Source organism: Pseudophryne corroboree, unplaced genomic scaffold, assembly GCF_028390025.1.
Source record: "Pseudophryne corroboree isolate aPseCor3 unplaced genomic scaffold, aPseCor3.hap2 scaffold_621, whole genome shotgun sequence".
In the NCBI taxonomy this organism is placed as follows: domain Eukaryota; kingdom Metazoa; phylum Chordata; class Amphibia; order Anura; family Myobatrachidae; genus Pseudophryne; species Pseudophryne corroboree.
Window position 1 is genome coordinate 167,385 of NW_026970217.1, and position 61,398 is coordinate 228,782.

Genomic DNA, 61,398 nt, shown 5'->3' on the forward strand with positions numbered 1-61,398 from the left:
TTAGGTCCCTGGGTGGGATTGAACCACCAACCGTATGGTTAATAGCCGTACATACTAACTGATTGCGCCACAGAGACACTTTGCGAAAGTCTATACTGACAAAGGCTAATAAGCATTCATCTAAAACGTTTCCTTAAAAAACTTTAAAAAGTTAATAATCTGGAGAGTTTTTGTAAGATGTTTCTTCCATCAACCAACGAAGAAACACATTGGTACTTTCCCATGATGAGTGAGTGCTTCAGGATCTCTTGAACTTACATGTGCAGCAGAGTACTGCAATGGAAGCATGCTGGGCCCATAACCCAGAGGTAGGCAGATTGAAACTATCCTCTGCTATATGCATTTTTTTGTTGTTAATTAAAGTAATCCAAAACTGGGATTGATATTTTGTCTCTTTTATTTTTACTTAAAGTACAATAACTTTTACCATTTTAATTTGTTTTAATAGTATATTGACAGTATTGTTTTCTTTCAAAAATCCACTTCATTTTCTTTACCCTATTATTAAAATGGTAATTGACAAAAACAAACTACATTGTCACCAGAAGAGCAAAACAAAATGTACAAGTGATATATTAAAATCATCTTTCCAGCTTGAATTTCAATGATGCATTGGGGCAACGATTTTGTGAGAAACATCTTCACCCTTAAATAAAGATTTTCTTAATTCCTTACCTGTGTGCTAATTAGATATCACCTTGTTTTCACATTAAACAGACTTCCACATGAGAAAGCAGCAAGGATGCAGTGGCGTTAATGTTTCCTGGTGTCAACCTGTATTATTTCAGTAGACATTGAAATGAGGAAGCATCGTGCTGCCTTTCCAATGAAGCAAGTTTAATTTAGTAATAGGTGAAAAACCATCCTTACAAAGGTGTTAATCAGAGACTTGGCTTTGTGGACACTTTTCAGAGAACAAATTTGTTAGCATAAAAATAAAGCCAGAAAATAAAGAGCTGTTTAATCACTCAATTGGATTTTTCTGCCAGCATATTTTTTTTCTCTGCAACCCACTGCTAAATTGTGCTTCCTAGCTGTTTGTATAAAATCACTGAATCAAATCTAACTCTGATTACATCAGAGAAGGCCAGGTACCCTACACCATAACAGGGGGTTTGAAATTTTGACTTGTCTACTTAAAGATCACCAAAATCTGATAACAAGGTCAATTAGGTCCCTGGGTGGGATTGAACCACCAACCGTATGGTTAATAGCCGTACATACTAACTGATTGCGCCACAGAGACACTTTGCAAAAGTCCATACTGACAAAGGCTAATAAGCATTCATCTAAAACGTTTCCTAGAAAAACTTTAAAAAGTCAATAATCTGGAGAGTTTTTGTAAGATGTTTCTTCCATCAACCAACGAAGAAACACATTGGTACTTTCCCATGATGAGTGAGTGCTTCAGGATCTCTTGCACTTACATGTGCAGCAGAGTACTGCAATGGAAGCATGCTGGGCCCATAACCCAGAGGTAGGCAGATTGAAACTATCCTCTGCTATATGCATTTTTTTTTGTTAATTAAAGTAATCCAAAACTGGGATTGATATTTTGTCTCTTTTATTTTTACTTAAAGTACAATAACTTTTACCATTTTAATTTGTTTTAATAGTATATTGACAGTATTGTTTTCTTTCAAAAATCCACTTCATTTTCTTTACCCTATTATTAAAATGGTAATTGACAAAAACAAACTACATTGTCACCAGAAGAGCAATACAACATGTACAAGTGATATATTAAAATCATATTTCCAGCTTGAATTTCAATGATGCATTGGGGCAACGATTTTGTGAGAAACATCTTCACCCTTAAATAAAGATTTTCTTAATTCCTTACCTGTGTGCTAATTAGATATCACCTTGTTTTCATATTAAACAGACTTCCACATGAGAAAGCAGCAAGGATGCAGTGGCGTTAATGTTTCCTGGTGTCAACTTGTATTATTTCAGTAGACATTGAAATGAGGATGCATCTTGCTGCCTTTCCAATGAAGCAAGTTTAATTTAGTAATAGGTGAAAAACCATCCTTGCAAAGGTGTTAATCAGAGACTTGGCTTTGTGGACACTTTTCAGAGAACAAATTTGTTAGCATAAAAATAAAGCCAGAAAATGAAGAGCTGTTTAATCACTCAATTGGATTTTTCTGCCAGCATATTTTTTTTCTCTGCAACCCACTGCTAAATTGTGCTTCCTAGCTGTTTGTATAAAATCACTGAATCAAATCTAACTCTGATTACATCAGAGAAGGCCAGGTACCCTACACCATAACAGGGGGTTTGAAATTTTGACTTGTCTACTTAAAGATCACCAAAATCTGATAACAAGGTCAATTAGGTCCCTGGGTGGGATTGAACCACCAACCGTATGGTTAATAGCCGTACATACTAACTGATTGCGCCACAGAGACACTTTGCAAAAGTCCATACTGACAAAGGCTAATAAGCATTCATCTAAAACGTTTCCTAGAAAAACTTTAAAAAGTCAATAATCTGGAGAGTTTTTGTAAGATGTTTCTTCCATCAACCAACGAAGAAACACATTGGTACTTTCCCATGATGAGTGAGTGCTTCAGGATCTCTTGCACTTACATGTGCAGCAGAGTACTGCAATGGAAGCATGCTGGGCCCATAACCCAGAGGTAGGCAGATTGAAACTATCCTCTGCTATATGCATTTTTTTTTGTTAATTAAAGTAATCCAAAACTGGGATTGATATTTTGTCTCTTTTATTTTTACTTAAAGTACAATAACTTTTACCATTTTAATTTGTTTTAATAGTATATTGACAGTATTGTTTTCTTTCAAAAATCCACTTCATTTTCTTTACCCTATTATTAAAATGGTAATTGACAAAAACAAACTACATTGTCACCAGAAGAGCAATACAAAATGTACAAGTGATATATTAAAATCATCTTTCCAGCTTGAATTTCAATGATGCATTGGGGCAACGATTTTGTGAGAAACATCTTCACCCTTAAATAAAGATTTTCTTAATTCCTTACCTGTGTGCTAATTAGATATCACCTTGTTTTCACATTAAACAGACTTCCACATGAGAAAGCAGCAAGGATGCAGTGGCGTTAATGTTTCCAGGTGTCAACCTGTATTATTTCAGTAGACATTGAAATGAGGATGCATCTTGCTGCCTTTCCAATGAAGCAAGTTTAATTTAGTAATAGGTGAAAAACCATCCTTACAAAGGTGTTAATCAGAGACTTGGCTTTGTGGACACTTTTCAGAGAACAAATTTGTTAGCATAAAAATAAAGCCAGAAAATAAAGAGCTGTTTAATCACTCAATTGGATTTTTCTGCCAGCATATTTTTTTTCTCTGCAACCCACTGCTAAATTGTGCTTCCTAGCTGTTTTTATAAAATCACTGAATCAAATCTAACTCTGATTACATCAGAGAAGGCCAGGTACCCTACACCATAACAGGGGGTTTGAAATTTTGACTTGTCTACTTAAAGATCACCAAAATCTGATAACAAGGTCAATTAGGTCCCTGGGTGGGATTGAACCACCAACCTTTTGGTTAATAGCTGTACATACTAACTGATTGCACCACAGAGACACTTTGCAAAAGTCCATACTGACAAAGGCTAATAAGCATTCATCTAAAACGTTTCCTAGAAAAACTTTAAAAAGTCAATAATCTGGAGAGTTTTTGTAAGATGTTTCTTCCATCAACCAACGAAGAAACACATTGGTACTTTCCCATGATGAGTGAGTGCTTCAGGATCTCTTGAACTTACATGTGCAGCAGAGTACTGCAATGGAAGCATGCTGGGCTCATAACCGAGAGGTAGGCAGATTGAAACTATCCTCTGCTATATGCATTTTTTTTTTGTTAATTAAAGTAATCCAAAACTGGGATTGATATTTTGTCTCTTTTATTTTTACTTAAAGTACAATAACTTTTACCATTTTAATTTGTTTTAATAGTATATTGACAATATTGTTTTCTTTCAAAAATCCACTTCATTTTCTTTACCCTATTATTAAAATGGTAATTGACAAAAACAAACTACATTGTCACCAGAAGAGCAATACAAAATGTACAAGTGATATATTAAAATCATCTTTCCAGCTTGAATTTCAATGTTGCATTGGGTCAACAATTTTGTGAGAAACATCTTCACCCTTAAATAAAGATTTTCTTAATTCCTTACCTGTGTGCTAATTAGATATCACCTTGTTTTCACATTAAACAGACTTCCACATGAGAAAGCAGCAAGGATGCAGTGGCGTTAATGTTTCCTGGTGTCAACTTGTATTATTTCAGTACACATTGAAATGAGGATGCATCTTGCTGCCTTTCCAATGAAGCAAGTTTAATTTAGTAATAGGTGAAAAACCATCCTTACAAAGGTGTTAATCAGAGACTTGGCTTTGTGGACACTTTTCAGAGAACAAATTTGTTAGCATAAAAATAAAGCCAGAAAATGAAGAGCTGTTTAATCACTCAATTGGATTTTTTTGCCAGCATATTTCTTTTTCTCTGCAACCCACTGCTAAATTGTGCTTCCTAGCTGTTTTTTATAAAATCACTGAATCAAATCTAACTCTGATTACATCAAAGAAGGCCATGTACCCTACACCATAAGAGGAGGTTTGAAATTTTGACTTGTCTACTTAAATATCACCAAAATCTGATCACAAGGTTAATTACGTCCCTGGGTGGGATTGAACCACCAACCTTTTGGTTAATAGCCAAACACACTAACCGATTGCGCCACAGAGACACTTTGTAAAAGTCTATACTGACAAAGGCTAATAAGCATTCATCTAAAACGTTTCCTAGAAAAACTTTAAAAAGTCAATAATCTGGAGAGTTTTTGTAAGATGTTTCTTCCATCAACCAACGAAGAAACACATTGGTACTTTCCCATGATGAGTGAGTGCTTCAGGATCTCTTGCACTTACATGTGCAGCAGAGTACTGCAATGGAAGCATGCAGGGCCCATAACCCAGAGGTAGGCAGATTGAAACTATCCTCTGCTATATGCATTTTTTTTGTTAATTAAAGTAATCCAAAACTGGGATTGATATTTTGTCTCTTTTATTTTTTACTTAAAGTACAATAACTTTTACCATTTTAATTTGTTTTAATAGTATATTGACAGTATTGTTTTCTTTCAAAAATCCACTTCATTTTCTTTACCCTATTATTAAAATGGTAATTGACAAAAACAAACTACATTGTCACCAGAAGAGCAATACAAAATGTACAAGTGATATATTAAAATCATCTTTCCAGCTTGAATTTCAATGATGCATTGGGTCAACAATTTTGTGAGAAACATCTTCACCCTTAAATAAAGATTTTCTTAATTCCTTACCTGTGTGCTAATTAGATATCACCTTGTTTTCACATTAAACAGACTTCCACATGAGAAAGCAGCAAGGATGCAGTGGCGTTAATGTTTCCTGGTGTCAACCTGTATTATTTCAGTAGACATTGAAATGAGGATACATCTTGCTGCCTTTCCAATGAAGCAAGTTTAATTTAGTAATAGGTGAAAAACCATCCCTACAAAGGTGTTAATCAGAGACTTGGCTTTGTGGACACTTTTCAGAGAACAAATTTGTTAGCATAAAAATAAAGCCAGAAAATGAAGAGCTGTTTAATCACGCAATTTGATTTTTTTGCCAGCATATTTCTTTTTCTCTGCAACCCAATGCTAAATTGTGCTTCCTAGATGTTTTTATAAAATCACTGAATCAAATCTAACTCTGATTACATCAGAGAAGGCCAGGTACCCTACACCATAACAGGGGGTATGAAATTTGACTTGTCTACTTAAAGATCACCAAAATCTGATAACAAGGTCAATTAGGTCCCTGGGTGGGATTGAACCACCAACCTTTTGGTTAATAGCCGTACATACTAACTGATTGCACCACAGAGACACTTTGCAAAAGTCCATACTGACAAAGGCTAATAAGCATTCATCTAAAACGTTTCCTAGAAAAACTTTAAAAAGTCAATAATCTGGAGAGTTTTTGTAAGATGTTTCTTCCATCAACCAACGAAGAAACACATTGGTACTTTCCCATGATGAGTGAGTGCTTCAGGATCTCTTGAACTTACATGTGCAGCAGAGTACTGCAATGGAAGCATGCTGGGCTCATAACCGAGAGGTAGGCAGATTGAAACTATCCTCTGCTATATGCATTTTTTTTTGTTAATTAAAGTAATCCAAAACTGGGATTGATATTTTGTCTCTTTTATTTTTACTTAAAGTACAATAACTTTTACCATTTTAATTTGTTTTAATAGTATATTGACAGTATTGTTTTCTTTCAAAAATCCACTTCATTTTCTTTACCCTATTATTAAAATGGTAATTGACAAAAACAAACTACATTGTCACCAGAAGAGCAATACAAAATGTACAAGTGATATATTAAAATCATCTTTCCAGCTTGAATTTCAATGTTGCATTGGGTCAACAATTTTGTGAGAAACATCTTCACCCTTAAATAAAGATTTTCTTAATTCCTTACCTGTGTGCTAATTAGATATCACCTTGTTTTCACATTAAACAGACTTCCACATGACCACATGAGAAAGCAGCAAGGATGCAGTGGCGTTAATGTTTCCTGGTGTCAACTTGTATTATTTCAGTACACATTGAAATGAGGATGCATCTTGCTGCCTTTCCAATGAAGCAAGTTTAATTTAGTAATAGGTGAAAAACCATCCTTACAAAGGTGTTAATCAGAGACTTGGCTTTGTGGACACTTTTCAGAGAACAAATTTGTTAGCATAAAAATAAAGCCAGAAAATGAAGAGCTGTTTAATCACTCAATTGGATTTTTTTGCCAGCATATTTCTTTTTCTCTGCAACCCACTGCTAAATTGTGCTTCCTAGCTGTTTTTTTATAAAATCACTGAATCAAATCTAACTCTGATTACATCAAAGAAGGCCATGTACCCTACACCATAACAGGGGGTATGAAATTTGACTTGTCTACTTAAAGATCACCAAAATCTGATAACAAGGTCAATTACGTCCCTGGGTGGGATTGAACCACCAACCTTTTGGTTAATAGCCGTACACACTAACTGATTGCGCCACAGAGACACTTTGCAAAAGTACATACTGACAAATGCTAATAAGCATTCATCTAAAACGTTTCCTAGAAAAACTTAAAAAAATCAATAATCTGGAGAGTTTTTGTAAGATGTTTCTTCTATCAACCAACGAAGAAACACATTGGTACTTTCCCATGATGAGTGAGTGCTTCAGGATCTCTTGCACTTACATGTGCAGCAGAGTACAGCAATGGAAGCATGCTGGGCCCATAACCCAGAGGTAGGCAGATTGAAACTATCCTCTGCTATATGCATTTTGTTGTTTGTTAATTAAAGTAATCCAAAACTGGGATTGATATTTTGGCTCTTTTATTTTTACTTAAAGTACAATAACTTTTACCATTTTAATTTGTTTTAATAGTATATTGACAGTATTGTTTTCTTTCAAAAATCCACTTAATTTTCTTTACCCTATTATTAAAATGGTAATTGACAAAAACAAACTACATTGTCACCAGAAGAGCAATACAAAATGTACAAGTGATATATTAAAATCATCTTTCCAGCTTGAATTTCAATGATGCATTGGGGCAACGATTTTGTGAGAAACATCTTCACCCTTAAATAAAGATTTTCTTAATTCCTTACCTGTGTGCTAATTAGATATCACCTTGTTTTCACATTAAACAGACTTCCACATGAGAAAGCAGCAAGGATGCAGTGGCGTTAATGTTTCCTGGTGTCAACCTGTATTATTTCAGTAGACATTGAAATGAGGATGCATCTTGCTGCCTTTCCAATGAAGCAAGTTTAATTTAGTAATAGGTGAAAAACCATCCTTACAAAGGTGTTAATCAGAGACTTGGCTTTGTGGACACTTTTCAGAGAACAAATTTGTTAGCATAAAAATAAAGCCAGAAAATAAAGAGCTGTTTAATCACTCTATTGGATTTTTCTGGCAGCATATTTTTTTTTTCTGCACCCCACTGCTAAATTGTGCTTCCTAGCTGTTTTTATAAAATCACTGAATCAAATCTAACTCTGATTACATCAGAGAAGGCCAGGTACCCTACACCATAACAGGGGGTTTGAAATTTTGACTTGTCTACTTAAAGATCACCAAAATCTGATAACAAGGTCAATTAGGTCCCTCGGTGGGATTGAACCACCAACCTTTTGGTTAATAGCCGTACATACTAACTGATTGCGCCACAGAGACACTTTGCAAAAGTCCATACTGACAAAGGCTAATAAGCATTCATCTAAAACGTTTCCTAGAAAAACTTTAAAAAGTCAATAATCTGGAGAGTTTTTGTAAGATGTTTCTTCCATCAACCAACGAAGAAACACATTGGTACTTTCCCATGATGAGTGAGTGCTTCAGGATCTCTTGAACTTACATGTGCAGCAGAGTACTGCAATGGAAGCATGCTGGGCCCATAACCCAGAGGTAGGCAGATTGAAACTATCCTCTGCTATATGCATTTTTTTTTTTGTTAATTAAAGTAATCCAAAACTGGGATTGATATTTTGTCTCTTTTATTTTTACTTAAAGTACAATAACTTTTACCATTTTAATTTGTTTTAATAGTATATTGACAGTATTGTTTTCTTTCAAAAATCCACTTCATTTTCTTTACCCTATTATTAAAATGGTAATTGACAAAAACAAACTACATTGTCACCAGAAGAGCAATACAAAATGTACAAGTGATATATTAAAATCATCTTTCCAGCTTGAATTTCAATGATGCATTGGGTCAACAATTTTGTGAGAAACATCTTCACCCTTAAATAAAGATTTTCTTAATTCCTTACCTGTGTGCTACTTATATATCACCTTGTTTTCACATTAAACAGACTTCCACATGAGAAAGCAGCAAGGATGCAGTGGCGTTAATGTTTCCTGGTGTCAACTTGTATTATTTCAGTAGACATTGAAATGAGGATGCATCTTGCTGCCTTTCCAATGAAGCAAGTTTAATTTAGTAATAGGTGAAAAACCATCCTTACAAAGGTGTTAATCAGAGACTTGGCTTTGTGGACACTTTTCAGAGAACAAATTTGTTAGCATAAAAATAAAGCCAGAAAATAAAGAGCTGTTTAATCACTCAATTGGATTTTTCTGCCAGCATATTTTTTTTCTCTGCAACCCACTGCTAAATTGTGCTTCCTAGCTGTTTTTATAAAATCACTGAATCAAATCTAACTCTGATTACATCAGAGAAGGCCAGGTACCCTACACCATAACAGGGGGTTTGAAATTTTGACTTGTCTACTTAAAGATCACCAAAATCTGATAACAAGGTCGATTAGGTCCCTGGGTGGGATTGAACCACCAACCTTTTGGTTAATAGCCGTACATACTAACTGATTGCGCCACAGAGACACTTTGCAAAAAGTACATACTGACAAATGCTAATAAGCATTCATCTAAAACGTTTCCTAGAAAAACTTAAAAAAGTCAATAATCTGGAGAGTTTTTGTAAGATGTTTCTTCTATCAACCAACGAAGGAACACATTGGTACTTTCCCATGATGAGTGAGTGCTTCAGGATCTCTTGCACTTACATGTGCAGCAGAGTACAGCAATGGAAGCATGCTGGGCCCATAACCCAGAGGTAGGCAGATTAAAACTATCCTCTGCTATATGCATTTTTTTTTTGTTAATTAAAGTAATCCAAAACTGGGATTGATATTTTGGCTCTTTTATTTTTACTTAAAGTACAATAACTTTTACCATTTTAATTTGTTTTAATAGTATATTGACAGTATTGTTTTCTTTCAAAAATCCACTTCATTTTCTTTACCCTATTATTAAAATGGTAATTGACAAAAACAAACTACATTGTCACCAGAAGAGCAATACAAAATGTACAAGTGATATATTAAAATCATCTTTCCAGCTTGAATTTCAATGATGCATTGGGGCAACGATTTTGTGAGAAACATCTTCACCCTTAAATAAAGATTTTCTTAATTCCTTACCTGTGTGCTAATTAGATATCACCTTGTTTTCACATTAAACAGACTTCCACATGAGAAAGCAGCAAGGATGCAGTGGCGTTAATGTTTCCTGGTGTCAACCTGTATTATTTCAGTAGACATTGAAATGAGGATGCATCTTGCTGCCTTTCCAATGAAGCAAGTTTAATTTAGTAATAGGTGAAAAACCATCCTTACAAAGGTGTTAATCAGAGACTTGGCTTTGTGGACACTTTTCAGAGAACAAATTTGTTAGCATAAAAATAAAGCCAGAAAATGAAGAGCTGTTTAATCACTCGATTGGATTTTTCTGCCAGCATATTTTTTTTCTCTGCAACCCACTGCTAAATTGTGCTTCCTAGCTGTTTTTTATAAAATCACTGAATCAAATCTAACTCTGATTACATCAGAGAAGGCCATGTACCCTACACCATAAAAGGAGGTTTGAAATTTTGACTTGTCTACTTAAATATCACCAAAATCTGATCACAAGGTTAATTACGTCCCTGGGTGGGATTGAACCACCAACCTTTTGGTTAATAGCCAAACACACTAACCGATTGCGCCACAGAGACACTTTGCAAAAGTCCATACTGACAAAGGCTAATAAGCATTCATCTAAAACGTTTCCTAGAAAAACTTTAAAAAGTCAATAATCTGGAGAGTTTTTGTAAGATGTTTCTTCCATCAACCAACGAAGAAACACATTGGTACTTTCCCATGATGAGTGAGTGCTTCAGGATCTCTTGCACTTACATGTGCAGCAGAGTACAGCAATGGAAGCATGCTGGGCCCATAACCCAGAGGTAGGCAGATTGAAACTATCCTCTGCTATATGCATTTTTTTGTTTGTTAATTAAAGTAATCCAAAACTGGGATTGATATTTTGGCTCTTTTATTTTTACTTAAAGTACAATAACTTTTACCATTTTAATTTGTTTTAATAGTATATTGACAGTATTGTTTTCTTTCAAAAATCCACTTCATTTTCTTTACCCTATTATTAAAATGGTAATTGACAAAAACAAACTACATTGTCACCAGAAGAGCAAAACAAAATGTACAAGTGATATATCAAAATCATCTTTCCAGCTTGAATTTCAATGTTGCATTGGGTCATCAATTTTGTGAGAAACATCTTCACCCTTAAATAAAGATTTTCTTAATTCCTTACCTGTGTGCTAATTAGATATCACCTTGTTTTCACATTAAACAGACTTCCACATGAGAAAGCAGCAAGGATGCAGTGGCGTTAATGTTTCCTGGTGTCAACCTGTATTATTTCAGTAGACATTGAAATGAGGATACATCTTGCTGCCTTTCCAATGAAGCAAGTTTAATTTAGTAATAGGTGAAAAACCATCCCTACAAAGGTGTTAATCAGAGACTTGGCTTTGTGGACACTTTTCAGAGAACAAATTTGTTAGCATTAAAATAAAGCCAGAAAATGAAGAGCTGTTTAATCACGCAATTTGGTTTTTTTGCCAGCATATTTCTTTTTCTCTGCAACCCACTGCTAAATTGTGCTTCCTAGATGTTTTTATAAAATCACTGAACCAAATCTAACTCTGATTACATCAGAGAAGGCCAGGTACCCTACACCATAACAGGGGGTATGAAATTTGACTTGTCTACTTAAAGATCACCAAAATCTGATAACAAGGTCAATTACGTCCCTGGGTGGGATTGAACCACCAACCTTTTGGTCAATAGCCGTACACACTAACTGATTGCGCCACAGAGACACTTTGCAAAAAGTACATACTGACAAATGCTAATAAGCATTCATCTAAAACGTTTCCTAGAAAAACTTAAAAAAGTCAATAATCTGGAGAGTTTTTGTAAGATGTTTCTTCTATCAACCAACGAAGAAACACATTGGTACTTTCCCATGATGAGTGAGTGCTTCAGGATCTCTTGCACTTACATGTGCAGCAGAGTACAGCAATGGAAGCATGCTGGGCCCATAACCCAGAGGTAGGCAGATTGAAACTATCCTCTGCTATATGCATTTTTTTGTTTGTTAATTAAAGTAATCCAAAACTGGGATTGATATTTTGGCTCTTTTATTTTTACTTAAAGTACAATAACTTTTACCATTTTAATTTGTTTTAATAGTATATTGACAGTATTGTTTTCTTTCAAAAATCCACTTCATTTTCTTTACCCTATTATTAAAATGGTAATTGACAAAAACAAACTACATTGTCACCAGAAGAGCAAAACAAAATGTACAAGTGATATATTAAAATCATCTTTCCAGCTTGAATTTCAATGATGCATTGGGGCAACGATTTTGTGAGAAACATCTTCACCCTTAAATAAAGATTTTCTTAATTCCTTACCTGTGTGCTAATTAGATATCACCTTGTTTTCACATTTAACAGACTTCCACATGAGAAAGCAGCAAGGATGCAGTGGCGTTAATGTTTCCTGGTGTCAACCTGTATTATTTCAGTAGACATTGAAATGAGGATGCATCTTGCTGCCTTTCCAATGAAGCAAGTTTAATTTAGTAATAGGTGAAAAACCATCCTTACAAAGGTGTTAATCAGAGACTTGGCTTTGTGGACACTTTTCAGAGAACAAATTTGTTAGCATAAAAATAAAGCCAGAAAATAAAGAGCTGTTTAATCACGCAATTGGATTTTTCTGCCAGCATATTTTTTTTCTCTGCAACCCACTGCTAAATTGTGCTTCCTAGCTGTTTTTATAAAATCACTGAATCAAATCTAACTCTGATTACATCAGAGAAGGCCAGGTACCCTACACCATAACAGGGGGTTTGAAATTTTGACTTGTCTACTTAAAGATCACCAAAATCTGATAACAAGGTAAATTAGGTCCCTGGGTGGGATTGAACCACCAACCTTTTGGTTAATAGCCGTACATACTAACTGATTGCGCCACAGAGACACTTTGCAAAAGTCCATACTGACAAAGGCTAATAAGCATTCATCTAAAACGTTTCCTAGAAAAACTTTAAAAAGTCAATAATCTGGAGAGTTTTTGTAAGATGTTTCTTCCATCAACCAACGAAGAAACACATTGGTACTTTCCCATGATGAGTGAGTGCTTCAGGATCTCTTGAACTTACATGTGCAGCAGAGTACTGCAATGGAAGCATGCTGGGCTCATAACCGAGAGGTAGGCAGATTGAAACTATCCTCTGCTATATGCATTTTTTTTTTGTTAAAGTAATCCAAAACTGGGATTGATATTTTGTCTCTTTTATTTTTACTTAAAGTACAATAACGTTTACCATTTTAATTTGTTTTAATAGTATATTGACAGTATTGTTTTCTTTCAAAAATCCACTTCATTTTCTTTACCCTATTATTAAAATGGTAATTGACAAAAACAAACTACATTGTCACCAGAAGAGCAAAACAAAATGTACAAGTGATATATCAAAATCATCTTTCCAGCTTGAATTTCAATGTTGCATTGGGTCATCAATTTTGTGAGAAACATCTTCACCCTTAAATAAAGATTTTCTTAATTCCTTACCTGTGTGCTAATTAGATATCACCTTGTTTTCACATTAAACAGACTTCCACATGAGAAAGCAGCAAGGATGCAGTGGCGTTAATGTTTCCTGGTGTCAACCTGTATTATTTCAGTAGACATTGAAATGAGGATACATCTTGCTGCCTTTCCAATGAAGCAAGTTTAATTTAGTAATAGGTGAAAAACCATCCCTACAAAGGTGTTAATCAGAGACTTGGCTTTGTGGACACTTTTCAGAGAACAAATTTGTTAGCATTAAAATAAAGCCAGAAAATGAAGAGCTGTTTAATCACGCAATTTGGTTTTTTTGCCAGCATATTTCTTTTTCTCTGCAACCCACTGCTAAATTGTGCTTCCTAGATGTTTTTATAAAATCACTGAACCAAATCTAACTCTGATTACATCAGAGAAGGCCAGGTACCCTACACCATAACAGGGGGTATGAAATTTGACTTGTCTACTTAAAGATCACCAAAATCTGATAACAAGGTCAATTACGTCCCTGGGTGGGATTGAACCACCAACCTTTTGGTCAATAGCCGTACACACTAACTGATTGCGCCACAGAGACACTTTGCAAAAAGTACATACTGACAAATGCTAATAAGCATTCATCTAAAACGTTTCCTAGAAAAACTTAAAAAAGTCAATAATCTGGAGAGTTTTTGTAAGATGTTTCTTCTATCAACCAACGAAGAAACACATTGGTACTTTCCCATGATGAGTGAGTGCTTCAGGATCTCTTGCACTTACATGTGCAGCAGAGTACTGCAATGGAAGCATGCTGGGCCCATAACCCAGAGGTAGGCAGATTGAAACTATCCTCTGCTATATGCATTTTTTTTTGTTAATTAAAGTAATCCAAAACTGGGATTGATATTTTGGCTCTTTTATTTTTACTTAAAGTACAATAACTTTTACCATTTTAATTTGTTTTAATAGTATATTGACAGTATTGTTTTCTTTCAAAAATCCACTTAATTTTCTTTACCCTATTATTAAAATGGCAATTGACAAAAACAAACTACATTGTCACCAGAAGAGCAATACAAAATGTACAAGTGATATATTAAAATCATCTTTCCAGCTTGAATTTCAATGTTGCATTGGGTCAACAATTTTGTGAGAAACATCTTCACCCTTAAATAAAGATTTTCTTAATTCCTTACCTGTGTGCTAATTAGATATCACCTTGTTTTCACATTAAACAGACTTCCACATGAGAAAGCAGCAAGGATGCAGTGGCGTTAATGTTTCCTGGTGTCAACCTGTATTATTTCAGTAGACATTGAAATGAGGATACATCTTGCTGCCTTTCCAATGAAGCAAGTTTAATTTAGTAATAGGTGAAAAAACATCCTTACAAAGGTGTTAATCAGAGACTTGGCTTTGTGGACACTTTTCAGAGAACAAATTTGTTAGCATAAAAATAAAGCCAGAAAATAAAGAGCTGTTTAATCACTCAATTGGATTTTTTTGCCAGCATATTTCTTTTTCTCTGCAACCCACTGCTAAATTGTGCTTCCTAGCTGTTTTTTTTATAAAATCACTTAATCAAATCTAACTCTGATTACATCAGAGAAGGCCAGGTACCCTACACCACAAGAGGGGGTTTGAAATTTTGACTTGTCTACTTAAAGATCACCAAAATCTGATAACAAGGTAAATTACGTCCCTGGGTGGGATTGAACCACCAATCTTTTGGATAATAACCGAACACACTAACTGATTGCGCCACAGTGACACTTTGCAAATGTACATTCTGACAAACGCTAATAAGCATTCATCTAGAACGTTTCCTAGAAAAACTTTAAAAAGTCAATAATCTGGAGAGTTTTTGTAAGATGTTTCTTCCATCAATCAACGAAGAACATTCAAGCTGATTTCTTGCAGCAGCTGGGCACTGTAACAGCTCCAGAGCTGCTCTGTAAGGCAACTAAAAGGGTGTGGGCCCTGCAGCACTACCTGTAGTTCGCATTGTGCGTTGGAAGGCACAAAGTAAGCAGACTGGAGAAGTCAGGATAGTGCGCAAGGGCATAGAAGGGAGCGGCTCAAGAAAAGAGAAGTGGAAACAGACAGCAAACTAGGCTGGAGAAAGACCTGAGACAAAGAGATCTGAATTATACGAGAGCCGACCAGGGGAAACACAAATTATGCAGTCGAGTTTCCCACATTTGGGGAAATCGCTGGAGCAGCACACACAGAGTGCAATGGGTGAGCCTTGCCCTGGGAGAAGCACCTTCATGATCATAGTATCTCACCTGGCAGGTAAGTAGGAGTTGGGCAAGAGCTGAGGAGGGTCGCTGCTCGGGCAAACCCCTGTCAAGTGAAGGAGATCCAACTGAGGCAGCACAAGAGAACTCTCGAAAGAAGAACAAGGCTAGAGGAAGATCTGAGACACAGAAATCTGGCTTTTGCCAGAGCTGACCAGAGGAAAGCACAAACACAGTCCCCCACTACCACAAATAATGCAGTCGAGTTTCCCACATTTGGGGAAATCACAGGGGTCAGCATACCCAGAATGCAATGAATGAACCTCACCCTGGGAGAACAATCTTCATGACCATGGTATCTCCTATGCAAAATAAGTATGATTTGGGATAGGGCTTGGGAGGGCCGCTGCTCAGGCACATCTCTGTCAAGTAAAGGAGATTCAACTGAGGCAGCACAAGGGAACTCTCATCTGGGGACAACAACTGCAGGTAGAACACATATTTTCAGATGAACATGGGAGGGCAGAAGGCTGCCTAATACTGAAGCACCCCCAAACAACAAACCAAATGCAACAACTAGTACAAGCATTCCTGGGGGAAGGCCTGCAGCAGATGGATTTGCATATGGTGATGTCATCCAAGCAGTGGGTCAAAGTTGGCTTCAACCCTCATCTGCATATGAAAAGAAAAAAGGGATGTGCAGGGCATGGCATCCTTTTGTGGCGCTTGGATGACCCTTAATTCGCATTAAACATCTCCACCCTCCTTCGGTGTGGGGCTCATGTTGGCTATGCCCCAGCCCCTGAAGCATTCAAGATGATTTCTTGCAGCAGCTGGGCACTGTAACAGCTCCAGAGCTGTTCTGTAAAGCATGTAAAAGGGTGTGGGCCCTGCAGCACTACCTGTAGTATGCATTGTGCGTTGGAAGGCACAAAGTAAGCAGACGGGAGAGGTCAGGATAGTGCGCAAGGGCATAGAAGGGAGCGGCTCAAGAAAAGAGAAGTGGAAACAGACAGCAAACTAGGCTGGAGAAAGACCTGAGACAAAGAGATCTGAATTATACGAGAGCCGACCAGAGGAAACACAAATTATGCAGTCAAGTTTCCCACATTTGGGGAAATCGCAGGAGCAGCACACCCAGAGTGCAATGGGTGAGCCTTTCCCTGGGAGAAGCACCTTCCTGATCATAGTATCTCACCTGGCAGGTAAGTAGGAGTTGGGCTAGAGCTAGGGAGGGTCGCTGCTCGGGCACCCCCCTGTCAAGTGAAGGAGATCCAACTGAGGCAGCACAAGGGAACTCTCGAAAGAAGAACAAGGCTAGAGGAAGATCTGAGACAAAGAAATCTGACTTTTACCAGAGCTGACCAGAGGAAAGCACAAACACAGTCCCCCACTACCACAAATAATGCAGTCGAGTTTCCCACATTTGGGGAAATCACAGGGGTCAGCATACCCAGAATGCAATGAATGAACCTCACCCTGGGAGAACAATCTTCATGACCATGGTATCTCCTATGCAAAATAAGTATGATTTGGGATAGGGCTGGGGAGGGCCGCTGCTCAGGCACATCTCTGTCAAGTAAAGGAGATTCAACTGAGGCAGCACAAGGGAACTCTCATCTGGGGACAACAACTGCAGGGAGAACACATATTTTCAGATGAACATGGGAGGGCAGAAGGCTGCCTAATACTGAAGCACCCCAAAACAACAAACCAAATGCAACAACTAGTGCAAGCATTCCTGGGGGAAGGCCTGCAGCAGATTGATTTGCATATGGTAATGCCATCCAAGCAGTGGGTCAAAGTTGGCTTCAACCCTCGTCTGCATATGAAAAGAGAAAAGGGGCGTGCAGGGCATGGCGGCCTTTTGCGGCGCTTGGGTGACCCTTAGTTCGCATTAAACACCCCCACCCTCCTTCGGTGTGGGGCTCATGTTGGCAATGCCGCAGCCCCTGAAGCATTCAAGCTGATTTCTTGCAGCAGCTGGGCACTGTAACAGCTCCAGAGCTGCTCTGTGAGGCAAGTAAAAGGGTGTGGGCCCTGCAGCACTACCTGTAGTTTGCATTGTGTGTTGGAAGGCACAAAGTAAGCAGACGGGAGAAGTCAGGATAGTGCGCAAGGGCATAGAAGGGAGCGGCTCAAGAAAAGAGAAGTGGAAACAGACAGCAAACTAGGCTGGAGAGAGACCTGAGACAAAGAGATCTGAATTATACGAGAGCCGACCAGAGGAAACACAAATTATGCAGTCAAGTTTCCCACATTTGGGGAAATCACAGGGGCAGCACACCCAGAGTGCAATGGGTGAGCCTTGCCCTGGGAGAAGCACCTACATGATCATAGTATCTCACCTGGCAGGTAAGTAGGAGTTGGGCTAGAGCTGCGAAGGGTCGCTGCTCGGGTACCCCCCTGTCAAGTGAAGGAGATCCAACTGAGGCAGCACAAGGGAACTCTCGAAAGAGGAACAAGGCTAGAGGAAGATCTGAGACAAAGAAATCTGATTTTTACCAGAGTTGACCAGAAGAAAGCACAAACACAGTCCCCCACTACCACAAATAATGCAGTTGAGTTTCCCACATTTGGGGAAATCACAGGGGTCAGCATACCCAGAATGCAATGAATGAACCTCACCCTGGGAGAACAATCTTCATGACCATGGTATCTCCTATGCAAAATAAGTATGATTTGGGATAGGGCTGGGGAGGGCCGCTGCTCAGGCACATCTCTGTCAAGTAAAGGAGATTCAACTGAGGCAGCACAAGGGAACTCTCATCTGGGGACAACAACTGCAGGGAGAACACATATTTTCAGATGAACATGGGAGGGCAGAAGGCTGCCTAATACTGAAGCACCCCCAAACAACAAACCAAATGCAACAACTAGTGCAAGCATTCCTGGGGGAAGGCCTGCAGCAGATGGATTTGCATATGGTGATGTCATCCAAGCAGTGGGTCAAAGTTGGCTTCAACCCTCGTCTGCATATGAAAAGAAAAAAGGGATGTGCAGGGCATGGCGTCCTTTTGTGGCGCTTGGATGACCCCTAATTCGCATTAAACATCTCCACCCTCCTTCGGTGTGGGGCTCATGTTGGCTATGCCCCAGCCCCTGAAGCATTCAAGATGATTTCTTGCAGCAGCTGGGCACTGTAGCAGCTCCAGAGCTTCTCTGTAAAGCATGTAAAAGGGTGTGGGCCCTGCAGCACTACCTGTAGTATGCATTGTGCGTTGGAAGGCACAAAGTAAGCAGACGGGAGAGGTCAGGATAGTGCGCAAGGGCATAGAAGGGAGCGGCTCAAGAAAAGAGAAGTGGAAACAGACAGCAAACTAGGCTGGAGAAAGACCTGAGACAAAGAGATCTGAATTATATGAGAGCCGACCAGAGGAAACACAAATTATGCAGTCAAGTGTCCCACATTTGGGGAAATCGCAGGAGCAGCACACCCAGAGTGCAATGGGTGAGCCTTGCCCTGGGAGAAGCACCTTCCTGATCATAGTATCTCACCTGGCAGGTAAATAGGAGTTGGGCTAGAGCTGGGGAGGGTCGCTGCTCGTGCACCCCACTGTCAAGTGAAGGAGATCCAACTGAGGCAGCACAAGGGAACTCTCGAAAGAAGAACAAGGCTAGAGGAAGATCTGAGACAAAGAAATCTGACTTTTACCAGAGCTGACCAGAGGAAAGCACAAACACAGTCCCCCACTACCACAAATAATGCAGTTGAGTTTCCCACATTTGGGGAAATCACAGGGGTCAGCATACCCAGAATGCAATGAATGAACCTCACCCTGGGAGAACAATCTTCATGACCATGGTATCTCCTATGCAAAATAAGTATGATGTGGGATAGGGCTGGGGAGGGCCGCTGCTCAGGCACATCTCTGTCAAGTAAAGGAGATTCAACTGAGGCAGCACAAGGGAACTCTCATCTGGGGACAACAACTGCAGGGAGAACACATATTTTCAGATGAACATGGGAGGGCAGAAGGCTGCCTAATACTGAAGCACCCCCAAACAACAAACCAAATGCAACAACTAGTGCAAGCAATCCTGGGGGAAGGCCTGCAGCAGATTGATTTGCATATGGTAATGCCATCCAAGCAGTGGGTCAAAGTTGGCTTCAACCCTCGTCTGCATATCAAAAAAGAGAAAAGGGGCGTGCAGGGCATGGCGGCCTTTTGCGGCGCTTGGATGACCCCTAGTTTGCATTAAACACCTCCACCCTCCTTCGGTGTGGGGCTCATGTTGGCTATGCCCCAGCCCCTGAAGCATTCAAGCTGATTTCTTGCAGCAGCTGGGCACTGTAACAGCTCAAGAGCTGCTCTGTAAGGCAAGTAAAAGGGTGTGGGCCCTGCAGCACTACCTGTAGTTTGCATTGTGCATTGGAAGGCACAAAGTAAGCAGACGGGAGAAGTCAGGATAGTGCGCAAGGGCATAGAAGGGAGCGGCTCAAGAAAAGAGAAGTGGAAACAGACAGCAAACTAGGCTGGAGAGAGACCTGAGACAAAGAGATCTGAATTATACGAGAGCCGACCAGGGGAAACACAAATTATGCAGTCAAGTGTCCCACATTTGGGGAAATTGCAGGAGCAGCACACCCAGAGTGCAATGGGTGAGCCTTGCCCTGGGAGTAGCACCTTCATGATCATAGTATCTCACCTGGCAGGTAAGTAGGAGTTGGGCTAGAGCTGGGGAGGGTCGCTGCTCGGGCACCCCCCTGTCAAGTGAAGGAGATCCAACTGAGGCAGCACAAGGGAACTCTTGAAAGAGGAACAAGGCTAGAGGAAGATCTGAGACAAAGAAATCTGACTTTTATCAGAGCTGACCAGAGGAAAGCACAAACACAGTCCCCCTCTACCACAAATAATGCAGTCGAGTTTCCCACATTTGGGGAAATCACAGGGGTCAGCATACCCAGAATGCAATGAATGAACCTCACCCTGGGAGAACAATCTTCATGACCATGGTATCTCCTATGCAAAATAAGTATGATTTGGGATAGGGCTGGGGAGGGCCGCTGCTCAGGCACATCTCTGTCAAGTAAAGGAGATTCAACTGAGGCAGCACAAGGGAACTCTCATCTGGGGACAACAACTGCAGGGAGAACACATATTTTCAGATGAACATGGGAGGGCAGAAGGCTGCCTAATACTGAAGCACCCCCAAACAACAAACCAAATGCAACAACTAGTACAAGCATTCCTGGGGGAAGGCCTGCAGCAGATGGATTTGTATAGGGTGATGTCATCCAAGCAGTGGGTCAAAGTTGGCTTCAACCCTCATCTGCATATGAAAAGAGAAAAGGGGCGTGCAGGGCATGGCGGCCTTTTGCGGCGCTTGGATGACCCCTAGTTCGCATTAAACACCTCCACCCTCATTCGGTGTGGGGCTCATGTTGGCTATGCCCCAGCCCCTGAAGCATTCAAGCTGATTTCTTGCAGCAGCTGGGCACTGTAACAGCTCCAGAGCTGCTCTGTAAGGCAAGTAAAAGGGTGTGGGCCCTGCAGCACTACCTGTAGTTCGCATTGTGCGTTGGAAGGCACAAAGTAAGCAGACGGGAGAAGTCAGGATAGTGCGCAAGGGCATAGAAGGGAGCGGCTCAAGAAAAGAGAAGTGGAAACAGACAGCAAACTAGGCTGGAGAGAGACCTGAGACAAAGAGATCTGAATTATATGAGAGCCGACCAAGGGAAACACAAATTATGCAGTCAAGTTTCCCACATTTGGGGAAATCAAAGGGGCAGCACACCCAGAGTGCAATAGGTGAGCCTTGCCCTGGGAGAAGCACCTACATGATCATAGTATCTCACCTGGCAGGTAAGTAGGAGTTGAGCTAGAGCTGGGGAGGGTCGCTGCTCGGGCACCCCCCTGTCAAGTGAAGGAGATCCAACTGAGGCAGCACAAGGGAACTCTCGAAAGAAGAACAAGGCTAGAGGAAGATCTGAGACAAAGAAATCTGACTTTTACCAGAGCTGACCAGAGGAAAGCACAAACACAGTCCCCCTCTACCACAAATAATGCAGTCGAGTTTCCCACATTTGGGGAAATCACAGGGGTCATCATACCCAGAATGCAATGAATGAACCTCACCCTGGGAGAACAATCTTCATGACCATGATATCTCCTATGCAAAATAAGTATGATTTGGGATAGGGCTGGGGAGGGCCGCTGCTCAGGCACATCTCTGTCAAGTAAAGGAGATTCAACTGAGGCAGCACAAGGGAACTCTCATCTGGGGACAACAACTGCAGGGAGAACACATATTTTCAGATGAACATGGGAGGGCAGAAGGCTGCCTAATACTGAAGCACCCCCAAACAACAAACCAAATGCAACAACTAGTACAAGCATTCCTGGGGGAAGGCCTGCAGCAGATGGATTTGTATAGGGTGATGTCATCCAAGCAGTGGGTCAAAGTTGGCTTCAACCCTCATCTGCATATGAAAAGAGAAAAGGGGCGTGCAGGGCATGGCGGCCTTTTGCGGCGCTTGGATGACCCCTAGTTCGCATTAAACACCTCCACCCTCATTCGGTGTGGGGCTCATGTTGGCTATGCCCCAGCCCCTGAAGCATTCAAGCTGATTTCTTGCAGCAGCTGGGCACTGTAACAGCTCCAGAGCTGCTCTGTAAGGCAAGTAAAAGGGTGTGGGCCCTGCAGCACTACCTGTAGTTCGCATTGTGCGTTGGAAGGCACAAAGTAAGCAGACGGGAGAAGTCAGGATAGTGCGCAAGGGCATAGAAGGGAGCGGCTCAAGAAAAGAGAAGTGGAAACAGACAGCAAACTAGGCTGGAGAGAGACCTGAGACAAAGAGATCTGAATTATATGAGAGCCGACCAAGGGAAACACAAATTATGCAGTCAAGTTTCCCACATTTGGGGAAATCAAAGGGGCAGCACACCCAGAGTGCAATAGGTGAGCCTTGCCCTGGGAGAAGCACCTACATGATCATAGTATCTCACCTGGCAGGTAAGTAGGAGTTGAGCTAGAGCTGGGGAGGGTCGCTGCTCGGGCACCCCCCTGTCAAGTGAAGGAGATCCAACTGAGGCAGCACAAGGGAACTCTCGAAAGAAGAACAAGGCTAGAGGAAGATCTGAGACAAAGAAATCTGACTTTTACCAGAGCTGACCAGAGGAAAGCACAAACACAGTCCCCCTCTACCACAAATAATGCAGTCGAGTTTCCCACATTTGGGGAAATCACAGGGGTCATCATACCCAGAATGCAATGAATGAACCTCACCCTGGGAGAACAATCTTCATGACCATGATATCTCCTATGCAAAATAAGTATGATTTGGGATAGGGCTGGGGAGGGCCGCTGCTCAGGCACATCTCTGTCAAGTAAAGGCGATTCAACTGAGGCAGCACAAGGGAACTCTCATCTGGGGACAACAACTGCAGGGAGAACACATATTTTCAGATGAACATGGGAGGGCAGAAGGCTGCCTAATACTGAAGCACCCCCAAACAACAAACCAAATGCAACAACTAGTACAAGCATTCCTGGGGGAAGGCCTGCAGCAGATGGATTTGCATATGGTGATGTCATCCAAGCAGTGGGTCAAAGTTGGCTTCAACCCTCGTCTGCATATGAAAAGAAAAAAGGGATGTGCAGGGCATGGCGTCCTTTTGTGGCGCTTGGATGACCCTTAATTCGCATTAAACATCTCCACCCTCCATCGGTGTGGGGCTCATGTTGGCTATGCTCCAGCCTCTGAAGCATTCAAGATGATTTCTTGCAGCAGCTGGGCACTGTAACAGCTCCAGAGCTGTTCTGTAAAGCATGTAAAAGGGTGTAGGCCCTGCAGCACTACCTGTAGTATGCATTGTGCGTTGGAAGGCACAAAGTAAGCAGACGGGAGAGGTCAGGATAGTGCGCAAGGGCATAGAAGGGAGCGGCTCAAGAAAAGAGAAGTGGAAACAGACAGCAAACTAGGCTGGAGAAAGACCTGAGACAAAGAGATCTGAATTATACGAGAGCCGACCAGAGGAAACACAAATTATGCAGTCAAGTTTCCCACATTTGGGGAAATCGCAGGAGCAGCACACCCAGAGTGCAATGGGTGAGCCTTGCCCTGGGAGAAGCACCTACATGATCATAGTATCTCACCTGGCAGGTAAGTAGGAGTTGGGCTAGAGCTGGGGAGGGTCGCTGCTCGGGCACCCCCCTGTCAAGTGAAGGAGATCCAACTGAGGCAGCACAAGGGAACTCTCGAAAGAAGAACAAGGCTAGAGGAAGATCTGAGACAAAGAAATCTGACTTTTACCAGAGCTGAGCAGAGGAAAGCACAAACACAGTCCCCCACTACCACAAATAATGCAGTCGAGTTTCCCACATTTGGGGAAATCACAGGGGTCAGCATACCCAGAATGCAATGAATGAACCTCACCCTGGGAGAACAATCTTCATGACCATGGTATCTCCTATGCAAAATAAGTATGATTTGGGATAGGGCTGGGGAGGGCCGCTGCTCAGGCACATCTCTGTCAAGTAAAGGAGATTCAACTGAGGCAGCACAAGGGAACTCTCATCTGGGGACAACAACTGCAGGGAGAACACATATTTTCAGATGAACATGGGAGGGCAGAAGGCTGCCTAATACTGAAGCACCCCCAAACAACAAACCAAATGCAACAACTAGTGCAAGCATTCCTGGGGGAAGGCCTGCAGCAGATTGATTTGCATATGGTAATGCCATCCAAGCAGTGGGTCAAAGTTGGCTTCAACCCTCGTCTGCATATGAAAAGAGAAAAGGGGCGTGCAGGGCATGGCGGCCTTTTGCGGCGCTTGGGTGACCCTTAGTTCGCATTAAACACCCCCACCCTCCTTCGGTGTGGGGCTCATGTTGGCAATGCCCCAGCCCCTGAAGCATTCAAGCTGATTTCTTGCAGCAGCTGGGTACTGTAACAGCTCCAGAGCTGCTCTGTAAGGCAAGTAAAAGGGTGTGGGCCCTGCAGCACTACCTGTAGTTTGCATTGTGTGTTGGAAGGCACAAAGTAAGCAGACGGGAGAAGTCAGGATAGTGCGCAAGGGCATAGAAGGGAGCGGCTCAAGAAAAGAGAAGTGGAAACAGACAGCAAACTAGGCTGGAGAGAGACCTGAGACAAAGAGATCTGAATTATACGAGAGACGACCAGGGGAAACACAAATTATGCAGTCAAGTTTCCCACATTTGGGGAAATCACAGGGGCAGCACACCCAGAGTGCAATGGGTGAGCCTTGCCCTGGGAGAAGCACCTACATGATCATAGTATCTCACCTGGCAGGTAAGTAGGAGTTGGGCTAGAGCTGGGGAGGGTCGCTGCTCGGGTACCCCCCTGTCAAGTGAAGGAGATCCAACTGAGGCAGCACAAGGGAACTCTCGAAAGAGGAACAAGGCTAGAGGAAGATCTGAGACAAAGAAATCTGATTTTTACCAGAGTTGACCAGAAGAAAGCACAAACACAGTCCCCCACTACCACAAATAATGCAGTCGAGTTTCCCACATTTGGGGAAATCACAGGGGTCAGCATACCCAGAATGCAATGAATGAACCTCACCCTGGGAGAACAATCTTCATGACCATGGTATCTCCTATGCAAAATAAGTATGATTTGGGATAGGGCTGGGGAGGGCCGCTGCTCAGGCACATCTCTGTCAAGTAAAGGAGAGTCAACTGAGGCAGCACAAGGGAACTCTCATCTGGGGACAACAACTGCAGGGAGAACACATATTTTCAGATGAACATGGGAGGGCAGAAGGCTGCCTAATACTGAAGCACCCCCAAACAACAAACCAAATGCAACAACTAGTGCAAGCATTCCTGGGGGAAGGCCTGCAGCAGATGGATTTGTATATGGTGATGTCATCCAAGCAGTGGGTCAAAGTTGGCTTCAACCCTCGTCTGCATATGAAAAGAAAAAAGGGATGTGCAGGGCATGGTGTCCTTTTGTGGCGCTTGGATGACCCCTCCTTCGGTGTGGGGCTCATGTTGGCTATGCCCCAGCCCCTGAAGCATTCAAGATGATTTCTTGCAGCAGCTGGGAACTGTAACAGCTCCAGAGTTGCTCTGTAAAGCATGTAAAAGGGTGTGGGCCCTGCAGCACTACCTGTAGTATGCATTGTGCGTTGGAAGGCACAAAGTAAGCAGACGGGAGAGGTCAGGATAGTGCGCAACTGCATAGAAGGGAGCGGCTCAAGAAAAGAGAAGTGGAAACAGACAGCAAACTAGGCTGGAGAAAGACCTGAGACAAAGAGATCTGAATTATATGAGAGACGACCAGAGGAAACACAAATTATGCAGTCAAGTGTCCCACATTTGGGGAAATCGCAGGAGCAGCACACCCAGAGTGCAATGGGTGAGCCTTGCCCTGGGAGAAGCACCTACATGATCATAGTATCTCACCTGGCAGGTAAGTAGGAGTTGGGCTAGAGCTGGGGAGGGTCGCTGCTCGGGTACCCCCCTGTCAAGTGAAGGAGATCCAACTGAGGCAGCACAAGGGAACTCTCGAAAGAGGAACAAGGCTAGAGGAAGATCTGAGACAAAGAAATCTGATTTTTACCAGAGTTGACCAGAAGAAAGCACAAACACAGTCCCCCACTACCACAAATAATGCAGTCGAGTTTCCCACATTTGGGGAAATCACAGGGGTCAGCATACCCAGAATGCAATGAATGAACCTCACCCTGGGAGAACAATCTTCATGACCATGGTATCTCCTATGCAAAATAAGTATGATTTGGGATAGGGCTGGGGAGGGCCGCTGCTCAGGCACATCTCTGTCAAGTAAAGGAGAGTCAACTGAGGCAGCACAAGGGAACTCTCATCTGGGGACAACAACTGCAGGGAGAACACATATTTTCAGATGAACATGGGAGGGCAGAAGGCTGCCTAATACTGAAGCACCCCCAAACAACAAACCAAATGCAACAACTAGTGCAAGCATTCCTGGGGGAAGGCCTGCAGCAGATGGATTTGTATATGGTGATGTCATCCAAGCAGTGGGTCAAAGTTGGCTTCAACCCTCGTCTGCATATGAAAAGAAAAAAGGGATGTGCAGGGCATGGTGTCCTTTTGTGGCGCTTGGATGACCCCTCCTTCGGTGTGGGGCTCATGTTGGCTATGCCCCAGCCCCTGAAGCATTCAAGATTATTTCTTGCAGCAGCTGGGAACTGTAACAGCTCCAGAGTTGCTCTGTAAAGCATGTAAAAGGGTGTGGGCCCTGCAGCACTACCTGTAGTATGCATTGTGCGTTGGAAGGCACAAAGTAAGCAGACGGGAGAGGTCAGGATAGTGCGCAACTGCATAGAAGGGAGCGGCTCAAGAAAAGAGAAGTGGAAACAGACAGCAAACTAGGCTGGAGAAAGACCTGAGACAAAGAGATCTGAATTATATGAGAGACGACCAGAGGAAACACAAATTATGCAGTCAAGTGTCCCACATTTGGGGAAATCGCAGGAGCAGCACACCCAGAGTGCAATGGGTGAGCCTTGCCCTGGGAGAAGCACCTTCCTGATCATAGTATCTCACCTGGCAGGTAAATAGGAGTTGGGCTAGAGCTGGGGAGGGTCGCTGCTCGTGCACCCCCCTGTCAAGTGAAGGAGATCCAACTGAGGCAGCACAAGGGAACTCTCGAAAGAAGAACAAGGTTAGAGGAAGATCTGAGACAAAGAAATCTGACTTTTACCAGAGCTGACCAGAGGAAAGCACAAACACAGTCCCCCACTACCACAAATAATGCAGTCGAGTTTCCCACATTTGGGGAAATCACAGGGGTCAGCATACCCAGAATGCAATGAATGAACCTCACCCTGGGAGAACAATCTTCATGACCATAGTATCTCCTATGCAAAATAAGTATGATTTGAGATAGGGCTGGGGAGGGCCGCTGCTCAGGCACATCTCTGTCAAGTAAAGGAGATTCAACTGAGGCAGCACAAGGGAACTCTCATCTGGGGACAACAACTGCAGGGAGAACACATATTTTCAGATGAACATGGGAGGGCAGAAGGCTGCCTAATACTGAAGCACCCCCAAACAACAAACCAAATGCAACAACTAGTACAAGCATTCCTGGGGGAAGGCCTGCAGCAGATTGATTTGCATATGGTAATGCCATCCAAGCAGTGGGTCAAAGTTGGCTTCAACCCTCGTCTGCATATGAAAAGAGAAAAGGGGCGTGCAGGGCATGGCGGCCTTTTGCGGCGCTTGGATGACCCCTAGTTCGCATTAAACACCTCCACCCTCCTTCGGTGTGGGGCTCATGTTGGCTATGCCCCAGCCCCTGAAGCATTCAAGCTGATTTCTTGCAGCAGCTGGGCACTGTAACAGCCCCAGAGCTGCTCTGTAAGGCAAGTAAAAGGGTGTGGGCCCTGCAGTACTACCTGTAGTTTGCATTGTGCATTGGAAAGCACAAAGTAAGCAGACGGGAGAAGTCAGGATAGTGCGCAAGGGCATAGAAGGGAGCGGCTCAAGAAAAGAGAAGTGGAAACAGACAGCAAACTAGGCTGGAGAGAGACCTGAGACAAAGAGATCTGAATTATACGAGAGCCGACCAGGGGAAACACAAATTATGCAGTCAAGTTTCCCACATTTGGGGAAATCGCAGGAGCAGCACACCCAGAGTGCAATGGGTGAGCCTTGCCCTGGGAGAAGCACCTTCATGATCATAGTATCTCACCTGGCAGGTAAGTAGGAGTTGGGCTAGAGCTGGGGAGGGTTGCTGCTCGGGTACCCCCCTGTCAAGTGAAGGAGATCCAACTGAGGCAGCACAAGGGAACTCTCATCTGGGGACAACAACTGCAGGGAGAACACATATTTTCAGATGAACATGGGAGGGCAGAAGGCTGCCTAATACTGAAGCACCCCCAAACAACAAACCAAATGCAACAACTAGTGCAAGCATTCCTGGGGGAAGGCCTGCAGCAGATGGATTTGCATATGGTGATGTCATCACATCAACCCTCGTCTGCATATGAAAAGAGAAAAGGGGCGTGCAGGGCATGGCGGCCTTTTGCGGCGCTTGGATGACCCCTAGTTCGCATTAAACACCTCCACCCTCCTTCGGTGTGGGGCTCATGTTGGCTATGCCCCAGCCGCTTAAGCATTCAAGCTGATTTCTTGCAGCAGCCGGGCACTGTAACAGCTCCAGAGCTGCTCTATAAGGCAAGTAAAAGGGTCTATGTGGCGCAATCAGTTAGTATGTACGGCTATTAACCAAAAGGTTGGTGGTTCAATCCCACCCAGGGACCTAATTGACCTTGTTATCAGATTTTGGTGATCTTTAAGTAGACAAGTCAAATTTCATACCCCCTGTTATGGTGTAGGGTACCTGGCCTTCTCTGATGTAATCAGAGTTAGATTTGATTCAGTGATTTTATAAAAACAAGTAGGAAGCACTATTTAGCAGTGGGTTGCAGAGAAAAAGAAATATGCTGGCAAAAAAATCAAATTGCGTGATTAAACAGCTCTTCATTTTCTGGCTTTATTTTTATGCTAACAAATTTGTTCTCTGAAAAGTGTCCACAAAGCCAAGTCTCTGATTAACACCTTTGTAGGGATGGTTTTTCACCTATTACATTATTAAACTTGCTTCATTGGAAAGGCAGCAAGATGCATCCTCATTTCAATGTCTACTGAAATAATACAGGTTGACACCAGGAAACATTAACGCCACTGCATCCTTGCTGCTTTCTCATGTGGAAGTCTGTTTAATGTGAAAACAAGGTGATATCTAATTAGCACACAGGTAAGAAATTACGAAAATCTTTATTTAAGGGTGAAGAGGTTTCTCACAAAATTGTTGCCCCAATGCATCATTGAAATTCAAGCTGGAAAGATGATTTTAACATATCACTTGTACATTTTGTATTGCTCTTCTGGTGACAATGTAGTTTTTTTTGTCAATTACCATTTTAATAATAGGGTAAAGAAAATTAAGTGGATTTTTGAAAGAAAAGTATACTGTCAATATACTATTAAAACAAATTAAAATGGTAAAAGTTGTTGTACTTTAAGTAAAAATAAAAGAGCAAAAATATCAATCCCAGTTTTGATTACTTAAATTAACAAAAAAAAATGCATATAGCAAAGGATAGTTTCAATCTGCCTACCTCTGGGTTATGGGTCCAGCATGCTTCCATTGCAGTACTCTGCTGCACATGTAAGTGCAAGAGATCCTGAAGCACTCACTCATCATGGGAAAGTACCAATGTGTTTATTCATTGGTTGATGGAAGAAACATCTTACAAAAACTCTCCAGATTATTGATTTTTTAATGTTTTTCTAGGAAACGTTCTAGATGTATGCTTATTAGCCTTTGTCAGTATGTACTGTTTGCAAAGTGTCTCTGTGGCGCAATCGGTTAGTGTGTTCGGCTATTAACCAATAGGTTGGTGGTTCAATCCCACCCAGGGACGTAATTGACCTTGTGATCAGATTTTGGTGATATTTAAGTAGACAAGTCAAAATTTCAAACCCCCTCTTATTGTGTAGGGTACCTGGCCTTCTCTGATGTAATCAGAGTTAGATTTGATTCAGTGATTTTATAAAAAACAGCTAGGAAGCACAATTTAGCAGTGGGTTGCAGAGAAAAAAAATATGCTGGCAGAAAAATCCAATTGAGTGATTAAACAGCTCTTCATTTTCTGGCTTTATTTTTATGCTAACAAATTTGTTCTCTGAAAAGTGTCCACAAAGCCAAGTCTCTGATTAACACCTTTGTAAGGATGGTTTTTCACCTATTACTAAATTAAACTTGCTTCATTGGAAAGGCAGCAAGATGCATCCTCATTTCAATGTCTACTGAAATAATACAAGTTGACACCAGGAAACATTAACGCCACTGCATCCTTGCTGCTTTCTCATGTGGAAGTCTGTTTAATGTGAAAACAAGGTGATATCTAATTAGCACACAGGTAAGGAATTAAGAAAATCTTTATTTAAGGGTGAAGATGTTTCTCACAAAATTGTTGACCCAATGCATCATTGAAATTCAAGCTGGAAAGATGAATTTAATATATCACTTGTACATTTTGTATTGCTCTTCTGGTGACAATGTAGTTTGTTTTTGTCAATTACCATTTTAATAATAGGGTAAATAAAATTAAGTGGATTTTTGAAAGAAAACAATACTGTCAATATACTATTAAAACAAATTAAAATGGTAAACGTTATTGTACTTTAAGTAAAAATAAAAGAGCCAAAATATCAATCCCAGTTTTGGATTACTTTAATTAACAAACAAAAAAATGCATATAGCAGAGGATAGTTTCAATCTGCCTACCTCTGGGTTATGGGCCCAGCATGCTTCCATTGCTGTACTCTGCTGCACATGTAAGTGCAAGAGATCCTGAAGCACTCACTCATCATGGGAAAGTACCAATGTGTTTCTTCGTTGGTTGATGGAAGAAACATCTTACAAAAACTCTCCAGATTATTGACTTTTTAAAGTTTTTCTAGGAAACGTTTTAGATGAATGCTTATTAGCATTTGTCAGTATGTACTTTTGCAAAGTGTCTCTGTGGCGCAATCAGTTAGTGTGTACGGCTATTAACCAAAAGGTTGGTGGTTCAATCCCACCCAGGGACGTAATTGACCTTGTTATCAGATTTTGGTGATCTTTAAGTAGACAAGTCAAATTTCATACCCCCTGTTATGGTGTAGGGTACCTGGCCTTCTCTGATGTAATCAGAGTTAGATTTGATTCAGTGATTTTATAAAAACATCTAGGAAGCACAATTTAGCAGTGGGTTGCAGAGAAAAAGAAATATGCTGGCAAAAAAATCAAATTGCGTGATTAAACAGCTCTTCATTTTCTGGCTTTATTTTTATGCTAACAAATTTGTTCTCTGAAAAGTGTCCACAAAGCCAAGTCTCTGATTAACACCTTTGTAAGGATGGTTTTTCACCTATTACTAAATTAAACTTGCTTCATTGGAAAGGCAGCAAGATGCATCCTCATTTCAATGTCTACTGAAATAATACAGGTTGACACCAGGAAACATTAACGCCACTGCATCCTTGCTGCTTTCTCATGTGGAAGTCTGTTTAATGTGAAAACAAGGTGATATCTAATTAGCACACAGGTAAGGAATTAAGAAAATCTTTATTTAAGGGTGAAGATGTTTCTCACAAAATCGTTGCCCCAATGCATCATTGAAATTCAAGCTGGAAAGATGATTTTAATATATCACTTGTACATTTTGTATTGCTCTTCTGGTGACAATGTAGTTTGTTTTTGTCAATTACCATTTTAATAATAGGGTAAAGAAAATGAAGTGGATTTTTGAAAGAAAACAATACTGTCAATATACTATTAAAACAAATTAAAATGGTAAAAGTTATTGTACTTTAAGTAAAAATAAAAGAGACAAAATATCAATCCCAGTTTTGGATTACTTTAATTAACAAACAAAAAAATGCATATAGCAGAGGATAGTTTCAATCTGCCTACCTCTGGGTTATGGGCCCAGCATGCTTCCATTGCTGTACTCTGCTGCACATGTAAGTGCAAGAGATCCTGAAGCACTCACTCATCATGGGAAAGTACCAATGTGTTTCTTTGTTGGTTGATAGAAGAAACATCTTACAAAAGCTCTCCAGATTATTGACTTTTTTAAGTTTTTCTAGGAAACGTTTTAGATGAATGCTTATTAGCATTTGTCAGTATGTACTTTTTGCAAAGTGTCTCTGTGGCGCAATCAGTTAGTGTGTACGGCTATTAACCAAAAGGTTGGTGGTTCAATCCCACCCAGGGACGTAATTGACATTGTTATCAGATTTTGGTGATCTTTAAGTAGACAAGTCAAATGTCATACCCCCTGTTATGGTGTAGGGTACCTGGCCTACTCTGATGTAATCAGAGTTAGATTTGATTCAGTGATTTTATAAAAACATCTAGGAAGCACAATTTAGCAGTGGGTTGCAGAGAAAAAGAAATATGCTGGCAAAAAAACCAAATTGCGTGATTAAACAGCTCTTCATTTTCTAGCTTTATTTTTATGCTAACAAATTTGTTCTCTGAAAAGTGTCCACAAAGCCAAGTCTCTGATTAACACCTTTGTAGGGATGGTTTTTCACCTATTACTAAATTAAACTTGCTTCATTGGAAAGGCAGCAAGATGTATCCTCATTTCAATGTCTACTGAAATAATACAGGTTGACACCAGGAAACATTAACGCCACTGCATCCTTGCTGCTTTCTCATGTGGAAGTCTGTTTAATGTGAAAACAAGGTGATATCTAATTAGCACACAGGTAAGGAATTAAGAAAATCTTTATTTAAGGGTGAAGATGTTTCTCACAAAATCGTTGCCCCAATGCATCATTGAAATTCAAGCTGGAAAGATGATTTTAATATATCACTTGTACATTTTGTATTGCTCTTCTGGTGACAATGTAGTTTGTTTTTGTCAATTACCATTTTAATAATAGGGTAAAGAAAATGAAGTGGATTTTTGAAAGAAAACAATACTGTCAATATACTATTAAAACAAATTAAAATGGTAAAAGTTATTGTACTTTAAGTAAAAATAAAAGAGACAAAATATCAATCCCAGTTTTGGATTACTTTAATTAACAAACAAAAAAATGCATATAGCAGAGGATAGTTTCAATCTGCCTACCTCTGGGTTATGGGCCCAGCATGCTTCCATTGCTGTACTCTGCTGCACATGTAAGTGCAAGAGATCCTGAAGCACTCACTCATCATGGGAAAGTACCAATGTGTTTCTTCGTTGGTTGATAGAAGAAACATCTTACAAAAACTCTCCAGATTATTGACTTTTTTAAGTTTTTCTAGGAAACGTTTTAGATGAATGCTTATTAGCATTTGTCAGTATGTACTTTTTGCAAAGTGTCTCTGTGGCGCAATCAGTTAGTGTGTACGGCTATTAACCAAAAGGTTGGTGGTTCAATCCCACCCAGGGACGTAATTGACATTGTTATCAGATTTTGGTGATCTTTAAGTAGACAAGTCAAATGTCATACCCCCTGTTATGGTGTAGGGTACCTGGCCTTCTCTGATGTAATCAGAGTTAGATTTGATTCAGTGATTTTATAAAAACATCTAGGAAGCACAATTTAGCAGTGGGTTGCAGAGAAAAAGAAATATGCTGGCAAAAAAACCAAATTGCGTGATTAAACAGCTCTTCATTTTCTAGCTTTATTTTTATGCTAACAAATTTGTTCTCTGAAAAGTGTCCACAAAGCCAAGTCTCTGATTAACACCTTTGTAGGGATGGTTTTTCACCTATTACTAAATTAAACTTGCTTCATTGGAAAGGCAGCAAGATGTATCCTCATTTCAATGTCTACTGAAATAATACAGGTTGACACCAGGAAACATTAACGCCACTGCATCCTTGCTGCTTTCTCATGTGGAAGTCTGTTTAATGTGAAAACAAGGTGATATCTAATTAGCACACAGGTAAGGAATTAAGAAAATCTTTATTTAAGGGTGAAGATGTTTCTCACAAAATCGTTGCCCCAATGCATCATTGAAATTCAAGCTGGAAAGATGATTCTAATATATCACTTGTACATTTTGTATTGCTCTTCTGGTGACAATGTAGTTTGTTTTTGTCAATTACCATTTTAATAATAGGGTACAGAAAATGAAGTGGATTTTTGAAAGAAAACAATACTGTCAATATACTATTAAAACAAATTAAAATGGTAAAAGTTATTGTACTTTAAGTAAAAATAAAAGAGACAAAATATCAATCCCAGTTTTGGATTACTTTAATTAACAAAAAAAAATGCATATAGCAGAGGATAGTTTCAATCTGCCTACCTCTGGGTTATGGGCCCAGCATGCTTCCATTGCTGTACTCTGCTGCACATGTAAGTGCAAGAGATCCTGAAGCACTCACTCATCATGGGAAAGTACCAATGTGTTTCTTCGTTGGTTGATGGAAGAAACATCTTACAAAAACTCTCCAGATTATTGACTTTTTTAAGTTTTTCTAGGAAACGTTTTAGATGAATGCTTATTAGCATTTGTCAGTATATACTTTTGCAAAGTGTCTCTGTGGCGCAATCAGTTAGTGTGTACGGCTATTAACCAAAAGGTTGGTGGTTCAATCCCACCCAGGGACGTAATTGACCTTGTTATCAGATTTTGGTGATCTTTAAGTAGACAAGTCAAATTTCATACCCCCTGTTATGGTGTAGGGTACCTGGCCTTCTCTGATGTAATCAGAGTTAGATTTGATTCAGTGATTTTATAAAAACATCTAGGAAGCACAATTTAGCAGTGGGTTGCAGAGAAAAAGAAATATGCTGGCAAAAAAATCAAATTGCGTGATTAAACAGCTCTTCATTTTCTGGCTTTATTTTTATGCTAACAAATTTGTTCTCTGAAAAGTGTCCACAAAGCCAAGTCTCTGATTAACACCTTTGTAAGGATGGTTTTTCACCTATTACTAAATTAAACTTGCTTCATTGGAAAGGCAGCAAGATGCATCCTCATTTCAATGTCTACTGAAATAATACAGGTTGACACCAGGAAACATTAACGCCACTGCATCCTTGCTGCTTTCTCATGTGGAAGTCTGTTTAATGTGAAAACAAGGTGATATCTAATTAGCACACAGGTAAGGAATTAAGAAAATCTTTATTTAAGGGTGAAGATGTTTCTCACAAAATCGTTGCCCCAATGCATCATTGAAATTCAAGCTGGAAAGATGATTTTAATATATCACTTGTACATTTTGTATTGCTCTTCTGGTGACAATGTAGTTTGTTTTTGTCAATTACCATTTTAATAATAGGGTAAAGAAAATGAAGTGGATTTTTGAAAGAAAACAATACTGTCAATATACTATTAAAACAAATTAAAATGGTAAAAGTTATTGTACTTTAAGTAAAAATAAAAGAGACAAAATATCAATCCCAGTTTTGGATTACTTTAATTAACAAACAAAAAAATGCATATAGCAGAGGATAGTTTCAATCTGCCTACCTCTGGGTTATGGGCCCAGCATGCTTCCATTGCTGTACTCTGCTGCACATGTAAGTGCAAGAGATCCTGAAGCACTCACTCATCATGGGAAAGTACCAATGTGTTTCTTCGTTGGTTGATAGAAGAAACATCTTACAAAAACTCTCCAGATTATTGACTTTTTTAAGTTTTTCTAGGAAACGTTTTAGATGAATGCTTATTAGCATTTGTCAGTATGGACTTTTTGCAAAGTGTCTCTGTGGCGCAATCAGTTAGTGTGTACGGCTATTAACCAAAAGGTTGGTGGTTCAATCCCACCCAGGGACGTAATTGACATTGTTATCAGATTTTGGTGATCTTTAAGTAGACAAGTCAAATGTCATACCCCCTGTTATGGTGTAGGGTACCTGGCCTTCTCTGATGTAATCAGAGTTAGATTTGATTCAGTGATTTTATAAAAACATCTAGGAAGCACAATTTAGCAGTGGGTTGCAGAGAAAAAGAAATATGCTGGCAAAAAAACCAAATTGCGTGATTAAACAGCTCTTCATTTTCTAGCTTTATTTTTATGCTAACAAATTTGTTCTCTGAAAAGTGTCCACAAAGCCAAGTCTCTGATTAACACCTTTGTAGGGATGGTTTTTCACCTATTACTAAATTAAACTTGCTTCATTGGAAAGGCAGCAAGATGTATCCTCATTTCAATGTCTACTGAAATAATACAGGTTGACACCAGGAAACATTAACGCCACTGCATCCTTGCTGCTTTCTCATGTGGAAGTCTGTTTAATGTGAAAACAAGGTGATATCTAATTAGCACACAGGTAAGGAATTAAGAAAATCTTTATTTAAGGGTGAAGATGTTTCTCACAAAATCGTTGCCCCAATGCATCATTGAAATTCAAGCTGGAAAGATGATTTTAATATATCACTTGTACATTTTGTATTGCTCTTCTGGTGACAATGTAGTTTGTTTTTGTCAATTACCATTTTAATAATAGGGTAAAGAAAATGAAGTGGATTTTTGAAAGAAAACAATACTGTCAATATACTATTAAAACAAATTAAAATGGTAAAAGTTATTGTACTTTAAGTAAAAATAAAAGAGACAAAATATCAATCCCAGTTTTGGATTACTTTAATTAACAAACAAAAAAATGCATATAGCAGAGGATAGTTTCAATCTGCCTACCTCTGGGTTATGGGCCCAGCATGCTTCCATTGCTGTACTCTGCTGCACATGTAAGTGCAAGAGATCCTGAAGCACTCACTCATCATGGGAAAGTACCAATGTGTTTCTTCGTTGGTTGATAGAAGAAACATCTTACAAAAACTCTCCAGATTATTGACTTTTTTAAGTTTTTCTAGGAAACGTTTTAGATGAATGCTTATTAGCATTTGTCAGTATGTACTTTTTGCAAAGTGTCTCTGTGGCGCAATCAGTTAGTGTGTACGGCTATTAACCAAAAGGTTGGTGGTTCAATCCCACCCAGGGACGTAATTGACATTGTTATCAGATTTTGGTGATCTTTAAGTAGACAAGTCAAATTTCATACCCCCTGTTATGGTGTAGGGTACCTGGCCTTCTCTGATGTAATTAGATTTGATTCAGTGATTTTATAAAAACATCTAGGAAGCACAATTTAGCAGTGGGTTGCAGAGAAAAAGAAATATGCTGGCAAAAAAATCAAATTGCGTGATTAAACAGCTCTTCATTTTCTGGCTTTATTTTTATGCTAACAAATTTGTTCTCTGAAAAGTGTCCACAAAGCCAAGTCTCTGATTAACACCTTTGTAAGGATGGTTTTTCACCTATTACTAAATTAAACTTGCTTCATTGGAAAGGCAGCAAGATGCATCCTCATTTCAATGTCTACTGAAATAATACAGGTTGACACCAGGAAACATTAACGCCACTGCATCCTTGCTGCTTTCTCATGTGGAAGTCTGTTTAATGTGAAAACAAGGTGATATCTAATTAGCACACAGGTAAGGAATTAAGAAAATCTTTATTTAAGGGTGAAGATGTTTCTCACAAAATCGTTGCCCCAATGCATCATTGAAATTCAAGCTGGAAAGATGATTTTAATATATCACTTGTACATTTTGTATTGCTCTTCTGGTGACAATGTAGTTTGTTTTTGTCAATTACCATTTTAATAATAGGGTAAAGAAAATGAAGTGGATTTTTGAAAGAAAACAATACTGTCAATATACTATTAAAACAAATTAAAATGGTAAAAGTTATTGTACTTTAAGTAAAAATAAAAGAGACAAAATATCAATCCCAGTTTTGGATTACTTTAATTAACAAACAAAAAAAATGCATATAGCAGAGGATAGTTTCAATCTGCCTACCTCTGGGTTATGGGCCCAGCATGCTTCCATTGCTGTACTCTGCTGCACATGTAAGTGCAAGAGATCCTGAAGCACTCACTCATCATGGGAAAGTACCAATGTGTTTCTTCGTTGGTTGATAGAAGAAACATCTTACAAAAACTCTCCAGATTATTGACTTTTTTAAGTTTTTCTAGGAAACGTTTTAGATGAATGCTTATTAGCATTTGTCAGCAAGTACTTTTTGCAAAGTGTCTCTGTGGCGCAATCAGTTAGTGTGTACGGCTATTAACCAAAAGGTTGGTGGTTCAATCCCACCCAGGGACGTAATTGACATTGTTATCAGATTTTGGTGATCTTTAAGTAGACAAGTCAAATGTCATACCCCCTGTTATGGTGTAGGGTACCTGGCCTTCTCTGATGTAATCAGAGTTAGATTTGATTCAGTGATTTTATAAAAACATCTAGGAAGCACAATTTAGCAGTGGGTTGCAGAGAAAAAGAAATATGCTGGCAAAAAAACCAAATTGCGTGATTAAACAGCTCTTCATTTTCTAGCTTTATTTTTATGCTAACAAATTTGTTCTCTGAAAAGTGTCCACAAAGCCAAGTCTCTGATTAACACCTTTGTAGGGATGGTTTTTCACCTATTACTAAATTAAACTTGCTTCATTGGAAAGGCAGCAAGATGTATCCTCATTTCAATGTCTACTGAAATAATACAGGTTGACACCAGGAAACATTAACGCCACTGCATCCTTGCTGCTTTCTCATGTGGAAGTCTGTTTAATGTGAAAACAAGGTGATATCTAATTAGCACACAGGTAAGGAATTAAGAAAATCTTTATTTAAGGGTGAAGATGTTTCTCACAAAATCGTTGCCCCAATGCATCATTGAAATTCAAGCTGGAAAGATGATTTTAATATATCACTTGTACATTTTGTATTGCTCTTCTGGTGACAATGTAGTTTGTTTTTGTCAATTACCATTTTAATAATAGGGTAAAGAAAATGAAGTGGATTTTTGAAAGAAAACAATACTGTCAATATACTATTAAAACAAATTAAAATGGTAAAAGTTATTGTACTTTAAGTAAAAATAAAAGAGACAAAATATCAATCCCAGTTTTGGATTACTTTAATTAACAAAAAAAAATGCATATAGCAGAGGATAGTTTCAATCTGCCTACCTCTGGGTTATGGGCCCAGCATGCTTCCATTGCTGTACTCTGCTGCACATGTAAGTGCAAGAGATCCTGAAGCACTCACTCATCATGGGAAAGTACCAATGTGTTTCTTCGTTGGTTGATGGAAGAAACATCTTACAAAAACTCTCCAGATTATTGACTTTTTTAAGTTTTTCTAGGAAACGTTTTAGATGAATGCTTATTAGCATTTGTCAGTATGTACTTTTGCAAAGTGTCTCTGTGGCGCAATCAGTTAGTGTGTACGGCTATTAACCAAAAGGTTGGTGGTTCAATCCCACCCAGGGACGTAATTGACCTTGTTATCAGATTTTGGTGATCTTTAAGTAGACAAGTCAAATTTCATACCCCCTGTTATGGTGTAGGGTACCTGGCCTTCTCTGATGTAATCAGAGTTAGATTTGATTCAGTGATTTTATAAAAACATCTAGGAAGCACAATTTAGCAGTGGGTTGCAGAGAAAAAGAAATATGCTGGCAAAAAAATCAAATTGCGTGATTAAACAGCTCTTCATTTTCTGGCTTTATTTTTATGCTAACAAATTTGTTCTCTGAAAAGTGTCCACAAAGCCAAGTCTCTGATTAACACCTTTGTAAGGATGGTTTTTCACCTATTACTAAATTAAACTTGCTTCATTGGAAAGGCAGCAAGATGCATCCTCATTTCAATGTCTACTGAAATAATACAGGTTGACACCAGGAAACATTAACGCCACTGCATCCTTGCTGCTTTCTCATGTGGAAGTCTGTTTAATGTGAAAACAAGGTGATATCTAATTAGCACACAGGTAAGGAATTAAGAAAATCTTTATTTAAGGGTGAAGATGTTTCTCACAAAATCGTTGCCCCAATGCATCATTGAAATTCAAGCTGGAAAGATGATTTTAATATATCACTTGTACATTTTGTATTGCTCTTCTGGTGACAATGTAGTTTGTTTTTGTCAATTACCATTTTAATAATAGGGTAAAGAAAATGAAGTGGATTTTTGAAAGAAAACAATACTGTCAATATACTATTAAAACAAATTAAAATGGTAAAAGTTATTGTACTTTAAGTAAAAATAAAAGAGACAAAATATCAATCCCAGTTTTGGATTACTTTAATTAACAAACAAAAAAAATGCATATAGCAGAGGATAGTTTCAATCTGCCTACCTCTGGGTTATGGGCCCAGCATGCTTCCATTGCTGTACTCTGCTGCACATGTAAGTGCAAGAGATCCTGAAGCACTCACTCATCATGGGAAAGTACCAATGTGTTTCTTCGTTGGTTGATAGAAGAAACATCTTACAAAAACTCTCCAGATTATTGACTTTTTTAAGTTTTTCTAGGAAACGTTTTAGATGAATGCTTATTAGCATTTGTCAGCAAGTACTTTTTGCAAAGTGTCTCTGTGGCGCAATCAGTTAGTGTGTACGGCTATTAACCAAAAGGTTGGTGGTTCAATCCCACCCAGGGACGTAATTGACATTGTTATCAGATTTTGGTGATCTTTAAGTAGACAAGTCAAATGTCATACCCCCTGTTATGGTGTAGGGTACCTGGCCTTCTCTGATGTAATCAGAGTTAGATTTGATTCAGTGATTTTATAAAAACATCTAGGAAGCACAATTTAGCAGTGGGTTGCAGAGAAAAAGAAATATGCTGGCAAAAAAACCAAATTGCGTGATTAAACAGCTCTTCATTTTCTAGCTTTATTTTTATGCTAACAAATTTGTTCTCTGAAAAGTGTCCACAAAGCCAAGTCTCTGATTAACACCTTTGTAGGGATGGTTTTTCACCTATTACTAAATTAAACTTGCTTCATTGGAAAGGCAGCAAGATGTATCCTCATTTCAATGTCTACTGAAATAATACAGGTTGACACCAGGAAACATTAACGCCACTGCATCCTTGCTGCTTTCTCATGTGGAAGTCTGTTTAATGTGAAAACAAGGTGATATCTAATTAGCACACAGGTAAGGAATTAAGAAAATCTTTATTTAAGGGTGAAGATGTTTCTCACAAAATCGTTGCCCCAATGCATCATTGAAATTCAAGCTGGAAAGATGATTTTAATATATCACTTGTACATTTTGTATTGCTCTTCTGGTGACAATGTAGTTTGTTTTTGTCAATTACCATTTTAATAATAGGGTAAAGAAAATGAAGTGGATTTTTGAAAGAAAACAATACTGTCAATATACTATTAAAACAAATTAAAATGGTAAAAGTTATTGTACTTTAAGTAAAAATAAAAGAGACAAAATATCAATCCCAGTTTTGGATTACTTTAATTAACAAAAAAAAATGCATATAGCAGAGGATAGTTTCAATCTGCCTACCTCTGGGTTATGGGCCCAGCATGCTTCCATTGCTGTACTCTGCTGCACATGTAAGTGCAAGAGATCCTGAAGCACTCACTCATCATGGGAAAGTACCAATGTGTTTCTTCGTTGGTTGATGGAAGAAACATCTTACAAAAACTCTCCAGATTATTGACTTTTTTAAGTTTTTCTAGGAAACGTTTTAGATGAATGCTTATTAGCATTTGTCAGTATGTACTTTTGCAAAGTGTCTCTGTGGCGCAATCAGTTAGTGTGTACGGCTATTAACCAAAAGGTTGGTGGTTCAATCCCACCCAGGGACGTAATTGACCTTGTTATCAGATTTTGGTGATCTTTAAGTAGACAAGTCAAATTTCATACCCCCTGTTATGGTGTAGGGTACCTGGCCTTCTCTGATGTAATCAGAGTTAGATTTGATTCAGTGATTTTATAAAAACATCTAGGAAGCACAATTTAGCAGTGGGTTGCAGAGAAAAAGAAATATGCTGGCAAAAAAATCAAATTGCGTGATTAAACAGCTCTTCATTTTCTGGCTTTATTTTTATGCTAACAAATTTGTTCTCTGAAAAGTGTCCACAAAGCCAAGTCTCTGATTAACACCTTTGTAAGGATGGTTTTTCACCTATTACTAAATTAAACTTGCTTCATTGGAAAGGCAGCAAGATGCATCCTCATTTCAATGTCTACTGAAATAATACAGGTTGACACCAGGAAACATTAACGCCACTGCATCCTTGCTGCTTTCTCATGTGGAAGTCTGTTTAATGTGAAAACAAGGTGATATCTAATTAGCACACAGGTAAGGAATTAAGAAAATCTTTATTTAAGGGTGAAGATGTTTCTCACAAAATCGTTGCCCCAATGCATCATTGAAATTCAAGCTGGAAAGATGATTTTAATATATCACTTGTACATTTTGTATTGCTCTTCTGGTGACAATGTAGTTTGTTTTTGTCAATTACCATTTTAATAATAGGGTAAAGAAAATGAAGTGGATTTTTGAAAGAAAACAATACTGTCAATATACTATTAAAACAAATTAAAATGGTAAAAGTTATTGTACTTTAAGTAAAAATAAAAGAGACAAAATATCAATCCCAGTTTTGGATTACTTTAATTAACAAACAAAAAAATGCATATAGCAGAGGATAGTTTCAATCTGCCTACCTCTGGGTTATGGGCCCAGCATGCTTCCATTGCTGTACTCTGCTGCACATGTAAGTGCAAGAGATCCTGAAGCACTCACTCATCATGGGAAAGTACCAATGTGTTTCTTCGTTGGTTGATAGAAGAAACATCTTACAAAAACTCTCCAGATTATTGACTTTTTTAAGTTTTTCTAGGAAACGTTTTAGATGAATGCTTATTAGCATTTGTCAGTATGTACTTTTTGCAAAGTGTCTCTGTGGCGCAATCAGTTAGTGTGTACGGCTATTAACCAAAAGGTTGGTGGTTCAATCCCACCCAGGGACGTAATTGACATTGTTATCAGATTTTGGTGATCTTTAAGTAGACAAGTCAAATTTCATACCCCCTGTTATGGTGTAGGGTACCTGGCCTTCTCTGATGTAATCAGAGTTAGATTTGATTCAGTGATTTTATAAAAACATCTAGGAAGCACAATTTAGCAGTGGGTTGCAGAGAAAAAGAAATATGCTGGCAAAAAAAACAAATTGCGTGATTAAACAGCTCTTCATTTTCTAGCTTTATTTTTATGCTAACAAATTTGTTCTCTGAAAAGTGTCCACAAAGCCAAGTCTCTGATTAACACCTTTGTAGGGATGGTTTTTCACCTATTACTAAATTAAACTTGCTTCATTGGAAAGGCAGCAAGATGTATCCTCATTTCAATGTCTACTGAAATAATACAGGTTGACACCAGGAAACATTAATGCCACTGCATCCTTGCTGCTTTCTCATGTGGAAGTCTGTTTAATGTGAAAACAAGGTGATATCTAATTAGCACACAGGTAAGGAATTAAGAAAATCTTTATTTAAGGGTGAAGATGTTTCTCACAAAATCGTTGCCCCAATGCATCATTGAAATTCAAGCTGGAAAGATGATTTTAATATATCACTTGTACATTTTGTATTGCTCTTCTGGTGACAATGTAGTTTGTTTTTGTCAATTACCATTTTAATAATAGGGTAAAGAAAATGATGTGGATTTTTGAAAGAAAACAATACTGTCAATATACTATTAAAACAAATTAAAATGGTAAAAGTTATTGTACTTTAAGTAAAAATAAAAGAGACAAAATATCAATCCCAGTTTTGGATTACTTTAATTAACAAAAAAAAATGCATATTGCAGAGGATAGTTTCAATCTGCCTACCTCTGGGTTATGGGCCCAGCATGCTTCCATTGCAGTACTCTGCTGCACATGTAAGTGCAAGAGATCCTGAAGCACTCACTCATCATGGGAAAGTACCAATGTGTTTCTTCGTTGGTTGATGGAAGAAACATCTTACAAAAACTCTCCAGATTATTGACTTTTTAAAGTTTTTCTAGGAAACGTTTTAGATGAATGCTTATTAGCCTTTGTCAGTATGGACTTTTGCAAAGTGTCTCTGTGGCGCAATCAGTTAGTATGTACGGCTATTAACCAAAAGGTTGGTGGTTCAATCGCACCCAGGGACCTAATTGACCTTGTTATCAGATTTTGGTGATCTTTAAGTAGACAAGTCAAAATTTCAAACCCCCTGTTATGGTGTAGGGTACCTGGCCTTCTCTGATGTAATCAGAGTTAGATTTGATTCAGTGATTTTATAAAAACAGCTAGGAAGCACAATTTAGCAGTGGGTTGCAGAGAAAAAAAATATGCTAGCAGAAAAATCCAATTGAGTGATTAAACAGCTCTTTATTTTCTGGCTTTATTTTTATGCTAACAAATTTGTTCTCTGAAAAGTGTCCACAAAGCCAAGTCTCTGATTAACACCTTTGTAAGGATGGTTTTTCACCTATTACTAAATTAAACTTGCTTCATTGGAAAGGCAGCAAGATGCATCCTCATTTCAATGTCTACTGAAATAATACAGGTTGACACCAGGAAACATTAACGCCACTGCATCCTTGCTGCTTTCTCATGTGGAAGTCTGTTTAATGTGAAAACAAGGTGATATCTAATTAGCACACAGGTAAGAAATTAAGAAAATCTTTATTTAAGGGTGAAGATGTTTCTCACAAAATCGTTGCCCCAATGCATCATTGAAATTCAAGCTGGAAAGATGATTTTAATATATCACTTGTACATTTTGTATTGCTCTTCTGGTGACAATGTAGTTTGTTTTTGTCAATTACCATTTTAATAATAGGGTAAAGAAAATGAAGTGGATTTTTGAAAGAAAACAATACTGTCAATATACTATTAAACAAATTAAAATGGTAAAAGTTATTGTACTTTAAGTAAAAATAAAAGAGCCAAAATATCAATCCCAGTTTTGGATTACTTTAATTAACAAAAAAAAATGCATATAGCAGAGGATAGTTTCAATCTGCCTACCTCTGGGTTATGGGCCCAGCATGCTTCCATTACAGTACTCTGCTGCACATGTAAGTGCAAGAGATCCTGAAGCACTCACTCATCATGGGAAAGTACCAATGTGTTTCTTCGTTGGTTGATGGAAGAAACATCTTACAAAAACTCTCCAGATTATTGACTTTTTTAAGTTTTTCTAGGAAACGTTTTAGATGAATGCTTATTAGCATTTGTCAGTATGTACTTTTGCAAAGTGTCTCTGTGGCGCAATCAGTTAGTGTGTACGGCTATTAACCAAAAGGTTGGTGGTTCAATCCCACCCAGGGACGTAATTGACCTTGTTATCAGATTTTGGTGATCTTTAAGTAGACAAGTCAAATTTCATACCCCCTGTTATGGTGTAGGGTACCTGGCCTTCTGGCCTTCTCTGATGTAATCAGAGTTAGATTTGATTCAGTGATTTTATAAAAACATCTAGGAAGCACAATTTAGCAGTGGGTTGCAGAGAAAAAGAAATATGCTGGCAAAAAAATCAAATTGCGTGATTAAACAGCTCTTCATTTTCTGGCTTTATTTTTATGCTAACAAATTTGTTCTCTGAAAAGTGTCCACAAAGCCAAGTCTCTGATTAACACCTTTGTAAGGATGGTTTTTCACCTATTACTAAATTAAACTTGCTTCATTGGAAAGGCAGCAAGATGCATCCTCATTTCAATGTCTACTGAAATAATACAGGTTGACACCAGGAAACATTAACGCCACTGCATCCTTGCTGCTTTCTCATGTGGAAGTCTGTTTAATGTGAAAACAAGGTGATATCTAATTAGCACACAGGTAAGGAATTAAGAAAATCTTTATTTAAGGGTGAAGATGTTTCTCACAAAATCGTTGCCCCAATGCATCATTGAAATTCAAGCTGGAAAGATGATTTTAATATATCACTTGTACATTTTGTATTGCTCTTCTGGTGACAATGTAGTTTGTTTTTGTCAATTACCATTTTAATAATAGGGTAAAGAAAATGAAGTGGATTTTTGAAAGAAAACAATACTGTCAATATACTATTAAAACAAATTAAAATGGTAAAAGTTATTGTACTTTAAGTAAAAATAAAAGAGACAAAATATCAATCCCAGTTTTGGATTACTTTAATTAACAAACAAAAAATGCATATAGCAGAGGATAGTTTCAATCTGCCTACCTCTGGGTTATGGGCCCAGCATGCTTCCATTGCTGTACTCTGCTGCACATGTAAGTGCAAGAGATCCTGAAGCACTCACTCATCATGGGAAAGTACCAATGTGTTTCTTCGTTGGTTGATAGAAGAAACATCTTACAAAAACTCTCCAGATTATTGACTTTTTTAAGTTTTTCTAGGAAACGTTTTAGATGAATGCTTATTAGCATTTGTCAGTATGTACTTTTTGCAAAGTGTCTCTGTGGCGCAATCAGTTAGTGTGTACGGCTATTAACCAAAAGGTTGGTGGTTCAATCCCACCCAGGGACGTAATTGACATTGTTATCAGATTTTGGTGATCTTTAAGTAGACAAGTCAAATTTCATACCCCCTGTTATGGTGTAGGGTACCTGGCCTTCTCTGATGTAATCAGAGTTAGATTTGATTCAGTGATTTTATAAAAACAGCTAGGAAGCACAATTTAGCAGTGGGTTGCAGAGAAAAAAAATATGCTGGCAGAAAAATCCAATTGAGTGATTAAACAGCTCTTTATTTTCTGGCTTTATTTTTATGCTAACAAATTTGTTCTCTGAAAAGTGTCCACAAAGCCAAGTCTCTGATTAACACCTTTGTAAGGATGGTTTTTCACCTATTACTAAATTAAACTTGCTTCATTGGAAAGGCAGCAAGATGCATCCTCATTTCAATGTCTACTGAAATAATACAGGTTGACAACAGGAAACATTAACGCCACTGCATCCTTGCTGCTTTCTCATGTGGAAGTCTGTTTAATGTGAAAACAAGGTGATATCTAATTAGCACACAGGTAAGGAATTAAGAAAATCTTTATTTAAGGGTGAAGATGTTTCTCACAAAATCGTTGCCCCAATGCATCATTGAAATTCAAGCTGGAAAGATGATTTTAATATATCACTTGTACATTTTGTATTGCTCTTCTGGTGACAATGTAGTTTGTTTTTGTCAATTACCATTTTAATAATAGGGTAAAGAAAATGAAGTGGATTTTTGAAAGAAAACAATACTGTCAATATACTATTAAACAAATTAAAATGGTAAAAGTTATTGTACTTTAAGTAAAAATAAAAGAGCCAAAATATCAATCCCAGTTTTGGATTACTTTAATTAACAAAAAAAAATGCATATTGCAGAGGATAGTTTCAATCTGCCTACCTCTGGGTTATGGGCCCAGCATGCTTCCATTGCAGTACTCTGCTGCACATGTAAGTGCAAGAGATCCTGAAGCACTCACTCATCATGGGAAAGTACCAATGTGTTTCTTCGTTGGTTGATGGAAGAAACATCTTACAAAAACTCTCCAGATTATTGACTTTTTTAAGTTTTTCTAGGAAACGTTTTAGATGAATGCTTATTAGCATTTGTCAGTATGTACTTTTGCAAAGTGTCTCTGTGGCGCAATCAGTTAGTGTGTACGGCTATTAACCAAAAGGTTGGTGGTTCAATCCCACCCAGGGACGTAATTGACCTTGTTATCAGATTTTGGTGATCTTTAAGTAGACAAGTCAAATTTCATACCCCCTGTTATGGTGTAGGGTACCTGGCCTTCTTGCCTTCTCTGATGTAATCAGAGTTAGATTTGATTCAGTGATTTTATAAAAACATCTAGGAAGCACAATTTAGCAGTGGGTTGCAGAGAAAAAGAAATATGCTGGCAAAAAAATCAAATTGCGTGATTAAACAGCTCTTCATTTTCTGGCTTTATTTTTATGCTAACAAATTTGTTCTCTGAAAAGTGTCCACAAAGCCAAGTCTCTGATTAACACCTTTGTAAGGATGGTTTTTCACCTATTACTAAATTAAACTTGCTTCATTGGAAAGGCAGCAAGATGCATCCTCATTTCAATGTCTACTGAAATAATACAGGTTGACACCAGGAAACATTAACGCCACTGCATCCTTGCTGCTTTCTCATGTGGAAGTCTGTTTAATGTGAAAACAAGGTGATATCTAATTAGCACACAGGTAAGGAATTAAGAAAATCTTTATTTAAGGGTGAAGATGTTTCTCACAAAATCGTTGCCCCAATGCATCATTGAAATTCAAGCTGGAAAGATGATTTTAATATATCACTTGTACATTTTGTATTGCTCTTCTGGTGACAATGTAGTTTGTTTTTGTCAATCACCATTTTAATAATAGGGTAAAGAAAATGAAGTGGATTTTTGAAAGAAAACAATACTGTCAATATACTATTAAAACAAATTAAAATGGTAAAAGTTATTGTACTTTAAGTAAAAATAAAAGAGACAAAATATCAATCCCAGTTTTGGATTACTTTAATTAACAAAAAAAAATGCATATAGCAGAGGATAGTTTCAATCTGCCTACCTCTGGGTTATGGGCCCAGCATGCTTCCATTGCAGTACTCTGCTGCACATGTAAGTGCAGGAGATCCTGAAGCACTCACTCATCATGGGAAAGTACCAATGTGTTTCTTCGTTGGTTGATGGAAGAAACATCTTACAAAAACTCTCCAGATTATTGACTTTTTAAAGTTTTTCTAGGAAACGTTTTAGATGAATGCTTATTAGCCTTTGTCAGTATGGACTTTCGCAAAGTGTCTCTGTGGCGCAATCGGTTAGTATGTACGGCTATTAACCATAAGGTTGGTGGTTCAATCCCACCCAGGGACCTAATTGACCTTGTTATCAGATTTTGGTGATCTTTAAGTAGACAAGTCAAAATTTCAAACCCCCTGTTATGGTGTAGGGCACCTGGCCTTCTCTGATGTAATCAGAGTTAGATTTGATTCAGTGATTTTATAAAAACAGCTAGGAAGCACAATTTAGCAGTGGGTTGCAGAGAAAAAAAATATGCTGGCAGAAAAATCCAATTGAGTGATTAAACAGCTCTTCATTTTCTGGCTTTATTTTTATGCTAACAAATTTGTTCTCTGAAAAGTGTCCACAAAGCCAAGTCTCTGATTAACACCTTTGTAAGGATGGTTTTTCACCTATTACTAAATTAAACTTGATTCATTGGAAAGGCAGCAAGATGCATCCTCATTTCAATGTCTACTGAAATAATACAAGTTGACACCAGGAAACATTAACGCCACTGCATCCTTGCTGCTTTCTCATGTGGAAGTCTGTTTAATGTGAAAACAAGGTGATATCTAATTAGCACACAGGTAAGGAATTAAGAAAATCTTTATTTAAGGGTGAAGATGTTTCTCACAAAATCGTTGCCCCAATGCATCATTGAAATTCAAGCTGGAAAGATGATTTTAATATATCACTTGTACATTTTGTATTGCTCTTCTGGTGACAATGTAGTTTGTTTTTGTCAATTACCATTTTAATAATAGGGTAAAGAAAATGAAGTGGATTTTTGAAAGAAAACAATACTGTCAATATACTATTAAAACAAATTAAAATGGTAAAAGTTATTGTACTTTAAGTAAAAATAAAAGAGACAAAATATCAATCCCAGTTTTGGATTACTTTAATTAACAAAAAAAAATGCATATAGCAGAGGATAGTTTCAATCTGCCTACCTCTGGGTTATGGGCCCAGCATGCTTCCATTGCAGTACTCTGCTGCACATGTAAGTGCAAGAGATCCTGAAGCACTCACTCATCATGGGAAAGTACCAATGTGTTTCTTCGTTGGTTGATGGAAGAAACATCTTACAAAAACTCTCCAGATTATTGACTTTTTAAAGTTTTTCTAGGAAACGTTTTAGATGAATGCTTATTAGCCTTTGTCAGTATGGACTTTTGCAAAGTGTCTCTGTGGCGCAATCAGTTAGTATGTACGGCTATTAACCAAAAGGTTGGTGGTTCAATCGCACCCAGGGACCTAATTGACCTTGTTATCAGATTTTGGTGATCTTTAAGTAGACAAGTCAAAATTTCAAACCCCCTGTTATGGTGTAGGGTACCTGGCCTTCTCTGATGTAATCAGAGTTAGATTTGATTCAGTGATTTTATAAAAACAGCAAGGAAGCACAATTTAGCAGTGGGTTGCAGAGAAAAAAAATATGCTGGCAGAAAAATCCAATTGAGTGATTAAACAGCTCTTTATTTTCTGGCTTTATTTTTATGCTAACAAATTTGTTCTCTGAAAAGTGTCCACAAAGCCAAGTCTCTGATTAACACCTTTGTAAGGATGGTTTTTCACCTATTACTAAATTAAACTTGCTTCATTGGAAAGGCAGCAAGATGCATCCTCATTTCAATGTCTACTGAAATAATACAGGTTGACACCAGGAAACATTAACGCCACTGCATCCTTGCTGCTTTCTCATGTGGAAGTCTGTTTAATGTGAAAACAAGGTGATATCTAATTAGCACACAGGTAAGGAATTAAGAAAATCTTTATTTAAGGGTGAAGATGTTTCTCACAAAATCGTTGCCCCAATGCATCATTGAAATTCAAGCTGGAAAGATGATTTTAATATATCACTTGTACATTTTGTATTGCTCTTCTGGTGACAATGTAGTTTGTTTTTGTCAATTACCATTTTAATAATAGGGTAAAGAAAATGAAGTGGATTTTTGAAAGAAAACAATACTGTCAATATACTATTAAAACAAATTAAAATGGTAAAAGTTATTGTACTTTAAGTAAAAATAAAAGAGCCAAAATATCAATCCCAGTTTTGGATTACTTTAATTAACAAAAAAAAATGCATATAGCAGAGGATAGTTTCAATCTGCCTACCTCTGGGTTATGGGCCCAGCATGCTTCCATTGCAGTACTCTGCTGCACATGTAAGTGCAAGAGATCCTGAAGCACTCACTCATCATGGGAAAGTACCAATGTGTTTCTTCGTTGGTTGATGGAAGAAACATCTTACAAAAACTCTCCAGATTATTGACTTTTTAAAGTTTTTCTAGGAAACGTTTTAGATGAATGCTTATTAGCCTTTGTCAGTATGAACTTTTGCAAAGTGTCTCTGTGGCGCAATCAGTTAGTATGTATGGCTATTAACCAAAAGGTTGGTGGTTCAATCCCACCCAGGGACCTAATTGACATTGTTATCAGATTTTGGTGATCTTTAAGTAGACAAGTCAAATTTCATACCCCCTTTTATGGTGTAGGGTACCTGGCCTTCTCTGATGTAATCAGAGTTAGATTTGATTCAGTGATTTTATAAAAACATCTAGGAAGCACAATTTAGCAGTGGGTTGCAGAGAAAAAGAAATATGCTGGCAAAAAAATCAAATTGCGTGATTAAACAGCTCTTCATTTTCTGGCTTTATTTTTATGCTAACAAATTTGTTCTCTGAAAAGTGTCCACAAAGCCAAGTCTCTGATTAACACCTTTGTAGGGATGGTTTTTCACCTATTACTAAATTAAACTTGCTTCATTGGAAAGGCAGCAAGATGCATCCTCATTTCAATGTCTACTGAAATAATACAGGTTGACACCAGGAAACATTAACGCCACTGCATCCTTGCTGCTTTCTCATGTGGAAGTCTGTTTAATGTGAAAACAAGGTGATATCTAATTAGCACACAGGTAAGAAATTACGAAAATCTTTATTTAAGGGTGAAGATGTTTCTCACAAAATTGTTGCCCCAATGCATCATTGAAATTCAAGCTGGAAAGATGATTTTAATATATCACTTGTACATTTTGTATTGCACTTCTGGTGACAATGTAGTTTTTTTTGTCAATTACCATTTTAATAATAGGGTAAAGAAAATTAAGTGGATTTTTGAAAGAAAACTATACTGTCAATATACTATTAAAACAAATTAAAATGGTAAAAGTTATTGTACTTTAAGTAAAAATAAAAGAGCCAAAATATCAATCCCAGTTTTGATTACTTAAATTAACAAAAAAAAAATGCATATAGCAAAGGATAGTTTTAATCTGCCTACCTCTGGGTTATGGGTCCAGCATGCTTCCATTGCAGTACTCTGCTGCACATGTAAGTGCAAAAGATCCTGAAGCACTCACTCATCATGGGAAAGTACCAATGTGTTTATTCATTGGTTGATGGAAGAAACATCTTACAAAAACTCTCCAGATTATTGATTTTTTAATGTTTTTCTAGGAAACGTTCTAGATGTATGCTTATTAGCCTTTGTCAGTATGTACTTTTTGCAAAGTGTCTCTGTGGCGCAATCGGTTAGTGTGTTCGGCTATTAACCAAAAGGTTGGTGGTTCAATCCCACCCAGGGACGTAATTGACCTTGTGATCAGATTTTGGTGATATTTAAGTAGACAAGTCAAAATTTCAAACCCCCTCTTATTGTGTAGGGTACCTGGCCTTCTCTGATGTAATCAGAGTTAGATTTGATTCAGTGATTTTATAAAAAACAGCTAGGAAGCACAATTTAGCAGTGGGTTGCAGAGAAAAAAAATATGCTGGCAGAAAAATCCAATCGAGTGATTAAACAGCTCTTCATTTTCTGGCTTTTTTTTATGCTAACAAATTTGTTCTCTGAAAAGTGTCCACAAAGCCAAGTCTCTGATTAACACCTTTGTAAGGATGGTTTTTCACCTATTACTAAATTAAACTTGCTTCATTGGAAAGGCAGCAAGATGCATCCTCATTTCAATGTCTACTGAAATAATACAAGTTGACACCAGGAAACATTAACGCCACTGCATCCTTGCTGCTTTCTCATGTGGAAGTCTGTTTAATGTGAAAACAAGGTGATATCTAATTAGCACACAGGTAAGGAATTAAGAAAATCTTTATTTAAGGGTGAAGATGTTTCTCACAAAATCGTTGCCCCAATGCATCATTGAAATTCAAGCTGGAAATATGATTTTAATATATCACTTGTACATTTTGTATTGCTCTTCTGGTGACAATGTAGTTTGTTTTTGTCAATTACCATTTTAATAATAGGGTAAAGAAAATGAAGTGGATTTTTGAAAGAAAACAATACTGTCAATATACTATTAAAACAAATTAAAATGGTAAAAGTTATTGTACTTTAAGTAAAAATAAAAGAGACAAAATATCAATCCCAGTTTTGGATTACTTTAATTAACAAAAAAAAATGCATATAGCAGAGGATAGTTTCAATCTGCCTACCTCTGGGTTATGGGCCCAGCATGCTTCCATTGCAGTACTCTGCTGCACATGTAAGTTCAAGAGATCCTGAAGCACTCACTCATCATGGGAAAGTACCAATGTGTTTCTTCGTTGGTTGATGGAAGAAACATCTTACAAAAACTCTCCAGATTATTGACTTTTTAAAGTTTTTCTAGGAAACGTTTTAGATGAATGCTTATTATCCTTTGTCAGTATAGACTTTTGCAAAGTGTCTCTGTGGCGCAATCAGTTAGTATGTATGGCTATTAACCAAAAGGTTGGTGGTTCAATCCCACCCAGAGACCTAATTGACCTTGTTATCAGATTTTGGTGATCTTTAAGTAGACAAGTCAAATTTCATACCCCCTGTTATGGTGTAGGGTACCTGGCCTTCTCTGATGTAATCAGAGTTAGATTTGATTCAGTGATTTTATAAAAACATCTAGGAAGCACAATTTAGCAGTGGGTTGCAGAGAAAAAGAAATATGCTGGCAAAAAAATCAAATTGCGTGATTAAACAGCTCTTCATTTTCTGGCTTTATTTTTATGCTAACAAATTTGTTCTCTGAAAAGTGTCCACAAAGCCAAGTCTCTGATTAACACCTTTGTAAGAATGTTTTTTCACCTATTACTAAATTAAACTTGCTTCATTGGAAAGGCAGCAAGATGCATCCTCATTTCAATGTCTACTGAAATAATACAGGTTGACACCAGGAAACATTAACGCCACTGCATCCTTGCTGCTTTCTCATGTGGAAGTCTGTTTAATGTGAAAACAAGGTGATATCTAATTAGCACACAGGTAAGGAATTAAGAAAATCTTTATTTAAGGGTGAAGATGTTTCTCACAAAATCGTTGCCCCAATGCATCATTGAAATTCAAGCTGGAAAGATGATTTTAATATATCACTTGTACATTTTGTATTGCTCTTCTGGTGACAATGTAGTTTGTTTTTGTCAATTACCATTTTAATAATAGGGTAAAGAAAATGAAGTGGATTTTTGAAAGAAAACAATACTGTCAATATACTATTAAAACAAATTAAAATGGTAAAAGTTATTGTACTTTAAGTAAAAATAAAAGAGACAAAATATCAATCCCAGTTTTGGATTACTTTAATTAACAAACAAAAAATGCATATAGCAGAGGATAGTTTCAATCTGCCTACCTCTGGGTTATGGGCCCAGCATGCTTCCATTGCTGTACTCTGCTGCACATGTAAGTGCAAGAGATCCTGAAGCACTCACTCATCATGGGAAAGTACCAATGTGTTTCTTCGTTGGTTGATAGAAGAAACATCTTACAAAAACTCTCCAGATTATTGACTTTTTTAAGTTTTTCTAGGAAACGTTTTAGATGAATGCTTATTAGCATTTGTCAGTATGTACTTTTTGCAAAGTGTCTCTGTGGCGCAATCAGTTAGTGTGTACGGCTATTAACCAAAAGGTTGGTGGTTCAATCCCACCCAGGGACGTAATTGACATTGTTATCAGATTTTGGTGATCTTTAAGTAGACAAGTCAAATTTCATACCCCCTGTTATGGTGTAGGGTACCTGGCCTTCTCTGATGTAATCAGAGTTAGATTTGATTCAGTGATTTTATAAAAACATCTAGGAAGCACAATTTAGCAGTGGGTTGCAGAGAAAAAGAAATATGCTGGCAAAAAAACCAAATTGCGTGATTAAACAGCTCTTCATTTTCTAGCTTTATTTTTATGCTAACAAATTTGTTCTCTGAAAAGTGTCCACAAAGCCAAGTCTCTGATTAACACCTTTGTAGGGATGGTTTTTCACCTATTACTAAATTAAACTTGCTTCATTGGAAAGGCAGCAAGATGTATCCTCATTTCAATGTCTACTGAAATAATACAGGTTGACACCAGGAAACATTAACGCCACTGCATCCTTGCTGCTTTCTCATGTGGAAGTCTGTTTAATGTGAAAACAAGGTGATATCTAATTAGCACACAGGTAAGGAATTAAGAAAATCTTTATTTAAGGGTGAAGATGTTTCTCACAAAATCGTTGCCCCAATGCATCATTGAAATTCAAGCTGGAAAGATGATTTTAATATATCACTTGTACATTTTGTATTGCTCTTCTGGTGACAATGTAGTTTGTTTTTGTCAATCACCATTTTAATAATAGGGTAAAGAAAATGAAGTGGATTTTTGAAAGAAAACAATACTGTCAATATACTATTAAAACAAATTAAAATGGTAAAAGTTATTGTACTTTAAGTAAAAATAAAAGAGACAAAATATCAATCCCAGTTTTGGATTACTTTAATTAACAAAAAAAAATGCATATAGCAGAGGATAGTTTCAATCTGCCTACCTCTGGGTTATGGGCCCAGCATGCTTCCATTGCAGTACTCTGCTGCACATGTAAGTGCAGGAGATCCTGAAGCACTCACTCATCATGGGAAAGTACCAATGTGTTTCTTCGTTGGTTGATGGAAGAAACATCTTACAAAAACTCTCCAGATTATTGACTTTTTAAAGTTTTTCTAGGAAACGTTTTAGATGAATGCTTATTAGCCTTTGTCAGTATGGACTTTCGCAAAGTGTCTCTGTGGCGCAATCGGTTAGTATGTACGGCTATTAACCATAAGGTTGGTGGTTCAATCCCACCCAGGGACCTAATTGACCTTGTTATCAGATTTTGGTGATCTTTAAGTAGACAAGTCAAAATTTCAAACCCCCTGTTATGGTGTAGGGCACCTGGCCTTCTCTGATGTAATCAGAGTTAGATTTGATTCAGTGATTTTATAAAAACAGCTAGGAAGCACAATTTAGCAGTGGGTTGCAGAGAAAAAAAATATGCTGGCAGAAAAATCCAATTGAGTGATTAAACAGCTCTTCATTTTCTGGCTTTATTTTTATGCTAACAAATTTGTTCTCTGAAAAGTGTCCACAAAGCCAAGTCTCTGATTAACACCTTTGTAAGGATGGTTTTTCACCTATTACTAAATTAAACTTGATTCATTGGAAAGGCAGCAAGATGCATCCTCATTTCAATGTCTACTGAAATAATACAAGTTGACACCAGGAAACATTAACGCCACTGCATCCTTGCTGCTTTCTCATGTGGAAGTCTGTTTAATGTGAAAACAAGGTGATATCTAATTAGCACACAGGTAAGGAATTAAGAAAATCTTTATTTAAGGGTGAAGATGTTTCTCACAAAATCGTTGCCCCAATGCATCATTGAAATTCAAGCTGGAAAGATGATTTTAATATATCACTTGTACATTTTGTATTGCTCTTCTGGTGACAATGTAGTTTGTTTTTGTCAATTACCATTTTAATAATAGGGTAAAGAAAATGAAGTGGATTTTTGAAAGAAAACAATACTGTCAATATACTATTAAAACAAATTAAAATGGTAAAAGTTATTGTACTTTAAGTAAAAATAAAAGAGACAAAATATCAATCCCAGTTTTGGATTACTTTAATTAACAAAAAAAAATGCATATAGCAGAGGATAGTTTCAATCTGCCTACCTCTGGGTTATGGGCCCAGCATGCTTCCATTGCAGTACTCTGCTGCACATGTAAGTGCAAGAGATCCTGAAGCACTCACTCATCATGGGAAAGTACCAATGTGTTTCTTCGTTGGTTGATGGAAGAAACATCTTACAAAAACTCTCCAGATTATTGACTTTTTAAAGTTTTTCTAGGAAACGTTTTAGATGAATGCTTATTAGCCTTTGTCAGTATGGACTTTTGCAAAGTGTCTCTGTGGCGCAATCAGTTAGTATGTACGGCTATTAACCAAAAGGTTGGTGGTTCAATCGCACCCAGGGACCTAATTGACCTTGTTATCAGATTTTGGTGATCTTTAAGTAGACAAGTCAAAATTTCAAACCCCCTGTTATGGTGTAGGGTACCTGGCCTTCTCTGATGTAATCAGAGTTAGATTTGATTCAGTGATTTTATAAAAACAGCTAGGAAGCACAATTTAGCAGTGGGTTGCAGAGAAAAAAAATATGCTGGCAGAAAAATCCAATTGAGTGATTAAACAGCTCTTTATTTTCTGGCTTTATTTTTATGCTAACAAATTTGTTCTCTGAAAAGTGTCCACAAAGCCAAGTCTCTGATTAACACCTTTGTAAGGATGGTTTTTCACCTATTACTAAATTAAACTTGCTTCATTGGAAAGGCAGCAAGATGCATCCTCATTTCAATGTCTACTGAAATAATACAGGTTGACACCAGGAAACATTAACGCCACTGCATCCTTGCTGCTTTCTCATGTGGAAGTCTGTTTAATGTGAAAACAAGGTGATATCTAATTAGCACACAGGTAAGGAATTAAGAAAATCTTTATTTAAGGGTGAAGATGTTTCTCACAAAATCGTTGCCCCAATGCATCATTGAAATTCAAGCTGGAAAGATGATTTTAATATATCACTTGTACATTTTGTATTGCTCTTCTGGTGACAATGTAGTTTGTTTTTGTCAATTACCATTTTAATAATAGGGTAAAGAAAATGAAGTGGATTTTTGAAAGAAAACAATACTGTCAATATACTATTAAAACAAATTAAAATGGTAAAAGTTATTGTACTTTAAGTAAAAATAAAAGAGACAAAATATCAATCCCAGTTTTGGATTACTTTAATTAACAAAAAAAAATGCATATAGCAGAGGATAGTTTCAATCTGCCTACCTCTGGGTTATGGGCCCAGCATGCTTCCATTGCAGTACTCTGCTGCACATGTAAGTGCAAGAGATCCTGAAGCACTCACTCATCATGGGAAAGTACCAATGTGTTTCTTCGTTGGTTGATGGAAGAAACATCTTACAAAAACTCTCCAGATTATTGACTTTTTAAAGTTTTTCTAGGAAACGTTTTAGATGAATGCTTATTAGCCTTTGTCAGTATGGACTTTTGCAAAGTGTCTCTGTGGCGCAATCAGTTAGTATGTACGGCTATTAACCAAAAGGTTGGTGGTTCAATCGCACCCAGGGACCTAATTGACCTTGTTATCAGATTTTGGTGATCTTTAAGTAGACAAGTCAAAATTTCAAACCCCCTGTTATGGTGTAGGGTACCTGGCCTTCTCTGATGTAATCAGAGTTAGATTTGATTCAGTGATTTTATAAAAACAGCTAGGAAGCACAATTTAGCAGTGGGTTGCAGAGAAAAAAAATATGCTGGCAGAAAAATCCAATTGAGTGATTAAACAGCTCTTTATTTTCTGGCTTTATTTTTATGCTAACAAATTTGTTCTCTGAAAAGTGTCCACAAAGCCAAGTCTCTGATTAACACCTTTGTAAGGATGGTTTTTCACCTATTACTAAATTAAACTTGCTTCATTGGAAAGGCAGCAAGATGCATCCTCATTTCAATGTCTACTGAAATAATACAGGTTGACACCAGGAAACATTAACGCCACTGCATCCTTGCTGCTTTCTCATGTGGAAGTCTGTTTAATGTGAAAACAAGGTGATATCTAATTAGCACACAGGTAAGGAATTAAGAAAATCTTTATTTAAGGGTGAAGATGTTTCTCACAAAATCGTTGCCCCAATGCATCATTGAAATTCAAGCTGGAAAGATGATTTTAATATATCACTTGTACATTTTGTATTGCTCTTCTGGTGACAATGTAGTTTGTTTTTGTCAATTACCATTTTAATAATAGGGTAAAGAAAATGAAGTGGATGTTTGAAAGAAAACAATACTGTCAATATACTATTAAAACAAATTAAAATGGTAAAAGTTATTGTACTTTAAGTAAAAATAAAAGAGCCAAAATATCAATCCCAGTTTTGGATTACTTTAATTAACAAAAAAAAATGCATATAGCAGAGGATAGTTTCAATCTGCCTACCTCTGGGTTATGGGCCCAGCATGCTTCCATTGCAGTACTCTGCTGCACATGTAAGTGCAAGAGATCCTGAAGCACTCACTCATCATGGGAAAGTACCAATGTGTTTCTTCGTTGGTTGATGGAAGAAACATCTTACAAAAACTCTCCAGATTATTGACTTTTTAAAGTTTTTCTAGGAAACGTTTTAGATGAATGCTTATTAGCCTTTGTCAGTATGAACTTTTGCAAAGTGTCTCTGTGGCGCAATCAGTTAGTATGTATGGCTATTAACCAAAAGGTTGGTGGTTCAATCCCACCCAGGGACCTAATTGACCTTGTTATCAGATTTTGGTGATCTTTAAGTAGACAAGTCAAATTTCATACCCCCTGTTATGGTGTAGGGTACCTGGCCTTCTCTGATGTAATCAGAGTTAGATTTGATTCAGTGATTTTATAAAAACATCTAGGAAGCACAATTTAGCAGTGGGTTGCAGAGAAAAAGAAATATGCTGGCAAAAAAATCAAATTGCGTGATTAAACAGCTCTTCATTTTCTGGCTTTATTTTTATGCTAACAAATTTGTTCTCTGAAAAGTGTCCACAAAGCCAAGTCTCTGATTAACACCTTTGTAGGGATGGTTTTTCACCTATTACTAAATTAAACTTGCTTCATTGGAAAGGCAGCAAGATGCATCCTCATTTCAATGTCTACTGAAATAATACAGGTTGACACCAGGAAACATTAACGCCACTGCATCCTTGCTGCTTTCTCATGTGGAAGTCTGTTTAATGTGAAAACAAGGTGATATCTAATTAGCACACAGGTAAGAAATTACGAAAATCTTTATTTAAGGGTGAAGATGTTTCTCACAAAATTGTTGCCCCAATGCATCATTGAAATTCAAGCTGGAAAGATGATTTTAATATATCACTTGTACATTTTGTATTGCACTTCTGGTGACAATGTAGTTTTTTTTTGTCAATTACCATTTTAATAATAGGGTAAAGAAAATTAAGTGGATTTTTGAAAGAAAACTATACTGTCAATATACTATTAAAACAAATTAAAATGGTAAAAGTTATTGTACTTTAAGTAAAAATAAAAGAGCAAAAATATCAATCCCAGTTTTGATTACTTAAATTAACAAAAAAAAATGCATATAGCAAAGGATAGTTTCAATCTGCCTACCTCTGGGTTATGGGTCCAGCATGCTTCCATTGCAGTACTCTGCTGCACATGTAAGTGCAAGAGATCCTGAAGCACTCACTCATCATGGGAAAGTACCAATGTGTTTATTCATTGGTTGATGGAAGAAACATCTTACAAAAACTCTCCAGATTATTGATTTTTTAATGTTTTTCTAGGAAACGTTCTAGATGTATGCTTATTAGCCTTTGTCAGTATGTACTTTTTGCAAAGTGTCTCTGTGGCGCAATCGGTTAGTGTGTTCGGCTATTAACCAAAAGGTTGGTGGTTCAATCCCACCCAGGGACGTAATTGACCTTGTGATCAGATTTTGGTGATATTTAAGTAGACAAGTCAAAATTTCAAACCCCCTGTTATGGTGTAGGGTACCTGGCCTTCTCTGATGTAATCAGAGTTAGATTTGATTCAGTGATTTTATAAAAAACAGCTAGGAAGCACAATTTAGCAGTGGGTTGCAGAGAAAAAAAATATGCTGGCAGAAAAATCCAATCGAGTGATTAAACAGCTCTTCATTTTCTCGCTTTTTTTTATGCTAACAAATTTGTTCTCTGAAAAGTGTCCACAAAGCCAAGTCTCTGATTAACACCTTTGTAAGGATGGTTTTTCACCTATTACTAAATTAAACTTGCTTCATTGGAAAGGCAGCAAGATGCATCCTCATTTCAATGTCTACTGAAATAATACAGGTTGACACCAGGAAACATTAACGCCACTGCATCCTTGCTGCTTTCTCATGTGGAAGTCTGTTTAATGTGAAAACAAGGTGATATCTAATTAGCACACAGGTAAGGAATTAAGAAAATCTTTATTTAAGGGTGAAGATGTTTCTCACAAAATCGTTGCCCCAATGCATCATTGAAATTCAAGCTGGAAAGATGATTTTAATATATCACTTGTACATTTTGTATTGCTCTTCTGGTGACAATGTAGTTTGTTTTTGTCAATTACCATTTTAATAATAGGGTAAAGAAAATGAAGTGGATTTTTGAAAGAAAACAATACTGTCAATATACTATTAAAACAAATTAAAATGGTAAAAGTTATTGTACTTTAAGTAAAAATAAAAGAGACAAAATATCAATCCCAGTTTTGGATTACTTTAATTAACAAAAAAAAATGCATATAGCAGAGGATA

The 61,398-nt window shown here is 38.2% G+C and overlaps 23 non-coding genes and 2 pseudogenes across 23 annotated transcripts; all 25 read right to left on the bottom strand.

Annotated features, from left to right (window-relative positions):
• Positions 1 to 4,679: 4,679 nt before the first annotated feature.
• Positions 4,680 to 4,753, bottom strand: TRNAN-AUU (transfer RNA asparagine (anticodon AUU)). The gene has a single exon. It is a non-coding gene; the product is annotated as a tRNA-Asn (tRNA).
• A 5,783-nt stretch (positions 4,754 to 10,536) lies between these two features.
• Positions 10,537 to 10,610, bottom strand: TRNAN-AUU (transfer RNA asparagine (anticodon AUU)). The gene has a single exon. It is a non-coding gene; the product is annotated as a tRNA-Asn (tRNA).
• Positions 10,611 to 15,658: 5,048 nt separating this feature from the next.
• On the bottom strand, positions 15,659 to 15,821 carry LOC135035936 (U1 spliceosomal RNA). Its single transcript, XR_010230821.1, has one exon. It is a non-coding gene; the product is annotated as a U1 spliceosomal RNA (small nuclear RNA).
• Positions 15,822 to 15,973: 152 nt separating this feature from the next.
• LOC135035904 (U1 spliceosomal RNA) lies at positions 15,974 to 16,137 on the bottom strand. Its single transcript, XR_010230790.1, has one exon. It is a non-coding gene; the product is annotated as a U1 spliceosomal RNA (small nuclear RNA).
• A 671-nt stretch (positions 16,138 to 16,808) lies between these two features.
• On the bottom strand, positions 16,809 to 16,971 carry LOC135035925 (U1 spliceosomal RNA). The gene has a single exon (XR_010230809.1). It is a non-coding gene; the product is annotated as a U1 spliceosomal RNA (small nuclear RNA).
• Positions 16,972 to 17,123: 152 nt separating this feature from the next.
• On the bottom strand, positions 17,124 to 17,287 carry LOC135035905 (U1 spliceosomal RNA). The gene has a single exon (XR_010230791.1). It is a non-coding gene; the product is annotated as a U1 spliceosomal RNA (small nuclear RNA).
• Positions 17,288 to 17,958: 671 nt separating this feature from the next.
• LOC135035934 (U1 spliceosomal RNA) lies at positions 17,959 to 18,121 on the bottom strand. The gene has a single exon (XR_010230819.1). It is a non-coding gene; the product is annotated as a U1 spliceosomal RNA (small nuclear RNA).
• A 152-nt stretch (positions 18,122 to 18,273) lies between these two features.
• Positions 18,274 to 18,437, bottom strand: LOC135035910 (U1 spliceosomal RNA). The gene has a single exon (XR_010230796.1). It is a non-coding gene; the product is annotated as a U1 spliceosomal RNA (small nuclear RNA).
• A 671-nt stretch (positions 18,438 to 19,108) lies between these two features.
• LOC135035937 (U1 spliceosomal RNA) lies at positions 19,109 to 19,271 on the bottom strand. Its single transcript, XR_010230822.1, has one exon. It is a non-coding gene; the product is annotated as a U1 spliceosomal RNA (small nuclear RNA).
• Positions 19,272 to 19,423: 152 nt separating this feature from the next.
• On the bottom strand, positions 19,424 to 19,587 carry LOC135035900 (U1 spliceosomal RNA). The gene has a single exon (XR_010230786.1). It is a non-coding gene; the product is annotated as a U1 spliceosomal RNA (small nuclear RNA).
• A 673-nt stretch (positions 19,588 to 20,260) lies between these two features.
• Positions 20,261 to 20,423, bottom strand: LOC135035935 (U1 spliceosomal RNA). Its single transcript, XR_010230820.1, has one exon. It is a non-coding gene; the product is annotated as a U1 spliceosomal RNA (small nuclear RNA).
• Positions 20,424 to 20,575: 152 nt separating this feature from the next.
• On the bottom strand, positions 20,576 to 20,739 carry LOC135035907 (U1 spliceosomal RNA). The gene has a single exon (XR_010230793.1). It is a non-coding gene; the product is annotated as a U1 spliceosomal RNA (small nuclear RNA).
• Positions 20,740 to 21,437: 698 nt separating this feature from the next.
• Positions 21,438 to 21,573, bottom strand: LOC135035896 (U1 spliceosomal RNA; annotated as a pseudogene).
• Positions 21,574 to 21,725: 152 nt separating this feature from the next.
• Positions 21,726 to 21,889, bottom strand: LOC135035919 (U1 spliceosomal RNA). The gene has a single exon (XR_010230803.1). It is a non-coding gene; the product is annotated as a U1 spliceosomal RNA (small nuclear RNA).
• Positions 21,890 to 22,587: 698 nt separating this feature from the next.
• On the bottom strand, positions 22,588 to 22,723 carry LOC135035897 (U1 spliceosomal RNA; annotated as a pseudogene).
• Positions 22,724 to 22,875: 152 nt separating this feature from the next.
• On the bottom strand, positions 22,876 to 23,039 carry LOC135035920 (U1 spliceosomal RNA). Its single transcript, XR_010230804.1, has one exon. It is a non-coding gene; the product is annotated as a U1 spliceosomal RNA (small nuclear RNA).
• Positions 23,040 to 23,710: 671 nt separating this feature from the next.
• LOC135035927 (U1 spliceosomal RNA) lies at positions 23,711 to 23,873 on the bottom strand. Its single transcript, XR_010230811.1, has one exon. It is a non-coding gene; the product is annotated as a U1 spliceosomal RNA (small nuclear RNA).
• Positions 23,874 to 24,025: 152 nt separating this feature from the next.
• Positions 24,026 to 24,189, bottom strand: LOC135035906 (U1 spliceosomal RNA). Its single transcript, XR_010230792.1, has one exon. It is a non-coding gene; the product is annotated as a U1 spliceosomal RNA (small nuclear RNA).
• Positions 24,190 to 24,860: 671 nt separating this feature from the next.
• On the bottom strand, positions 24,861 to 25,023 carry LOC135035942 (U1 spliceosomal RNA). The gene has a single exon (XR_010230826.1). It is a non-coding gene; the product is annotated as a U1 spliceosomal RNA (small nuclear RNA).
• Positions 25,024 to 25,175: 152 nt separating this feature from the next.
• Positions 25,176 to 25,339, bottom strand: LOC135035914 (U1 spliceosomal RNA). Its single transcript, XR_010230800.1, has one exon. It is a non-coding gene; the product is annotated as a U1 spliceosomal RNA (small nuclear RNA).
• Positions 25,340 to 25,985: 646 nt separating this feature from the next.
• On the bottom strand, positions 25,986 to 26,148 carry LOC135035939 (U1 spliceosomal RNA). Its single transcript, XR_010230823.1, has one exon. It is a non-coding gene; the product is annotated as a U1 spliceosomal RNA (small nuclear RNA).
• Positions 26,149 to 26,300: 152 nt separating this feature from the next.
• Positions 26,301 to 26,464, bottom strand: LOC135035915 (U1 spliceosomal RNA). Its single transcript, XR_010230801.1, has one exon. It is a non-coding gene; the product is annotated as a U1 spliceosomal RNA (small nuclear RNA).
• Positions 26,465 to 27,110: 646 nt separating this feature from the next.
• LOC135035940 (U1 spliceosomal RNA) lies at positions 27,111 to 27,273 on the bottom strand. The gene has a single exon (XR_010230824.1). It is a non-coding gene; the product is annotated as a U1 spliceosomal RNA (small nuclear RNA).
• A 152-nt stretch (positions 27,274 to 27,425) lies between these two features.
• On the bottom strand, positions 27,426 to 27,589 carry LOC135035901 (U1 spliceosomal RNA). The gene has a single exon (XR_010230787.1). It is a non-coding gene; the product is annotated as a U1 spliceosomal RNA (small nuclear RNA).
• Positions 27,590 to 28,260: 671 nt separating this feature from the next.
• On the bottom strand, positions 28,261 to 28,423 carry LOC135035926 (U1 spliceosomal RNA). The gene has a single exon (XR_010230810.1). It is a non-coding gene; the product is annotated as a U1 spliceosomal RNA (small nuclear RNA).
• Between the last annotated feature and the right edge of the window lie 32,975 nt (positions 28,424 to 61,398).